The 72089-nt window shown below is 33.6% G+C and overlaps 3 protein-coding genes across 7 annotated transcripts; 2 read left to right on the top strand and 1 right to left on the bottom strand.

Moving 5' to 3' along the window:
• The first annotated feature begins 22748 nt into the window (after positions 1-22748).
• On the top strand, positions 22749-27165 carry LOC120262483 (putative methylesterase 14, chloroplastic). The gene is made up of 5 exons (XM_039270609.1): positions 22749-23530; positions 25430-25669; positions 25749-25892; positions 26017-26151; positions 26658-27165. The coding sequence occupies exons 1-5, from the start codon at positions 23273-23275 to the stop codon at positions 26925-26927; spliced, it is 1047 nt and encodes a 348-aa protein (XP_039126543.1). The 5' UTR covers positions 22749-23272; the 3' UTR covers positions 26928-27165.
• Positions 27166-28580: 1415 nt separating this feature from the next.
• Positions 28581-39449, bottom strand: LOC120261232 (regulator of nonsense transcripts UPF3-like). Of its 5 annotated transcripts, XM_039269026.1 has the most exons (13): positions 39078-39449; positions 35968-36074; positions 35566-35661; positions 35296-35394; positions 35057-35136; positions 34606-34713; positions 32892-33039; positions 31438-31535; positions 30908-31352; positions 30677-30829; positions 30443-30565; positions 30282-30334; positions 28581-29524 (listed from the first exon to the last, which is right to left on the bottom strand). In XM_039269026.1, the coding sequence occupies exons 1-11, from the start codon at positions 39221-39223 to the stop codon at positions 30489-30491; spliced, it is 1557 nt and encodes a 518-aa protein (XP_039124960.1). In that variant the 5' UTR covers positions 39224-39449; the 3' UTR covers positions 28581-29524; positions 30282-30334; positions 30443-30488. The 5 variants fall into 5 exon arrangements, with proteins under 5 accessions (XP_039124960.1, XP_039124959.1, XP_039124958.1 ...); XM_039269025.1 differs by having other exon boundaries at positions 28581-29477; positions 30677-31352; XM_039269024.1 differs by having other exon boundaries at positions 30677-31352.
• A 25682-nt stretch (positions 39450-65131) lies between these two features.
• Positions 65132-67097, top strand: LOC120260061 (protein MAIN-LIKE 1-like). Its single transcript, XM_039267506.1, has 3 exons — positions 65132-65544; positions 65766-65820; positions 67014-67097. Exons 1-3 carry the CDS (start codon positions 65132-65134, stop codon positions 67095-67097), a joined length of 552 nt encoding a protein of 183 aa, XP_039123440.1.
• The last annotated feature ends 4992 nt before the right edge of the window (positions 67098-72089 follow it).

Raw genomic sequence — 72089 nt, forward strand, 5'->3', positions numbered from 1 at the left:
TATGGGGTCAACTGCAAACGTGTCGTATCCAACATGTCCCCACCTGCGCTAAAAGTCTGCTCGCAAGCTATTGTAGATATATATAGGGCAGGCAAAAATATCCTTTACCATTAATGAAAGAATGGGGTACGGATTTCCATTACCTTACCACTAGTGGAGAACGTTGAAAGTCATGTCTGTGTTGATTTCTTCCGAAAATCGGAAGGTAGTGTTTAAATACAAGTCGAGATCTATATATTGTAATCCCCTTGGTTTCTTCTTTGCTTGCCTCTGCCAGAATGATTCTTCTCCACTACTGTTAGATTGTCCTACTGTCTCTTGTGCAACCTGTGGAACAATATGGCTATATCTAATAGAATAGCCATCATATAATTCAACAAGTTGAGTCTTAGCATCAGCAACAATTTTATTGGCATCCACGATGCTGTTAGAGTCTAATTCAGAATTTTGAGTATCTACGTCACTCATGGGCATGCTCATGGCAACCGGTTGAGAATCTTGTCCTCTATTGAATCCTAAGAATTTGTAATATGCTTCCAAATATTCTTGCAAACCTTCTAGCTTCTGCCTTGGATCAAGAACAAATACAACTAAAGCAATAGGAGGTATATTCTTATAATAAAACAACCATTTAATTTTCATAGAGATCAACGCACTAAACAATTGTGGATCTAATCTAAACTTCCATAACTGTTCAGCCACATCAACAACACCATATAAAAATAAATGGGAAGTAGAAAAATAAACTTGCAAAAACAAATTAGTACATGTGTTAAAAACTGAAAGCAAATCAATAATACGAGCAATAACTACCTAGTTATACTCATATAAACAAAAACCAACCAACGAATCATTAACAAACTTAGTCAACAATGTCCTATAGGGAAATGTTGCACTAAGAAGCCGAAAAGTAGAGTTCCATCTTGTTTTGACATCTTTATGAATTTTTTGACCCTCATGCTATGTGCTTTACAATAGTGAGCCCATTGTTTTATGAGGGCCATGCTTTTTCCCAAATAAGCTACGACCTCCCTAACAGGGAGTACAAATTCTTTAAGCTCTTTCAAACCACTTTGCACACATAAGTTCAAAACATGACAAACACATCTTATATGAAAATATTTTCCATCACATGAAGGCCTAAAAAAATCTTCTAAAGGTCTAATTGAGGCCGTATTAGCAGATGCATCATCAAAAAAAAATCGAAAAAAAATTAAACATTAAACCAAATTCTTCGATAACTCCACGAATAAATCTATAAATATTATTGGCGATATGAGACTCGTTGAACACCCTAACAGCAAGAACGCTCTTTTGGATATTCCACTTGTCATCAACCCAATGTGCCGTAATACCCATAAAAGAATTTTCATGAAAAACATCTGTCCAAACATCGGAACATAAAGAAATGGAAGAGTTAAAAGTACCAAAATACTCACAAAGTTGTTCCCAACCATTCTTGTATTGTTTGAATATTGTTCTTTGAATTGCCCTCCGTGAAACCTTCTTGCGCGCTGGTTGCAGTGTGTCATTGATGCATTCTTGCACTTGACACTGTTCAACGTATATGAATGGCAAGCGATCGACAGAAATTGTCTCTGCAATTTTATCCCTGTATTTTGCTCGCGAAAATATAAATAGAGATGATCGAGAACCTGTACCTTCATCCATAGTGAATCTAATTTGGGACTGTGATCGAGTATGTCCAAGCTTGTCTAGGTGCTTTTTCTCCAAGTGTCTGTTGAATGTGCCATATATATCCTCCGCCCTTACAATGCTTAAATTTTGAACCACAGTAATAACATTTAATATGTGTTACAATGCCATCATTATTATACAATTTTGAAAAATGAGTTTTAAAAATGTTAGATTTGAGGGTAGTTTCCGTGGAGTTGTTTGCTTGTCACATTTGTGAGAGTACATTGACCAATACTGATTGTTCCATTGGGCTCTCAACATCATGAAATGGATTGCTTCCTTGAGTAGGTGGTATGGGAGTAGAAACCGATCCAACAATGCTTTTTCCTCTAGAGCATCCACCACGTGAAGCCATATTGTAATATCTAATAAAACAATAAAAAAATAACAAAACATATAAAAAAACAACTCTACAAAAATAATTTCAAGCAAATATTTATAAAAAAAAAGTCTACAAAAACAACAAATAATAATTTCATGCAAATATTTAAAAAAACACAAGTCTAATTTAATAATTAAAATAAATATAAAAAATACAACAAATAATTTCATGCAAATATTTACAAAAAAAAAACACAAGCTAAACTATTAATTAAAATAAATATCAAGAATACAACAAATAATTTCATGCAAATATTTGAAAAAAACACAAGTCTAATTTAATAATTAAAATAAATATCAATAATACAACAAATAATTTCATGCAAATATTTACAAAAAAAAAACCAAGTCTACAAAAACTACAAATAATAATTTCATGCATTTTTTTAAAAAACCACAAGTCTAAACAAATAATAAAAATAAATATCAAGAATACAACTAATAATTTTGTTCAAGTCTACAAAAATAATTTCATACAAGTATTTAAAAAAAAACAACTCTATGAAAACTACAAATAATAATTCCATGCATAAAATCCCATAAGTCTAAACTAATAATAAAAATAAATATCAAGAATACAACTAATAATTTAATTCAAGTCCACAAAAAAATAATTTCATGCATTTTTAAAAAAACCACAACTCTAAACTAATAATAAAAATAAATATCACAAATACAAAAAAATAATTTAATTCAAGTCTACAAAAATAATTTCATGCAAATATTTAAAAAAAACAAGTCTACAAAAACTATAAATAATAATTTCATGCATTTTTTTAAAAAACTACAAGTCTAAACAAATAATAAAAATAAAATTTAAGAATACAACTAATAATTTTGTTCAAGTCTACAAAAATAATTTCATACAAATATTTTAAAAAAACAACTCTATGAAAACTACAAATAATAATTTCATGCATTTTTTAAAAATCCCATGTGTCTAAACTAATAATAAAAATAAATATCAAGAATACAACTAATAATTTAATTCAAGTCCACAAAAAATAATTTCATGCATTTTTCAAAAAAACCACAACTCTAAACTAATAATAAAAATAGATATCACAAATACAAAAAAATAATTTCATTCAAGTCTACAAAAATAATTTCATGCAAATATTTCAAAAAAAAAAACAAGTCTACAAAAACTACAAATAATAATTTCATTCATTTTTTTTAAAAAACCACAAGTCTAAACTAATAATAAAAATAAATATCAATAATACAACTAATAGTTTCATTCAATTCCACAAAAAATAATTTCATGGATTTTTTTCAAAAAACCCACAATTCTAAACTAATAATAAAAATGAATATCACAAATACAAAAAATAATTTCATTCAAGTCTACATAAATAATTTCATGCAAATATTTAAAAAAACCCCAAGTCTACAAAAACAACAAATAATAATTTCATGCATTTATTTAAAAAAACCCACTAGTCTAAACTAATAATAAAAATAAATATCAAGTATACAACTAAAAATTTCATTCAAGTCCACAAAAAATAATTTCATGCATTTGTCAAAAACCACAACTCTAAACTAATAATAAAAATAAATATCACAAATACAAAAAAAAAATAATTTCATTCAAGTCTACAAAAATAATTTCATGCAAATATTAAAAAAAAACCAAATCTACAAAAACTAAAAATAATAATTTCATGCATTTATTTAAAAAACCACAACAATAAAAATAAATATCAAGAATACAACTAATAATTTCATTCAAGTCCACAAAAAATAATTTCTTGCATTTTTTAAAAAAAACCACAACTCTAAACTAATAATAAAAATAATATCACAAATACAATAAAAATAATTTCATTCAAGTCTGCAAAAATAATTTCATGCAAATATTAAAAAAAACAAGTCTACAAAAACTACAAATAATAATTTCATGAATTTTTTTTTAAGAAAAACCACATGTCTAAACTAATAATAAAAATAAATATAAAAAATACAACTAATAATTTTGTTCAAATCTATAAAAATAAATTCATACAATTATTTAAAAAAATAACTCTATGAAAACTACAAATAATAATTTCATACATTTTTTAAAAATCCACAAGTCTAAACTAATAATTAAAATAAATATCAAGAATTTCAACTAATACTTTTATTCATGTCTACAATAATAATTTCGTCCAAATATTTATAAAAAAAAGTCAACAAAAACTACAAATAATGATTTCATGCATTTTTTTTTTAAAAAAACCACAAGTCTAAACTAATAATTAAAATAAATATATCAAGAATACAACTAATACTTGCATGATTAAAATATGACAAGCGTACAAAACTATAATTAATAATTAAAATAAATAAAATCATGACCAACTTTGTTAATTGGCAACTTTCAAAATGAAAGAAATTAAGAGATAATCTAAATTTGCACCACTCCAAGTCTCCAAGGCTCCAACTTGTAATATTAAGTCTTGATAATGTTGAATTGAAATAATTAAACTCCAAGAATCCAAATCCAAAATCTCCCAATATTATGTCGTGAGAGAGTGAAATAAGAGAGAATAAGAGTAGGAGAGTTGAAAAATAATAAGAGAGCATGAAAGTAAGAGAGTTGGGAAAGATTGATAATTGGTAAAAACTAAATAACGTGGGGATGAGGGGTATATATAGAAGTTTATAAAAATTTAAAAAAAAAATTGACTTTTTTCAAAATTTAAATTTTGAATTTAAAAAATAAAAATAAAAAAAATCTCCAACGGCTGTAATAGCCGTTGGGGGAGTAATGTCTCTCAATCCGCCGGGTTACCCAGCGGGTTGGGAACCGGATTGCAACCCGGTTCCAAGCCGGGTCTGACCCAGCAAACCAACCCCCGAGTCACGGGTTGGGGCAAGCCCAACCCGTAATCGGCAAGTCTCCATGACGAGCCGGTTATAGTTCGTTGACCCGTCCCGTTGGGTCAGTAACCCGGCCGGCCGGTTCTGTGATGGGTACGGGTCGGGCCCGGTTTTCGGACGGCCCGTGCCCACCACTACACACCACTTCATTAATAAGACATATCACTTTTAAATAAAACAAAATGACCATTAATTAATTAAATTACAAATAACAACATCCCATTAGTTATATTATAAGTGGTGATTATTAGATTAACGTCTTCATTTTTAAAATCCTCTCACAATTTAATTATAGAAAGGGGAATGTGCTCACGAGTGTATTGAAACCCATGAGGTTTAATGCCCTTACTTTTCCTATTTTATATGTTTGTTTACACACATGTTTTTGGCTCATTCTCTCAATGATCAGATTGTAGGTATAAGAGCAACAAAACACTTGACTTGTAGTTTTGCAAGCCTCATAAATTACCATCATTCACCGGCAGATAAACATTTTGTGACAATGAGGAATGGAGCAAAAGAAAAGGTCCTAGCTCAACTATTGGACCAAAGCAAATGCTTACAATAACACATATTTGTGACAATGAGGAATGGAGCAAAAGAAAAGGTCCTAGCTCAACTATTGGACCAAAGCAAATGCTTACAATAACACATAATGGTAGGAGACAATAAGGGCGCCATACAACCTACTTATCATAAATGTAGAGCACAATTTTCAAATGTGCTAGTAGTTTACAAATAAGAGCCCTTATATCATATATTTTCCACTATAGTATGATGTATTCTTTTCAAAAACCATAAGCTTGGACTTACTATGACTCAAACTTTGACAAGGAAACAATAAGCAAGGCTTTGTGATAGTATAAAAAAAAGCTTATTTAAGTATAAAACATTTTAAATATAATGAATTTCATATTACAATATAATGAATTTCATATTACAAAATGTGTTAATAAAGAGATAATTGACTATAAAGTAACATCAATGTAATCCTTTCCACATGCATGTTTGGGTTTATGGTTGATCGTCAATTCCCATGCATACATATCTTGAGGGTGTGTTTGATACTTAACTAAGTATAGCACAAGAAGTATACGTACAACACAACTACTTGTATTGTACCATGTTCTATATTTTATGGACAACACAAAATTTTTTGTGTTATTCTCTATTTAATTTCTACAAGTACTAGGTAAAATATAGTAAAATTACTTATGATACTCTTTGTACTTTTGTATAGTCCTATATTTGTTTTACAATAAAAATTTCACTAGTAAAATTTGAAGTTTTATTCCATTTTCAATATTAACCTAATTAAATTTGTTTATAATTAATCAATTTATTAAATCAAATGTTTTTTTTTTATTTTTAAAGTATATGCAAAAATAATTTCTTACTAACAATATACATGATAAATTTAGTTAATATATCAACAGGCTAATCAATAAAATTTATTACTATATAGTATTATATTATTAAATATACTATAATCTATAATCTATGTAACCTAATTTATAATTAATAAATTTATTAAATCATAATTATATATTTTTATGTAATCAAATTTTCAAACAATTAATATTTGCAATTTTTTTACTATATAAACCAATTTATAAAATGTCAAGAGGTTAAATAATAAAATTTGTAAATATGATTTTTTAAACTATAAATTTTTTAGACTATATATACCAATTTGTAAAAAAAAATTTAACTGGCCAAACAATAGAATTTTCCAAAAATAAAACTAAATAAATTATTTTGTAAAATATCAAGGAACCAAACAATAAAATTTCACAAATATTTTTCTAAAAATATAATTGTTGTATATTATGTGCGCCAACCTGTAATATATATATATATATATAATTTTTTTATTTAAAAAAAATATGTGCAATGTGCATCAACCTGTACAAAATATATATAATTTCTTTATTTATTAAATAATTAAATGAAATAGAATTGAAAAAAAAACCTATAATCTCAACAACTTGAAACCCTAAAATTTTAGAGAGACAAGAGAGCAAGAGAAAAATAAGAGGAGAGGGGAGTGGAAGTGAGAGAAGAGGGTTGTGTAGATGAGGAAGGGTGCGGTGAAGGAAGAGAAGGAGGTGTATGGTCGAGGACTTGAATGTAGTGGGATGTAGTATAAATGATTGTAATTTTTATTTTTTATTAAGAGTAATTTAGTCTTTTAATTGTGTTGTACCACAATAGCATTTTTGTACCAAGGTTTTGGTGATAAAAAATTTTATCCAGTTGTGTTGTACCCTGACATCCTCTTATATTCTAATCTCAAAATTCTCAACCTTTTTACAAACCAAACAAAGAACAAGACAACTTCTGTTGTGTTGTACTTCAAAACTGTGTGTATCAAACGGACCTTGAGAGTGTGTAATGCTGCAAATACAAACAATATTTTTTGTGTATTCTGTCCTCTTCGTTATATTGTAGGTTTTTATAGGCAGACATATGCTCCATATTTTTATCCAATGCCAAGTTCATAGTTTTGGCAACTTATGCTCAACAAAGGATGATTCCAAATATAGGGCAATACATCAACGGGGGACAAAAAGTTAAACATATAGGCATGTACATGGATCGAAACCCTAATCCAAGCAGGCTTGATATATATTTTTAGCTCAAATAAGCTAAGCAAAAATATGCAATATAAGCAACATGATGGATGTATTTTTTCTCTCTAATGTAATCATTATTATTTTTTTAAACTATAAATAAGTTAAATACATCACAAAGTTATTAATTATTAATCCCCCAAATAAATTATTTTTAAATTAAACCAAAATAATAATACTCCAATAGTTAGAACAATTTAAAATGTTTATGTGTTGTTATCTATGTGAAGAGAAATTTATAAAAAGAAATAAAAAAAAGCACAAGGTTCGAATAGGTTTGAAAATAAATAAATAAATAAATTTTAAAGTTAAAACACAAGTAAGATTTAAAAGAATTTGCAAAAAAATACTAACCATTTTTAAACAAATAATATTTTTTTTTCAAAGCAAATAGGTTTTTGAAAGTTAAAATCTAATAAATTATTTTTAAAAAAAGTAATAACATTTGTTAAAAGAATTTGGCCACAAAACAAGTAAAAAAACCAAGTTTAAAAGAAGCTTTTGGGCTGTTTGAAGTCTGCAAACTGATTTGATCAATAAACGGTCCTCAGACCATATATTTGGTGATTATGAAAAAGATAAATAAAATTTTAACTTATTTACAAAAAAAAAAACCTTTGTTAAGGGCTTAGGTCTAGTCCCTCATTTCACATTTAAAATTATTATTTTACTCAATCGGTCAACAACAAATAAACATAAATTCTTCTATGAAATTTTTTTCAAATCCCTGAGGACAGAAAAAAAATATACTGATTTTAAGGAGTGTTGTTTGCAAAAGCCAATGTAATTAGCGAAGTATTTTTGTTCCTTTGATCTAACTCATGGATCATGGATCAAGCAAACTCATGTTTTGTTTGAGATGAGGGTAAGAAAGTTAAGATTTGGTCATTTAAAATTATACCCATAAATAAAAAAATTAAATTTATTTTCAATGACCACAAAAGAAAAGTTCCCCAAAAAAATTAAAAAAATAAAAAGTTCCCAATGCAAAAGAGTTCAAGTCTTGCTAGTTTATAACTTATACCCAGCTGGTTTGAGAGCCCTTCAGTATAAAATGGATTCTTCTACTAACTAATTTTCACTAATTTTCAGTAACTCATTTCTAAATTAAAATAATTAATTAATTAATGTAACCTCATACACGTAACTATATAGCTGATCACAAGTATAATTTTCCCAATAAATATATTTAACCCCATCAATTCATCTTATTTGAGCTAAGATAGGACCTGTACCAATAGACATGATGTTAATAGATTAAAAAGTATATGGCAATTATATATATTTGATATATATATACATATATACATATGTAAACAAAATAAATAAAAAAATTATTTCCAAGTAGCACAAAGAAATATCTATATATATTATATAAACAAAAGAAGAAAAAACAAATTTATTTCCAAGTAGCACAAAGAAATGTCCTCACTAAACCAGTAAATGCTAACAAAATTAGAACTCTTTCTTTAAATAAATAAAATAAAAAATCTTCAATCCTTGCTTGCAAATGAAAATAATTTGTTAACAAAACTAAGAAGACTTCTTCCATTCTCCAGATGCACTTCAAGTGCTTCACCATTCTTCTCAACAACCACAAACTCATCTCCAAATTCCTCATTTAATTCATCATTGTTTTTCTCTTTCTCTCCTTCTACTTCAATGTTTCCACTTAATCTTTCATTTTCTTCAAACTCCACATTCAATTCATCAATTTTGTTGTGTTTCTCTTTTTCTTCTTCTAATTCTTTTTCTTCATCTTCATCTTCTTCTTCTTTTTCTTCTTCAATGTTTCCACTTAATCTTTCATTTCCTTCAAACTCCACATTCAATTCATCAATGTTGTTGTGTTTCTCCTTTTCTTCTTCTAATTCTTTTTCTTCATCTTCTTCTTCATCTTCTTCCTCATCTTCTTCTTCTTCTTCTTCTTCTTCTTCTTCTTCTTCAATGTAATTTACACTTTCATTTTCTTCAAATTCCACATTCAATTCATCAATGTTGTTGTGTTTCTCTTTTTCTTCTTCTAATTCTTCATCATCATCATCATAAAATACTTCTTCTTCTTCTTCTTCTTCTTCTTCTTCTTCTTCTTCTTCTTCTTCTTCTTCTTCTTCTTCATCATCATCATCATCTTCATCATCATCATCATCATCATCATCATCTTCTTCTTCTTCTTCTTCTTCTTCTTCTTCTTCTTCTTCAATCTCTGGACTTGATCCTTCAATATTTTCTTTTGCCAAAACATAATCAATTGCACTAAAAACTTGTTTATAAAACAAATCATCATCAACTTCAACCTGATGATCATCATCATCTCCTTCACCTTCATTCTCAACAAGTACACTTAAAACCTTCCCACAAGTCCTCCTTGCTCTATCATAATTCACCTTCCTCACCTCCTCCCCTTCCCTTTCATTAATAAAACCAACAACTGCATGCATCCTCTCTATAAACCTTGTTCTCAAACTCACACCAACCATGTGTTCTCCTTCCCTTGTTAAACTTTCACCATATTCTTTATTAAGAGCATAATAAATTATTTCAAAAACATCTTCCTGACTCTTCTTCAAACTCTCAACATCAAACTTCTCCTCCTCCTCCTCATCATCATCATAATCACCATCATCATCATCATTATCCTCATCATAATCACAATAATAATAAGAATAATAATTTGGATCTAACTTTATTCTGTGAATAATCTCAAAAATTGCCGAGTAAATTTCTCTAGAAATATTCCTATGGCTGAAAGTAAGACAGCAAATTCTCTCAATAAATTTATTATGATGATGATCAAGTAGATTTTCCAATGCCTCTTCACAAATCATTCTTGCTCTTTCATGCTTCACTTTTATCTTATTTTTTGCCTTCTCTTCTCTTTTATTAATTGCATCAAAAATTCCAAGCATAACATCTTCATACCTCATTCTCAAACTCATCCTTTCCTTCTCTGCTTCTCCTGCTTGAACTCCATCACTGTTATCATCTTCATGCATCATCATCATCATCATCAAGATTTAACTGGTTTAGGGTTAGGTTTTTGTTTGCAGGTTGTGTGTGTATATATATATATATATATATTCAATTTTCAATAAAAATTCTTCTTATAATGTATTGGAAAAGATAATAGTTAAAAAAATAAATAAATCAATTGACAAGTGGCAGATTTGATTACCAGCCTCATCAACAATTTAAATATATATAACATATAAAAAGGTTTTTTTATCCTCACCCACCTTAAATAACTCATTTTCATGTTAGAATAATAATATAATATAAAAAAAATAAACTTCATTATTAAAAACCTAATTTTACTTATTGATATCTTTAAGGAAAATCAAATTAATATAATATATATATATATATATATATACACACACTAACTAACAGAACATAAAATCTAAACTACAAACAATCAAAAATTCAAAATAATTAAATAATATCTAATTAAAAACAGATTAAGATAATATAAAACTTGAGAACCACTCAGTGGTTTTTCATTTGACACTCCTGCAGTACTATAATATATGACCCATGAAGCTGCATGACCATGGTTTATTTTGAGAAAAACATTTCCTATCAAGTAAAGGTATTCTTTGATGTCAAGGATAAAGGTTTTTGGGGTAAGATTTTAAATTTTATTTATCTAATTAAATTCTTTTTACAATTATTAGTTTTTTAAAAAATTAATTATTAGATATATTTTTTTAAATAATTAGATCTTATCAAGAAAACGATAACTTTAAAATGTTCAGTGTTCTATCGTAGAGATTGGTTTAAACCTCTATGCCTATGGCTTCACATTTTATAAATAAAAAATAATAATTATTGAGTTCTTCAGATTTGGTTGTTATCTTTTGGGCTATGTTTATAAAATATATATGCATAAGAATAAGGGATAATTTTTTATTTATTTATTTAACTTATGGTCATCTTTAATTAGTTGTTTGGATAAGTGCATCCCTTGATAGGAAAGTAATAATTGGTAAAGGATGTGGAAAAAGTGAATATAGTCTTGTTAGTGTTTAATTTATTGATATGGCCGAATAGATGTGGGTTGCAGATTTATTTTTGATAATATTTATATAAAATAACTTTTCTTCATCGTAACTAACTAATTAATGATAATATTTATAATTATTTTTTATGAATTTTCAACTATATAAGTTATTTTTAACAATTTAAAATTAATTTTTATAATTTTGAAATCCTAAACTATATTTGCAATTTTTTTTAACTATATTCAATTTTCTTTGCAATTAATTTTTTAAAAACATTTCATACTAATAATGAGGGATATTTTATCTTTTTGATAGGTGTTTAGATTTGACAGAGTAAAATAGGTGACATGGGAGATTATATTAAAGGGATGTTTGTTGCCCCAAACAACTTAAATTGAAAGTGGATCATTGTGTTTGTTTCACAAAAATAGCCATTTAAGTCAAATGTTTTTCAATTCTGGGGCAAATTCAATCTATTTTAATTATATTTTTTAGATAAATATTATTTAAATATATATTACTAAAAAATTTAAAAAATTATGTATATATATATATAAACTTATCTAATTACTCTTTCTTTAGGGATATATATATATATATCTAGATTTATGTACCCGCGCTAACGCTGAGGGTTAAGGAAGATTGCAAAGATAATATAAATTTTGGAAAAAATTGTTAATGTCATTTTTTTTGTAAATCGTTTCAGTATAAGAAGTATATTTGCAAGATGTGAAAGGTTGAGAAATATATTTCTGGAATATATATATTGTATTATTTATTGAATAATGAAAATAATTTCATTTCAATGTTTTGAAAGGAAAAATAATTTTAAGTATTAAGCCTTCTACTTGGTTTTTTTCTTCTTTGTTGTAAAAATTGAAATAAGATACCCATCTAATATTTATATATATATATATATATATATAGACACTTCATCATTCAAGAGAATTTGTTACAACTCATCATCACATAAATATTAATTTAAGAGCAATGTTGTCGTTGAGATGATATTAAAGAGGCCTTTAAGATGGGTTTCTCATCGGTCCTTTGACTAAAAAAGGAGAAATAAAAAAATGCTTTAAGATGGGCCACAGTATGTAGTTTTTTTTTTTTAATAATTATAGGAACCATGAAGACAAATGGCAGATGGACAAATTGCATATGCAAAACACTCAACCAATAAGGGACGATCAAATGTTCAACAAAGACAAACTCTTAAGGAATAGTTATGCTTTTGATTTGAAAAATGCATGTATATAAACTGTGATGGTATGATGAAGAGATGATGAAGAGATGATGAAGATGGAGATGACAGAAGAGAGAGAGAGCATTGTTAATCAACAATGGTGAAATAATCATTCCATGTTGTCTTAATTGTGCTCTCTACTCTATATGTCATCATTATCATATATCTTTCCTTCTGTCTCTCTTTCTCTCTAACACTCTATCTCCTTCTTTATTTAAGGTTTCATTCTCTATATATTTCTATTAAACTTTAGTATATAGTTCATACATATATATATTTAAAGATAAATTTGGTATACTTATGGTTCAAGTGCTATGATATAATCTTTTCTGCATCTCTTCTCTCTTTTTTTAAGGGCATGTTTTTATTTCAGAATTATTAACAAAATTATTCATATTGTTATTGCTTGGATTTGTGCAGATATGCACTTGAATTAATGCTTTTCGGATGTCTTTATCCAGAATCTTAGGTGCATATTTCTTTCAAATGTTAATATAATGTACATAGTTTGATCAAATGTTAATATTTGTTTTTAAAGACATTTTGTTATTTGTTTTTCATATTGTTCTTAATAATAATAATATTATTATTATTATTATTATTATATATGATATATTATTTTTTTAAATTTTCATGATATAATAAGTATTTGTAAATTTTTTTGTATATTTTTTTATATTATTTTTAATTGGAGGATTTAATTTGTTATTTGTCTTTACATATGGAAGATTTTGTTAAGATTAGTCTTTTATGTATTTTCAGTAGTTTTATGAGTGAAGGAAATAAATACAAATAATGCATTGGTAATGTTTTGTATGTAAATATATTACACCAAAAAATAAAAAAAGACATCTCAGTATATAATTAATAAAAAATATATTTTAAATTTTAAAGAAACAAAATATGGATATAATAAAATCCATAGGCTCTCATATACATATATGAGAGCTATATATCTATAATTATGCACGCCTAATCCTTGGGATATACTTTCTTCCCCACACCTCGTTTCCATTTATCATAAATATAATCATCAATAACTACTAATATATATATATATAAGAAAATATCTCCTCCCTTGTCAAAGTGCAATGCTTGGAGAACATGATAAATAGAGCAAAAGGTCAAAAGGAAAAAAATATCTCTGATAGCAATACCTAAATTGTAACAATTATATACTATATCAGTTTACAATGTCAGCAATTGGGGCTCAATTATGTTAGTAACTTTGACAACATCAAATCAATCAGATCCGGAAGGCAAATAAAATAGTTAAGTGACCTCTTCTGTCATAGCAAAAACATTTGCCTTAAGTCTTCGGCCTTCACATCTTACATCAAACTTTAAAAATATCATATAGATTAAAAAAAAATTAAATAGATTAATGCAATGGACATCAAAAGCATAAGCAATATATATATATATATACATGAAAATAATAATTAACTAATTTTTTTTATAATATCAAAGTCCTTTCAAGTTGGTAAGCTAACCTTCAAGTTAACTTTCAATCATGAAGAACATCATGTTCTAATATGGGATGCAATTAACACCAAACTTAATTATTAGCCATTGCATTTCAGTGCTAAATATTTACTAAAGTTGCTCATGAATGAAGAACATAGCATATGTATTTCTTAACATTATTAACTTACTAATTATAAAATTTACTTGGTTTTCTGAATGAAGGATAGACTCAATTCAGAATGCAATGAGTTATAATGCACTCACACCATTTTATAAGTGATGAAAGGTTATTTTTTTATAAAAAGCTGTAGCATGTGTGCAAAAAGTCAGAAAAATCACGACATTTTGTAACCAAAATGTCAACAATTTAGGTTCAAGCATGTTAGTAAATATGGATGCATCACAAAAAATCTCTGACATTTGTAACCAAAATGTCAACAATTTAGGTCAAGCATGTTAGTAAATATGGCTGCTTCACAAAAAAATCACTGACATTTGTAACCAAAATGTCAACAATTTAGGTCAAGCATGTTAGTAAATAGTGCAAGCATGCTAGTAGAGAGAAAAGGCTCAAGTGTGTGCATCAGTGCATTGGAACGGCTTCGGTCCTTGGAAGTAGATAGGAAAGGCTGACATTTGCTCATTCATGGCTTCCTTGGTAGGAGGGTATCTATGCCAATCAATCGATGGTGATAAATTTCACCCCATTACAAAGGCAAACATAAAGAAGCATATACCATACATGCAGCATACCACTATGCCCGTCAGTCATAATAAAGGTAGGAAACATATCCCAATAAAATGAATAAAAAATGTTAAAACTGAAAGCAACATCCTAAAATTTCCATTTTTTCAAGAAATATTCATTTATTTCAGACTTGGTAAACCAACTTATCCTAAAATCTTGTCCTATCTTTATTTATTAAGGATGAATTTTCCCTATCATGCAACATGCAATAAGCAAGCATCACATAAGGGACATTACTACTTGACATCAGCCAATGATATGGATTAAGGATGATTTTTTCCTTTTAACACAAGAAACTTAAGATAAACATTATAAAAGGCACATTTCTAATTAACATTAGCCAACTCAAACAGAACAACAGAAAAGATATAGAAAGATGGATAGATGAATCAAACTTTCAACTACCTAAAAATCAGACATAGAGAACTCTATGGATGCTTGTAGTTTATTGTGAAACTGGTTATTGGTAAAGTAATATGAAAAGTCCAGAGAGAACTCTATGAATGATTGAAAGCTCATATGCATGATTAGTTCACTAAAACATGTTATCTAATGAACAATTACAAAACTTGTAACATGTTAATCTTTTAGATAATTATCCAACAGTGAAAACTACAAATGTTGACCTTCACCATATGCACTATTATCAAGCAAAAATTAGATTTAGATTGATGAAGCTCCAAAATTGGAAATTAAGACACTAAAAGATCCAGCAATCACTAAAACACTCACAATTAGCAATAAAGGATTCATCTACACTAATAATCTCATGCTGTAAATTATTTCGCACAAAAGGAGAGAATTTGAGCGAGCGAGTCCATTTAACAACAAATACCAGAAATTTAACCAAAAAAAAAAAAACATACGAACAGGATCAAATCAGCATTGCATCCTATACGAAATATGAGAAATATGAACATGATCAAATCAACATTGCATCCTATACGAAATATGAGAGAGAGAGAGAGAGAGAGAGAGAGAGAGAGGTTTTACATTGAAGATGTGATCCTTGTTCTCGGAGGAGAGGGACATGCCCCTCGGAAATGAAGAGCCCAGGTGAGCACCATGGCAGCGGCGGCGACGCCGAGTAGCCGGATCACGAGGACGATGGGGAAGTGGACCATCGGAGCTGTCATGCATCCCATCATAAAGAAATTTAAAAGGGGAAAAAAAATAACATGAAAAGCATCATTTTCAGCTATACCTGCCAAGGAGACATGCCATAGAAGAAGCTTCTAAGCTCCTCATCTTCCACATCTCTAATGGCACGAGCATGCGGTGAATGCTTAACCACCTCATCCTGATTTATACAATTTTTTTCACCCATCCAATCATTCTCATGAAAGCATGTCATTGAATGCATTTTGATCTAAATTAAAATTTCTAAAAAACAGTGGGAATTTCTCAAGAAATAGAATCAATGGGTTGCTAGAATTTTAAATTTTTTTTTGCAAATTACTTGAAATTTTAAGAAGATGAGATGCACATACGTCTAAGATGAAAAGCAGAGCCATGATCGGTGGTGCAGCGTAGCCAAGACCATCGACGATGGCTTTCAGCGATGGATGAAACCCTCCGGTGGAATCGATCCCTGTCATCTCGCAAATGAACTTCCCGGCGAGCGCCATCGCCATACACATCTAACAACCCCATTAACACCAAACTAAGAATTCAAACAAAATCCCAAGATATCAATACCTCAAAGAGATAGAGAGATTGAATGGATGATCGATCTCACCGATCCCATAGCTCAGCCTCACAACAGCACCAAGCTTCTCCCAAAGAGATGGGCCCGGGGGTGGGATCTACGCGCCGGCGGGGGAGAGGGTGAGGTATGTGGATGGGAGAGGGGTGAGGGGGTATGGGAGAGGGTGGAGAGAGGTGGAGAAGGGGCCGGAAGGAATGAGGGCTGTGGCGGTGGCGGTGGCGGTGGCGGTGGAGATCAGAGAAGAGACGGTGTTTGTCACGGGGGCACCGGAGAGGGGTGGAATGGTGGGTTGGGTTTTGGAAGAAGATCTTCCATCTCTCCATCTCGCTGCTCGCCGTTGTTGCTGGCTAGGGTTAGAAATTGTTGTTGGTGGCTAGGGTTGGAAAATAAATTACAAAGGAGTGAAGATCAGAGATCCAAGCCACTGATTGTCCATCAAAGTGTGATCCAAACCGTTGATTATAAAGAATGCTGAACCAATCACAACTGACCAAATGTCCTTCCTAGAAAAAGCTTCATAAATAGTATTTTTGGGGGATAGGATTAAGGTTAAGTATATATATATATATATGCACATACACAATTTCTTTCAAATATTTTTCATGCACAGATTTTTTATAAATCCAGACAAATTTAGTTAAGATCACATAGTACAATATTTTTTATGATCTAAACACCATAATTGATTAAATTCTTTTTTTTTTTTGAAAAGGTGGATAAACCACATACATTAAAATAAAAGTAACAAAAGGTACAACAAACCTTCCACTAGCTGTGGAAACAAAAGGCGAACGAACAGAAATTGAGGAACAACGGGTCTCCTCCTAACCCAGAAAAAACACAAAAGCTACTCCTCACCACCGATCTGATCAACCTCAAGCATGGGGGTGCCATCCACCCCCCTAGAACGAGGTCCAACAAACTCTAAGCTGCGCCTGATAGAGGATATAGGATCAGCAAGCTTCTCTCTCACACCTTCAGGAGCTTCCTTCTGATTCGGGTCCTCCCCACGGAACACAATTGGTCCTCTCACAATGATCACCCAGGGATTAATCAACTTTAAACTACGCCAAACGCTAGAGATAGGAACATCTAATTTCCCTCGTTTGGCTCCAGAGACCCTAGGCTCCAAGTAATCCCAACGGCATTGATTGTTGGAGGTGGCTACTACCAGTTTTGCCCTAGAAATTTGGAAAGACTTAGAAAAATCTATCAAAAGAGTAGCACATGGAAGCATTAGTCCATTTAAAACATTTGACAAAAGATCTGAGGGCATATTAGCCAAAGATGCCAATAGTTGGCCAACAGAATGACCCTCATCTTGGGTTTCAGCAAGACCCAAATCACCATGGCCCACTAAATCACCCATATCCAAGATGCATAAAGCAGTGTTGCCCTTTTTATCATAAAATGGGCCCACTAGATCAAATGAAACAATTAAACCAACACCAAGTTGAGTTAAACTAATTAAAGAAACATCCGAACCCTCATGCATGTTCAAGTCTTTATGCTCATTTAAAGCGTCAACACTTGTGAGAAGGTTATTCGTTCGCATGGTAAGATGTTTCTTCATTGTCGATTCCTGCACGACAACTCTACCCAACGAATGAACGACACGCATGCACATGAAAGCATTTCTCCAATGCGTGACATGAGGTTTGATAAAAAAACTCTGGCACCGTACAACCCACTGGAAAGCCAATAGTTTTTCCTTTGACGTGCAAATATCCAATGGATAAACCAACGGTCCATTCCGATCTGGATGCCGACGAGCGGCTGTGGCCTTCGCCATGCTGGGAGGAGCCCTCCACCAGTATGGGAATGCCTCTACGAGGCGTGCAAGCACCATCATCACCATCCCATATGTTTCGACGGGAGCTATGCTCCACCGTTGATCGGCCCTCAGCCAATGGACTAAGACCGACATGCACACCTACATGCTCACCATGGGCTTCCTCTTTCCGCCTGAGAATCCTCACTCGCGAATCGGGTCCATCTGTTCGACGCACCGTCACCCAAACAAGAGATATAGCCTCATCACCGCCATGGGTGCAAGGCTCGCCCACCGCCGACAGCCCACTGGGGCAAGATGTTATCCCTACAGTCACCCCCAAAGATGCATCAAGACGTTCTCCGCTAGATCTCCATGCCGGAGACTCACGAGAACTTCTACTACTGGGGCGAGAGCCAAGCTCCATCGCCCTCTTGGCTTTCAAACATGCTAACGATGAGCAATCACCGCCGTCGTCTTCCACTGCTGGGATATCACTCTTTAGGTCATCTTTCTCCTCAACATGGGAGCAGTGCTCGACCACAACTGGTATCTTCTCTGTGCTTGTTCCTTCTCGACCGCTGTCCACACCTTTTTCCCCGACGTGAGAGCAGCGCTCAACCACCACCGGTATCTTCTCTGTGCTTGTTCCATTCTGGTCACCGTCCACACACATCACCGTCGCTGAGCAACGACTTGATTCTCCTGGATGAGAGCTAGGCTCGACCACCCTCGAAAACTTCAGATTAGTCGTTGCCGGCGGGCAGAGCACAACCATCCTCGACATCGGTTGCTTTCCTTTTTCACTTGGTGCAATCTCATGTGTGGCTCTGCAAATCGCCGTCGGACAGAATACAAGCTTTTCTCGCCACATCGCCTGTGGAGGGGGAGCACCAGCATGAGGATAATTGGCAGAGACCGGCACATATTCTGGTTGTCCATTGGTAGTGAAAATAAGTCTCGTTGCAAGCGACTTATAATTGATGAAATTCTCCACCTCTTTAATTTATTAAATAAAAAAAACACATTTTCAATTAAAAATGAGAATTCTATGGAAGTGTGACTTCACACACTACTTCACTCTATTTCAGAAAACAAAATAGCCCTTAAATATTCATTCCTTTATTCTCTTTTCCCAAACAAGGGTATTTAAAGTCTTCTTCACTTCGTTATTAAAAAAAATTAATAACTTAAATTATAAGAGCAGTTAACTTTGTCTAAAAAAAATATTCCCAGGCTAACGACCATTTGGTCTATTGGCATCGGGTCCCTTGCGTAGGGTGTTCGCCTCGAGTGTCGAGTGTGGCTCCCCGAGTTCGATCCCCATCTCGTGCAAAGTGAGGGCAAGGTTCGGTGATGAGCGCGGCTCCCCCACGTGTTCGTTCCTGGATTCCGGCGCTTGTCGCCTTTCTAAAAAAATTCCCAGTTATTACTCCACCGATTCTCTCCCAAACAACCAAGGTTGTGAGACACCTCCCGGGCAATGATCCGTCTAAGCGCAAGGGTCAAGGGTCAATGGTTTCGACCGGGTCAAACCGGGGTCAATAATAAAATATAAAAAAATATTATAATAATTAATAATTAACAAATATAATATTAAAGCTATAACTATAATATAAAAACTACTCAAATTTGATATTTAAATTGATAAATGACCTTATATATAGTGGTATTTTCTAATTATGTTATTTATTTTTATTTTTTTTAAATATTTGTAAATTTAATATATTAATATATAATTATCGAACTTCTCTCGGCATTATTTATATTTTTTTTTGTGTATTAGTTGATTTTATTAAAATAAATAAAAAATTTAATTCACTAATTCCTATATCTCAATTGAGTTTTTATTTCGTTTTAAATTCTTATATGTTTTTATTTAATTAGAATACTTTATTTTTATATTTTATAATAAAGTTACACTCATTTATTGTTTTATTTTCTTAATAAATTTAAATTTTAGAAAGTATGTCCATAACATATTAATAGATTTTATTTTTAAATGTTAATTTTTGTTGGTATGTTTGTGAATTGTGATATATATATATATATATTGTAATTCTATTTATTGATTATAAATTATAAATTAATATTAATAAATATACACGATTTTGTGGTTTTTAATGAGAAAATAATAATAAATTATTAAATATTGTAAAAAAAATTAAACATTGTGACCCGATTGACCCGGTCGGGTCAACCGATTCCCTGTTGAACCGCCCGGGTCAACAGGTTAACACCGGGTTTTTTCATACCCGGTTCAATGGAGTATACGCGGGCCGGCCACATGACCGGTTCCCGGTTTTTCCGGTTGAACCGGCCGGGCCGATCCAGCTCTGACAACCTTGCAAACAACATCAATCTGCCATTTTGAAAATCATGAAGTTAATAGAAAAAAAACTTATCTTATTATTTGAAAAACTTCACTTGTTTAGGAATGGGGAGAGTAATAAAATGAATGTTAAATTGCAATAAACACATAATGACCAAAGTCCAGTAATAATAATAAACAACCCCAATTATTTAATAAGATTCAAAATAACTTTGCATTCAAATTTTGCTTTGTTATAGAGCTATAAATGCAACTATGACTAAATAATTTGCCCATAATTTCATGATCACTCTGTTTTATAACTTTATTATAATTATATACTTTTAGATGTTTTACATCCTAAATTATTTATCCACATACTTAATTTAAATATTAATTTTAAATTTTAACTTTACTAGTTTATTTAAATGCATGTTTTCATCACTATCATCTTAAATGTATAGTTTTAGTGGTTGAAGAGAAAATGGACAAAAATAGAAAAAGTAAGCTAATTGTTCATAAAATTTTAAATTTTAACTATTTTGTTAAATTTTTGTCCGTTGTTTGAGATGGACACTATATTACTCCCTAATTAATTGTTGGTTTAGCATCTTGCTCATGAATTAAGAATAATAATAATTTCTCTAAATTTTAGAATACAAATAAATTAAATAACTAAACTAAGTTTTTTTGGAACTAAAATATGCTTCGCTTAACTCTTTTGTTTTACCCATTAATAAATATCTTTCCTTCCTTTTCCAAAATAATTGGCACGCTTTACCACTAATATTTCAATTTAAAATTTTGAAAATCCATGCCTTTTCAATGTACAAAAATTTTTCCCAATAAGATTTTTTAATTGAAAATTATGAATAATTATATTTTCCACCAAAACTTGTTCTATGAAACAAAGTAGGTCCAGCTCAAATTCATTTACTAGCTTCTTAATATTGATGCCTCTGGGAGTTCTGCATTTTGATTACCATCATTACCGTAAAAAATAAATGAATTAAAAGAACAATAATATTTTTAAATCTTATGGTAAATAAAACTTTATTTTTTATCTTATATACCATGAAGATTAATTTTAATTTAAATAAAACTTTATTTTTAATAAAACTCCATTACTATTATTATCAAATTTATTTGCTTTAATTTAAGTAAAACTCTATAACAGGTTAATTTAGCTATAATAACTTTTCCAATATGTGTGTAGATTTCATTAATAAATTTTGGAAAATTAAAATTGCTTTAATGAAAAATTGAATAAGGGATAGAATTGAAAAAAAAAAAAGAATTTTATCTTGATAATATAAAGACCAATTATTTTTGGGAAAAAAAAAATCTTAAATTGACATTAGAATGAAAGGAGTATTCATTTGGTATGAATGCAAAGGCCCCATAACATAAATAAATTTTTATCCTACAAAATGATTGACACCAAATAAATGCAAAAAGCAAAGTTTTACCTATAATTATGATTGAAAGAGATCGAGTTCAAATCTCTTAAATTATAATTTATTTTCTCTATTATTTTTGTGAAAATTTTGTATGACTCTTTTAAAGTTGTATAATGGAGTGTTTATTTTTAAAAGATTAGTTAAGCCATTGTAACTAATGCACTTCTGCAACCACTTGTTTTTTATTTCGTTGCTTTGCTTGTGGACTTTGTCACAAAATAAAAAAATAAAAAAATAAAAAAATAATAAAATAATAATTATTATTATTATTCAATTTTCATTGAAATTAATTTTCAATGGCATAATCATCAATGCATAATGTTCAAGTCATCACATTTGATTAGAATAATACCAACACCCATAATTCCTGATAATGATCTTCAATCAAACAATAAAATGGTCAAATCTGCCAATTAATACCTTATTATTTTAATATCATTAATCAAACAAGCAATAAAAAAACTCAAAAGACTTGGATTGATGCCAAGGACTGCCATTTCCTCTCCATCTTCTTCTTTCTTTTTTTTATTTATTTAATTATGTTTTTTTAATCTCAGAAATTATTCTGCAAAAATAAACTCCAAACAATCACAAACAATGTGTTTTTGTTATTTTGCATATCTCCATTGATTAAAAATTGCATCTTTTCATAATCCCTCCCTTTATTATTATTTTTTTTTTCTGATTTTTTTTTCCATTTATTTTCTTGTAATTTGTATGGATCCATTCTCATTTGGGTGAGTGATTTGGTGAGATCTCAGAAAAATCTCACCTTTTTTTCATTCCCATCTCCAAAATCTCTTCTTTCCAAACCCTAATTTCAGGAATATTTCATCAAAATCCCATCTTTCCTTTTTTTTTTCTTTCCCCCAATCATTCCATATCTCCATCTTGATTCATCCCAAAAGTCAAAACCCTACCTTTACCTCTTCTTCACCTTCCATTTCAACCAAGAAAAGCGGAAAGATTGATTCTTTGCTATGGGAAACACACTGACATGCAAGCCAAAGAAGGATTCAATTGGGGATGGATTGGTTTCAAGGAGCAAGAGGGTTTCAAAGTCCCAAAGGATGTCAGAGGAGGAGCTTCTCCATAGACAAGCTCTGGCTATGGCCTTGCAGCAGCACCAGCTTTCACAGAGGTTTGAGGGCTCCATGTCAAGAAGGATTGGAGGTTCCACCAGCTCCCGGAGACACGCTACCACCATTTCTGAGTCCTTTTCCAACGGCAAACAACAGGTTGATCCAAACTTTCACCTTTCATATATATATATATATATTTTTAGTTCCTTGGCATTGTATTACTGTTTGATTTCTATATTTTGGTGTTACTTGTTCTTTTGTATTTTGCTTCTTGTTTGTGTTGATTGTTTTGTGGATTTTATAGATGGTTTTGCAATGCAGGTAATGGTGATTAGAGTGATTTAATTATTAGATCAATTGTTATGTTAAATAATTGAAGGTGAAGAGTTAATGGTGACCTTTTTGTAGGAAAGATGGTGGGCCTTTGAGCTTTTCTAAATTTTAGAGTTGGAAAAGTGATCACTGTAAACTTCACTGGCACTTTGAGCATGTTGGAGTGAACTAAAAAAAAAAAAGGAAAAAGCTTAAATTGAACTTCGTGTCTGCTTTTTTACTATTTTGAGAAATGGTGATAAGTCAAGTAAAATTGTTGAAAGAATAATTGATTCCCTTGATTGATTAAACAGGTTTAGATAAGTTTTTTGTTTGGAATATATCTTATATCAAAATTGTTAACATTAAGATTCCAATTTGTGTTTTTGTTAGTCATTTATGGGAATATGGCAAACCATGGCTGAAATTTTGATTATATGCAATTAGTGCTATTGAGAAGCTATATTTCTTCATAGTTTAAATATTAATTTGGTTGAAGAAACAGTATCAACTGTGCTCAATAGCTCTAAAAAACAGTATTTGTCATAAACACAGGTGCAAAACATTTGACCTTTAGTGGCCTTTTTAGTGGAAAGATGGTGGGCCTGTGTGCTTTTCTGAATTTTCTTCGAATATGAAAAGCCATCATGGTCAACTTCACCAGCATTGCATGTACAATGGTGCGCGGGATATTCAGTGTGTTGGAGTAAACTGTAGACCTTTAATAAATCAAGTTTGTAGGATTTTTTCTTTTGGGCTAATTAGAGTAGAAACAGTAAGTTAAGCAAAACTGTTGAAAGACCAACCTATTCCTTTTCTTAAATGGGATAAGAAAAAGTTTGTAGCTATTAAAAATTATCTCTTATCTCCAATAGACTTTGGACTAGGACCTAGATACTCTTTGTATTTCGTCAATGACTCCCACGAGTGTTTGATTAGTTATTTATGAGAATTCAATTGAATTATGACTGATTTGTTTATATCCAATTATTTTTTTCTGAGAAGCTGACTTTCTTCATGGCCTAAATACTGATTTTGGTGAAAAAGATATTCAAATTTTAATCCATTTATTATTTTCATGGTTTGGTTGTTGAAATTAAATACTTCAGAACACAAATCATTCAAGAAAAAACCTTCATAAGAGCTAATTCCACTGCAACAGACACAAGATGCCGTTATTTGTAGACAATAACTATCCTGCATCAAACACTAATATATAAGTTATAGTTATGAGAATCTGTTGTACTTAGTGACAAGAGATTGTACAAGCTTGTGCAAGGAAATGTCAATTGAATGCAATTATTTATTGACGCTAAATTCTGACCTGAATTTCAAATGAAGTGCTGCCACTTCACAAACAATAGATCATCTTGTCCAACATGAATCCCTGGTTTGAAAAATTCAGATTTCATCCCAGACAAGTATATTTTGCTCCTGACTTAAACCTATATTTAGGTTTGAATTTTTTATTCCTATTTTGATCTCAGTTTAGCCATTGAATTTAGGCTTTTACAACCAAGCTCTCAGGCCAGTTTACAACCTCTATTGATGTTATTCAGTAATATATACATTTATCTTCGAGCTATATGATTCATGTATCTATTCATTATTGTCATTGTTTGGTTATGATTACACAATTACAGCTTTGATGAAAGATAAATATTTTGTGTGCTTGCACGCTTTTCCTTTAAACCGATGTCTCACCAATATTCATTTTATTACCTCTGAAACTATATTTTCCAGGTCCCTTTATGTCTTGATAATGTTGAAACTAAGAAAATTGTACTCGTGCACGGGGAAGGGTTTGGAGCATGGTGTTGGTATAAAACTATTTCGATGTTGGAGGAAGCCGGACTACATCCTATTGCCGTGGATCTCACTGCATCTGGAATCAATAACACCAATGCAAATGCTGTAGCTTCCCTGGCAGAGTATGCAAAACCGCTCTCAATTTACTTGGCTGACCTTCAAGAAAACGAGAAGGTGAAATTTCCATTCCCCATTTCTGATGTCACTGCTTAGCCACTTTTTAGTGAAATAGTGAACCAGTATAGTGTCACAGGTTATTTTGGTCGGCCATAGCTGCGCCGGTGCAAGCATATCATATGCGATGGAACATTACCCGAATAAGATTGCAAAAGCTGTATTTCTTACTGCAACAATGGTTTTGGATGGCCAAACACCTTTTGATATATTTGCTGAGGAAGTAAGTCTATTTATTCATCATGTGATTCCATTTATGCCAGAGTAAATCAAAACTTATATTTTTAACTTTTTGTTTGGATAATTTTCTTTTATTATTCCCTGAATTTGGTTGTCTATATTTACAGTTAGCATCTGCGGAAGCTTTCATGAAAGAGTCACAATTTTTATTATATGGTAATGGTAAAGATAAACCTCCCTCTGGTCTTTTGTTCGACAAACAACAATTAAAGGTTCTCTATTTCAACCAAAGCCCGCCCAAGGTATGGTCACAATATTATCAAATTTGCGAGCTTCTTTCTGAAATGGTTCACCAAAATTTAGAGCTAAGATGATTGTCTGACATGTAGCAGATTTCTCTTCGCTGCTTAAAAACGTGAAACATTGTTTTACGAGTTTTTGATAGGACGCTCTTCAGTGTACCACTAATCCTGTCCTGATTTACTGTAAAAATAAATTTCCGATATGGCGTTTAAATTGTTTGATGAGTCAGTTACAGATAGTTCATCTTTAGTCTTTGTTTTCTTCTTTAATCATAGAACCGAATTCTTTGTTAATCGTTGAAAATCATATTTATTCCTATATCAGTTAATGGCTTGTCTCTTGCTTGATCAATGTCGCAACATTTCAATGAACATAAACCTGCTGAAAGAGTTTCATAACTTTTGTAATTTTGGCTCATTGATGTCTTCTGCTCAGTACTGAATTTTAGCTCAATAGTAAATATTTGTAAAGTGATCAATTTATTTTGCTTATAATTGGTGTGCAGGATATTGCATTGGCAACTGTTTCAATGAGACCGATGCCTCTCGCGCCGATAATGGAGAAGCTACATCTTACAAGAGAAAATTACGGCTCTGTGCGCAAATACTTCATTCAAACACTGGACGACCGAATGCTCTCTCCGGACATCCAAGAGAAGTTGGTGCGCGAAAACCCGCCCACCGGAGTGTACAAAATCAAAGGCAGTGATCATTGTCCTTTCTTCTCGAAACCACAATCGCTGAACAAGATTTTACTGGAGATCACTCAAATTTGAGCAGTCAAAAGGTTCAGTGTTCACAATTAAGGTTGTAGATAGCAGGGAGTAAAGCAGGATGAGCTCATGGAATACATTTAATTTAATTTAATTTATTATTTTTTAAAAAAAAATGGTTAGGAACTTGTTCTGTTAGGTATGTTTCTATGAGTTTTTTTTTTTTTTGGTTGAGTCCTTTAAAAGATTGAAACTAGTAGGTATCCTTTCAATGTCAAGATAATTATTAGGTTTTTTGGTATATATTGTTCTTGAACATATATTTTTGAAAATAGTGCAATGGCAAACGTACCCTAATAAATCATGGATGAAGTTTAACATTAGTTTATGTGCCCAATAAACCATGAATAATTACACAAATACTACCCACATAATTAAGATAGCTATCCAGACAAGCCACTGAGGAAGAAAATGAAGGATAATTTTGTCATTTCCAAAATCACGAAAATTCTGCGCTACGGCAACCTAGAGGGCATATTACAAAATTTTTTTTAAGGATATCCAGCTAACCAGCTTTTCTTACCTTTTTTTTTTTTTTAAATAATAAGAATAATAAGACCTGTTTGGATGGGCCAGAATTATGACATAATCAGTATAATATGTCATAATTTGATATTTTCTAAAAATTATACCATAATGGCTGTTTGGGTTCTTATTTTAGAATATAAAATTATGGCATAATATAGGCATTATGGCATAAAAAAATATTCCACTTCTAGTGGAATTTTTTTTTATTGTAAAAAATCTCTCTTTTGATTTAGCAATCAGCTACCAATCCACCGGTGGCTCGGCCAGCCTCCGGCCGGCGGTCCAACCGGCCTCTGACGACCGGTCATCGGTCCATCGACGGTCCGATCACCGGTCCACCGGCCTCCGATGACACGTCGGCGATCCACCGGTGGTCCAGCAGGCTTCCAGCAACTGGTCACTGGTCCACCAGCCTCCGGTGATACGCCGGCGATACACTAGTGGTATGCCTGGCTAGCCTCCGATGACACACTAGCAATCCACCAGTGCTCCAACTGACCTCCGACGACCGGCCACAGGTCCACTGGTGGTCTAGTTGCCGATCGGATCGATCTTCATAATTTTTTTTATTTTGATAACCAAACACTCATTCTGTAGGAATAAAATATACTATAATTTCTGTAATAATCACTTGCACTTTCTACATAATAAAATTATGTCATATTTTTTTATTTTGCAGCCAAACAGGCCTTAAGAATTTCAATCATGTTAATTTAATCAAAATATACACTAATTGGGTTTGTTCTCATTGTATTTTTAATTGTATTTATTAATGAAGAATAGCCCTTTTCCTAAATTTTTAATATTATAAAAAATAAAAAATAAACAACTATTAATAAGCATCTCCAATCAACCAATTGATTTTAAAATATTCATATATCACAAAATAATAATAATTTAAATTAAAACACGTTATTCTTTATTGCTGAAAAGAACCTCAGACCACTGAAACCAATGACAATACTAAAAATCTCCATATATATATATATATATATATATACACACGTTTCCAATTAAATAAAAATTTCAATTTGGCATTTACTACCAGTGCCTAGCGTGCAATATATATATATATATATATATATATATATAATCATTTCACCCCCATTACCCACAAGGACAACTAAAGATAAAATGATCTTTGAACAATGACACACTATTCACCAAAGCATATCATAACAAGCATCTACATCTATCCAGACAAGTGAACAACATATTATATGTATTCCAAACATCTGAATGCTTCAATCATAAGATATATGTAAATCAAGGAAACATAATAAGTTCATCCACAAGAGAAAACTCACTCATTTCCAGCTATTTTTCCACATCTTCTCCAGCAAACTGGTTGGCAATGGCAATGCAATGCAAAGCAAAGCAGCCAACCCTGTAGAAAAGGGAACTCCCATATTTCTCTTCTATGCTCACTACAAAACCAGCCCTTATTTAAATGAGAAGAAGCTAGCACTGTTAAATATGGCTTCTAAGCCTATCGACATTGGGAGGACTGAATCACTCACCTTCTTCCGCATATATCTACAATCCTACTAACATAGTGACCTAAAGAAGATGGCCTTGAACAATTAGAAAAGTCGAGAACCATATGGGTTGAGCTATCTTTCTTCGCTGTGTATTACTTAAACAGAACTGCATGACGAGAATTTCTCCCAAGAGCCGTTGTCCTAATATCAGTGCAAAGTAGCTTGCCACATAGGTTGACTATGTTTCCGGCTGAAACAGCTTCTCTTTGAAGCAAGACCATGCTTTCTCGAGCATAAGTTACTAGAAGACTACTTACTAGCTCTTTTTGACTTGTAAAACATAGAGGATCACTTGACCGTCCACAGGTAACAAACAGTCATACTGCAAATGAGGTAGATCACTCCTTCAATTTGTGAAGAAAATGATTATGGCGTATTGCACGGCTTGAACACCAGTAAGTTTTGATTTCAGGATCAGAAATGGATCCTTGAGTGATAAGAACACCAACCACCAGACTAAATTATCACCGCCTTTTGATAATAGCTGCAGCATAAAGCAATCCCCATGGTTTGGTGTAAGAGTACTGTTAGCTGCCAGAACAAAAGCAATGGTTTCAGGTCCTGATATAATGCCTAACCTGTTACATTTGCTTGAATATTACTTTTATGATTTTTGTTCATAATGGGAGTAAAGTATTTTAAGAGAGTTCAATTCTACATTTGGTTACTGTCAACCATATGTAAAGAGATTGATTTGTAAGTATGCATTTGGCATTAATGAGAACTTATTAGTGTGTTCAACCATGCATGTGTTCAAAAATGATTGTCATTCAATAAACAAAACTATAACAAGCTAGCAGATGTGAAGTAGCATTTCTCAGTACAATGTCCCAAGGCTCAAAGTTGAAATAAATGCATGTTGCCAATAATTTATCTGACACAGTATGTCATACAAAGTAACAAGGCTGCAAGACACCTCAAATCGCAATGGCTACAGAATTTTTCTATGAGAAACTATCTGACTGCCCAGTCTACCATTTCTAGAAGCAGAGGACCAATACATAGAAATTGCCAGAATAATATACAAGAAAAAAATTGGCTACAGTGGGTGAATAAAAACAGGATTCTAAAGGGAAGGAAAATCATCCTTTTCTGAACAATGTAATAGCATAAAGCATCAATTAGTTTGTTTAAGCTGTAATAGTATACACAATTGATTCTTTATTGTCAGCACTCACTATTGAGCAAGAAAAAACTTACTAGATCCTCAATCAGCATCACCCATTTTATTTCAGATTTCAGTGAATATTGGCATAGAGAGAATTAATTCACAAGAAAAGAGACTTACCATCTGTAACATAACTATGAGGCAGAACCTGACTTCTGTACCCAAACCTGCCTCTGTAAACGTGGGAGGAGTTGATAAACGGGAAAAATAAGATCCATAATGAGCTTAGCAAAGCACATGCACTAACAAATGAAAAAATGTATCTATAAATCATAGTTCACCTCATGGTAACCATATCCGCCAGAACCTCTCTTGGAGGGTTTTCCATCAGACCAGTTCGAAATGACCATCAGCTTCAGTCAGACCATGAGCAGGTCCTCGGCGGCCAACATGCCCATATGAACCTATGAAAATGACGAAAAAAGCTTTCAATCACTAGATCAAGTATACAAAAAGGACAAAATGATAATATCAGGAAATTCAGAAGCATTGCACAATCAAGTACACATGCTAACCATTTTCTATTGGAGAAGAACTAGCCCGTCCACCTACAGAACTTTTAGATTCTAAATTTCTACTTAAATTGGGCATATCATGGTTCATCACTCCAGGATCAAGGGTGTTGTTCTCCCGCTGACTTCCATTCTCACCATCTCCAATGGGGGTGCCTGTTGATTGCTGGCAAATCAATACACCTTCTAAGGAATCTAATGAAGTATTTGCATAAACTTGAGTTTCATCACTTCCATGAGACATATCTGGGCGACGAAGAGTCCAAACACCACGGTCAGGTCTATCTTTATTTCTCATGCGTTTATCCTTCTTTTCACTTGTGAATGCAGAACCATGCAGATCATTCAAACCAACTTTGTCATCTACATGCCTTTTGCCATCAGTGTCTGCAGCAGATGCAATTGATATACTATTAGGGTTGGAATCCTTTAGAAACAAACAGCTACTGGGAGGCCGAGGCAGATGCTTTTCCTTCTCCAAGTTTAGTGCCAGAGTTTGCTGCTCAGACTGGGGTGGGGGGTTATATAACTGGCCTTGACGCCCTTCTTTGTTAGAGAGAATGCTTCTAATAATTCTTCCACTAGCTTCATGGTGTTGACTACGTTTAGAAGCAGTTAGACTAGGTCCATTTCTCACTGAAGATGTTGAATTCTGCTGCTGCAATGAGCTGTCACTCGCCTGTGGAAACAAATAGTAATCCAATAATGGCAAAAGATGAGGTAACATATCAGCAGTCAATGAAAATTAGCAACTACTTGCTCACATGAGAAGTATCCCTCTCCTTCCCTTTCAAGAGCACAAATCGCTTCCCAATTTTGACTACTCCAGATGCAAGGGCACTTGTTTCACTTGAGCCATTAACTATAATGCAAAAACAATTAAAGTTTAAAGATTATACTTGAATAGAACCCAGAATCTGCATGATGAAGTGGAGCCTGCTATTCTAGCAAAACTAGGAAGCCAAAAATCATGATTAGGAGGCGCCTATTTAAGATTGTTGTAGATAATAACAACAGCCCCTTATTGCAGGAAGCATTTAGTATATTTGACACCATGAATTTTTATATTTATAAAAAAAAAAAATACAAGCCCATGACTCCTGTATAAGCTTGCTAAGAAAAATTATCCAACCTCCAAAGGCAAACAAACATAGTTTGCCAATAAATGCTAAAGAAGCAGTGCCAGCAATCAAAAAGAAAAAAGGTATTTGAAAGAAAAAAAATTGGCATAGTCCTGTTGATAAAACAGTACAAAACCTGAAGTGAATATGATAACTAAGAAGAGCTGGTTACCCTCAATGGTCGATCTCAAAACTGCTGCTATATACTCATTAGTTTGTAATCATCAAATTTCTAAAATAAACTTTTGCACTTAGTCAATGGTCAAGAAAATAGACAAATTCCTCTATATTTTAATAAACCGAAGGAAAAAAACCTCTCAATTCCATGCTAATGACAATGCCCTTCTCAAACTTATAAAATAATGAATTAAGTACAGACTGAATTGCATTCCCGGAACCAAAACTCCTATACTGTATATGCTTCTTATGGTAGCCTATACATAAACACAGTTTTCCTCCAAAGAACACTATTCCGAGCTCTTGATCTTAGACCATACTAAAATTTTCTAGATAGAATTAAGAATGATGATGACACCAAGGAGACATACATGAGCATAGACCACATTATGTGAAACATTGCAGGAGACATTAAACAAAAGCAAGGGAACTAAAAGGACCACACACGTAACAGACCTGTCATATATACTATATGTCAAAAAAGCAGCAAAGCCCCAAAACAACGTACACCAACATTAAAACATACTAACTGACAGAGCACTAACCGTGCCATTTGTAAGTCATCAACACCACTATCATCAATGATCTAACCACTAAAATATTAAATATACTTTATAAAGCTTGAATACCGCTATTCAATTGTTACAGCACAAAGAGTATGTTAATCCATATATAAGGTCTATAACATGTAGAAAGAGCAACTGACCCAAATTGGCTCATCTCCCACCACCTACCACACACCACACCCTTTTAATTAGAAAATGAACTAAAAAATACTAAACACTGAAGTTGTAATTCCAACACAAAGATGACAAGAAGGGCATGTTCAAAATGAATGCCTAAAAAATTCCAATATGTGGTTTCAAATTTGTTATCCAAAGAAAGTGCAAAAGACATTGAGAATGGTAGCCTAGGAATACCATTTTCTTCATCAATCACTTCTGTTCCTCTTGCGGAAGATGAAATACCAGGTATGTCAAAATTTTGTTTGCTTTCTTTTCTAGAAACTAAAATATATGCTGATTTGTCCTTTCCGCGTGCAGGCTTTGTACTGTCCCTCACAACATACTGCAAATCAAGCAGGAAAAAAAACACTAGTTTATATCTATTCACTATAATTAGTGATAACAGCAAGCAGTAAATTTGTGAAGAAAAAAACTGGAGAGTGAAAAGAACCAGACATGCATGGTATCAATCCACATTACGAGACCACACATATTACTCAAACTAAAGAAAAGTTTGCAGCTCTTAAAATAAATGGACTGCATAAAATGTCTACATTGATATTTATTTCGTTATGAATTTAATTAAAATAACCAGGTAACAGTTTGGAGCCAAAGGTCATGTCTGGTTCAACATTAGCTAAACACAATTTTGAGGATTGAGGATGATTTTGACTCATTATACCTAATTTTATTCTTATTCTAAATGGGGTTTTGTTAGGATGGGAAGGAACTCAATACATAAGGTCATGTCTGGTTCAACATTAGCTAAACACAATTTGAGGATTGAGGATGATTTTGACACAATATACCTAATTTTATTCTTATTCTAAATGGAGTTTTGTTAGGATGGGAAGGAACTCAATACATACTATTGCTGATTCCAAAATCACAAATATGGAACTTATGTTTGGATGGATACTTGTGGACAGGTAGAATAAGTAGGAGTACAAAAATACCACAAAAGTGGCCCTCAAAATTTACATTGCACATGAATCGCTCTTGCTTTGTGTTATAACTAGTTGCTAATTAGCATCTAAGTTCTGATTGGCCTTAATATTATAATTACAGTATTGAATAGTTTTATATGAGTAATAACATAATAGACGATTGAATATAAAATAGTGACTAAAAATAATGTATCACATCGTAAGTTTTTGGCGGCTGACTTTTAAATATTCCTATATTAATCAATCGGTGATTACATATTAATTAGAGTAAATATACTCCAAATATCAATCGGAGACAGATTAATGCAGTAAAAGTGATTAAGGATGATTATGCTGTGGATAATTTCTACCAGGCTCAGGTTGGTAGTCAGCTATTAGCACCCAGCCTGTAATTCTATTAACTTGCTTGAGGCTTCATAAATACCAATAAAATAAAAAAGAATAAAAAAAGGAAGAATAAAATGATGAACCTATCAACTTAAAGAAGATAATTACTTTATTACAAAATGATATCAAATAACAATGGAAAGAGAGTAGTCAATAAGCCAGGGGAAAAAAAGAATTTAACAAATGCATCCAAGAAAACCAATCAGGTATTTATAACCTAGATCATGAATGCTCAATCTCTGCTGGGAGTAGTACAATTCTAGCGAACTAATAATCTAACTAAATAGAACATAGCAATACCTTAAGGTTACCAATCAAGTTGACACTCTAAGAAACATAACACTCTGGGCAAGTACTGACCACAAAAACGACGAGAAATCTTCCTAAAAGTTCAGGGATTATTAAAACCATATCAGATTTAGTAATCATTCCACATTCTTTTCTTTCAAGGTGAGAAAGCACATAGTTTTAGCTAAGCACAAAGCATACAATACTCTATAGAAACAAAATAAAACAAATAAAATTCAGCCACATTTTAACCCTTCACCAAAGGCCAATAAAGAATAAGACAATACCATCGATGCAGAAAGTTTTTTCTTTTCAGTAGCTCTTTTGGAAGGACTAGAGGTGCCAACAGAAGCTCCCACAATTCTTCTCCCAAGTTTCCCATTGACAGATGCTCTCTGGTTCAAATCATAAAATGAATTCAGGATATACCACAAGAACATTCATTAATTAAAGGAATGAGATTATTTGAGAGTTTATTTTTCGAAAAAGAAAATTAATTTGCATGAGAACCCTTGAAAAACAAGCTTTCATTCACAAGCAAACAAAAAATAATATTGCAAACTGCTTTTTACAATTTTGAAATTTAGCCAGAGACATCCATCGATACCCAAGAAACAAATCACAGCAACAAAGAACCACCCAATTAAAAGAAGATATTCTTAAAAGGTACATCTTATCTGTAAAAAAAATAACAAAAATACCATTTAGAGACGTTTCAGCAAAAACCAGAAACGATACCTGAGACCCAATCTTTGCTGCCCTCTTCTGTCGAACAAAATCCATTAGTGGAGTCACTATAAGTGCTTCCTTTATACCACCTAGAAAACCAGTAAAGTCAAGCATATTAAACTTCATGCTAATATTCTTAAAAAATAAAATAAAATAAATAAATAAATAAAATCTGAACAATCAATCTTAAATATTCTGTTCACTTATAGGTTAATGTGCATGGGAGCTTCAAAAGAACCACATCTAACCAGCTCTTTCTGCTTCTTTCCTTTCCAATTGAACTTCTGCACTCGGAAGATTCACAACAGGTTTTGCAAGAAGCTCAAGAAACTCCAGATATTCAGGATCTATGTTACAATTAATCAAAAGAGAACATGAGCACAAAAATAATAATAATAATAATAATAATAATAATAGTGATGATGATGATGATGATAATAATAATCATAATAAATCTAACAGGTTGCAAAATCTAATGTTAAGTTTATAATTGAACAAAAATCAAAAGAAATAAATACCCTTGAATATAGAGGCTTCACGACCATCCCTCTTAAACCATGCCTTTGGAGCACGTTGTGATGGTGCATATTCTACAAGAACCTTAAACTGAGCACCTGGATAAGAATTAAAGAAAAACTAAATCTTACTTCTACTTATCAATCCAACCAAAGCTTGCCACAGATAAAATCCAAAAGCTAGTATCTCAGCAGGATTTCAGTAAGAAAACAATTAAAGATAAAGCACAAATAAAAAACAAAAGCATAATTTTAGAGTTGCCACAGAAAATCTCTAGACTAAACGAATTAATGCAGAAACAAATAATCAAAATCCACAACAAAAACATTTAGGCTGTTCATTGCACTTGCAAATTTCAACACTTCGGTGGTTAGAGGAACATCAAATGGATTCAGTAACAGTACCCTTTTCATTAACAAAGATGTGACCATCAAAATATTCAGCAAATTCAACCACATCTTCTGGGTTGGTGAAGTCAATATATGCTCGAGAATAGCGCTGACTTTTATGGCTGCAAAAGAAATAACAATTAGCCATGCATGTAAATGGATTGCCTACAGATTGTGCCACCCTGCTAAAATCAACCATGAGAAATTAGTCAACCAGAAGCTAATTGCTTGTGCTTATTTTACTCAATGAACTTAATAGTGTTTATTACTCTTCCATGAAGCTCAAAGGATATGCTTGAAATAAGAAATTAATGGTAAATGATAGCTTTAGTAAACATCAATTCCGTGGCTTAGAAACCCAAAAACAAGAAAACAAAGAAACAGGGTTATAAAAAATTCAAATGCTCTTTGTGTGCAGAGATGATGCTTAGATCACTGCACCAGCCATAAACGCGTGTATGGCTACGAATTAGAGTACATACGCACAAGACAAGATCCTGGCAATGAAAGGGAGTAACATTTAGCATCCATTGCTTCTTCTAATTCATTTTCTACACTCTCTTTTCCCAGCTTGGTTATCAACATATTCTTCCATCTCCCTTCTATGGCCTTGTTCTTTTTAATTAGCATCCAGGGTAGATGAGTTCTTACTGTTGTTACATCTCTCTTTCAGAAAAGGATCCATTGAGCAACACCTTAGAGGAGAATAGATTCTTTTATCATTCCTTTAATCTGTCGCATAAAATTTGATCAGATCTGCTATCTGCTATTTTTTACAAGATTTTGTTAATACCTAAGACTTTTTCAGCCATAAAACCTATTCAACTCTATTTCTTTGATCAGTGTGCCTGTTATCTTTCCAATAATATACAAGCCACATTTACAATGAAGAAGACTTTATTGACAGAACAATCTCCACCTCTTTCTTGTCATTATTTTGCTAATTCAAACTAGCCATTGTTTTTCCATGCAACTGTATTTCTATCTAGTATAAGGCTGAGTCTTAAACAGGGTTGTCATTTGCACTTGTGTACATTATAATTGTCACACTCATCCTTCTTCACAATCTAAATGGTTTTAGTTTTTACTGGCAACTGCTGATAATGCTTTTAGGCTTGATTTGAATGAAACATCAATTTTCAATTTTGATTCTACCATAGAATTGCACCGGCAAAGACACCCACATAGACATCCCTATGTATCCTACAGGCTAGCGTGTCTGGTGTAAAGGGACATGACCAACACCCTTTTATATAAAATATTATAACTATTTTAGAAAGGAAAAACTTAAGCTTATGAAGTTTTAAATTAATATAAAATATTATACAATTATACCTTGCATTTTAAAATTCTATATTAAAAATATTTTATATAAAAATGACACAAATTGACAAAATGTGATTAAAAAAATGCCAACTTGACCAAAACAATTTGGTTTTGACTTGAACCAAAATTGACTCCAAAGCATGAGAAACATAACACAACATCATTCGTGTCTTGTCCAAACAGGACCACAACATAATAATAATAATAATATCCTAGTTTTAGGAGGAAGAAACTTCCTTATGGTATGAACTTCAAGGCCTCCTTTTGTGAAATCAATAACAATAAGAGGTTGCTTTTAATGTACTTCAAAATGCATAAACCATGTATTCATAGGGCATTTCTTTTGCTCCACAATTGTATCCTTGAATTCTAAGAAGCTTTCAACCATGAGTCAGTCATATTGCCTTCTTTCAATCATGAGGTCATGGGATCTTTTCCTTGGCATCAATTCCATTTACATTAGGCAAATAGAATAAAGCACTTAAAAGGTTCAATTTATCCCGTAAATAGGGTTTTAAGTTAAATCTAGAACATCAAGTTCTAGAACAAGAACTAGTTCACCACCTAAAGTTCTTTTATGCACAAATTCATAAGGTGGACAATATAGTGTTTCCACATGGTCCTTTTTTCCCCACCTTATATTAAGAAATGGGCTTGCAATATATGTAAATACGTTCCAAAAGGTACTAATTGGCTTATATATTTATAAACAGAGAAGGAGGAGAAATAATACAAGAAATTCAAAGTATGCTGAATGTTGTATTTTAGTGCTACCAAGTATAACATAAAATAGTTTGATAATATTCCAAACCATCAAAAAAATATAATTTGTTGCAGTGTTACACATTTTCCTTTACTATTTCCTCACCAAATCTTGATAGGTCATTAATATTTTCAAGTAATATTTTTCCCTCATTAGGCTCCCATAATTCCGATGGTATCACCTGAATAAAGATTTCATCTACCACTTCATCCTTCACATAACGCTTTAAGAAAAGCATCCACCAAAATCCATTTCAACTTTTAATCAACTTTAATACATGAAATGTTAATTGACATATGTGATCATTTAAAAATTAGGTAAACCACAATATTGCACCCACTTGGTGTCTAAATTATACATTTCTTCATTTTTACAAAAAGATATAGGCAATCATTTAAAAGAAATGTTTTAGCAAACCCACATAGTTAGCTCTACCTTTAACATGTGAAACTAATTGTATCTATAAAAAACTAAAAATTAGCATTGCTTAAAAGGAGAAGTTACAAAAAAAAAAGGTATAATAGTTCAAAGACGAGGGTAAAACAAGGATGACTCAATAGAACACCACATGAAAACATCATACAAGTACAGTGGAATAACTCACTGATTAGCGTCTGTCGATATCATCAAACTACATAAATCAAATGGACAGGACCTTACTTCACACTTCGCATATTTTCCCAAGAATTAGACTACCACTAACTGATCTGATCCATGACAACGAACTGCCAAAGAATAAGAATTCACCACAATGGCCCATAATTTGAATGAACAAGCTTGCAAAAAAAGAAACAACACTTTCCCCAACAATCGCTACAGATGAAATCCACCCCCACAGACCAAACCGAGTAAATATAATATCTCTGGTGACTAAATACGCAAATTTGAAATTATCACAACAATGCCTACACAATGTCATTAAAATAAAACGTAAATTCAAAACTTTTGGAAAAAAAAAACAACAAAAATTTCAATGAAGACCAAAGAACCAAAGAAAAGAGAATTACAAAATAAATCAGAGATGGAAAACCCTAACCTGGTCTTCCCAGGGCGGAATGAGGCCCACTTATATCTGCCGGCAAACCTAGCATCGATCTGGTCCATAAGCGCCGACGGGGAGATCGCCGGCGGCAGGTGCCGAAGCACAGCCTTCGTCCTCTCGAGTGGATCCTTCATATGCATGCCCTCCTTCCAAGAAAGCTACAAGGAGAGAAATTCCACCGAAATCCAAGAAATCACTGAGAAATCACATCATCTCCTTGCCGATTCCAATCGCCTGGTGAGTTTAGGGTTAGGGTTTGGAGGCTAATTAGGGTTTGGAACGGAAGCCGTTGAAGATGGAGTGAGAACAGTGGAGCAGAGGGAACGCAGAAAGGACGAAGAAGAACAAATAACGATATTGAAGAGAGAAACCAAGAAAAACCAAAATGCAATATATAATTATTTTTCAACATATAAATATTTATTAATTAAAAGAAATAATTAAAAATGTATTATTATAAATTAATTTAAAATAATTATATTTTTACAAAAATTGGTTTTTCATTTAATTTTTCCGGCATGTCAGCGTGTATGTCATTTTTTTTATAAATAATTAATTTTTTTTATTATATCTCAAAAACCTTAGACTGTAAATCATATGCGATACGATGTTGTTTATTGTTTAGGGTTTAGATTTATAGAATTTTAAGTATAGAATTTTATGGTATTTTGGGCTTAAGGTTTTAGAGGTTAGATAGAGTTTTATAATGTTTTATAATTTTTAGAATTAAAATATTTATACCGTTTGAATTTGAAGTTTATGGGAGAAAAAATGACAATGATGTGTTTGAATTTGAAGTTTATGAAAGAAAAAATAACAATAATGTGGATGTAAATTGATAATAATATGCATACCGTATTCATTTCATTCGGAAATCCTATGCAATAAACTAGTATATAAATATGACATTATTTTTTTAGAAAGAAAAATTCGTCAACCAAGGTACGCTATCCCTTTTCCATCAATTGGCCACTACGATCTAGCATGACAAGGCCATTCTTGACATGACTCGATTGATACAATGTTGCACCCCTTTACGTGCTTAATCAGCCCACATGTCATATGAGCACGAACAACAAGCCTGTATATAAAATTAACAAAAGCATGTTTGATTCATCGAAGTAAAGACTGAAATGACAAAACTGAAGGCTCATGTGATGCCTCTTTGGTTTACTAATGTTGAATTCAAGGTGGAAAGTGGTTAGGAGTGGCAATACTTTGTCCGGACCTACTGGCTCGGTCCAATCCTTCCTGGAATAAAATCAGTTTGGACAAAAATTGTGTTAATGCGGGCTGGGTTCGGATTTAAATCCGAACCGAGAGTTCGGACATAGAAATTAGGACAACCGGGTCTTTTTACCTCGAAAATTTTAAAAACCCACAATATTAAGCCCACTTCTTTTAAACCCAATCTTTCAAAAGCTTGAACAGGTAATTACCTATAAGTTCCTCCGTATTTTGCAGAATCTTTAAACATCCCTTGAAGTTTGCTTATTCCTCAGAGGTCCCTCCTTTTCAAATTAATTCCCATCAAATCATGATAGCACTAACGGGTGTTAATGGGCTGTTAATTGGGGATAAAAATGTCATCTTTGTCCCTTGTTCAAGTTCCAAAATCAGAAGGCGGGGAAATGGCAAAAATACCCTCAACTGGCGTTGGAAACTGCCCAACGGTTGGGAACCCGCATCTGGTAACTAACTAGGCAACTCTTGGTGTTATACTTATATGCGTGGTGGCAGTGGAAACCTTTCTTCTTGTTGTTCTTGTTCTTCTTTTTGCGCCTAGGACTATATTCTCCTTGTTCGTTCACCGGCGAGATTGTTCTTCTCTTTGCACTCTCGGCTTCCCACAAAATCGTGAGCCTTCCTGCAAAGAAAAACAGTTGGCCGACTTTCATATGTTTTTCGTGTATATTTTTTTGGATTTCATGTGTAGAATCTAACTTTCGGCAGTGTGGGTTTCATGCTCTCGTGTGTATTATTTTGGGTTTTTGGATTCTTTTGTGTAATATACATTTCGTCCTATGTAAAATATCCTTCTACTATATAAAATCTAATCATTTTATGTAATTTCAATTAAATATAGAAATAACTATCACTCTAGTCAATGCTAGGTGTTATCTGGCCCCTGTTGTTATACGATAAAGGGATTGAAAAAAGTGATGAACAATACAAACCGGTAGATCCTCTGCCGGACCCCTTTTTGCGCACATAATAAACTTGGCAGCCATGGTCCAAGAAAGGGGGGTGGTGGACGTGCTGCTCCGTAAATATGATGGCCGAACAGAAAGGTTCAAGATTGGTGACAGCATGCTGTCGTTCAGGTCCAAGAACGTTGCCATCGTTATGGGCGTCCCCTGCGTGGGAGAGATTGTCTCCTTCATGCACGAGGGGGAAGGGGTCTCATCTGAATTTGAGCTTACCTACCTGAACCAAATGCACAACCGGCATCGCGATGCCATCAAGGATAAGCTATTCAGACTTGTTCGAGAAAGTCCGGAAAGAAGGAGACTTTCGTAAAGCTCCTCGTCGTGTTCTTCATAACCACCGTCTTCTTTCCGAACACATCCCTCAATGCGCCCACCTTTGTGGCCAGGCATGCGGACAACCTGGAGACTATCGGCAACTACATCTGGGCGCATGCCATCCACAGGTGGCTGATGTATGATCTTCCCAAAATGCCCACACAAGTCCAACTACGCTGTCAAGGGAAGTACCACAGCACTGGATACTTGAAAGGGTGCTCAATCGCCCCCATTATCTGATTCTACGAGGTGACCGGAAGTTTGAACAAGCAACGCATTGGTCGGATACCCCGTATACTGTGTTATGGGGAGAGTACATTTATCAAGGCGTCATCAATCGATTAGCTATTAAAATCCCTGGAAGGGAAAGAGGTGAGGTTTCTTTTAATCTTGTGTAATGTTCAAGCTGTCTGTCTAATTTTGTTGTTGTTATTACTGTGTAATATTCCTCTTCACTATATAATATATTAACTTCCTATTTAACATATTTCCCGCTCTATGTAATATACTCTATTCATGTGTAATATCAATGTTTATGTACTATAATGTTAAGCTGACATCTTATCTCCTACTTTTTTTTGCAGTTCTATGCTTTTGTCCCAGCCAATGATGAGGAAATTACAATTATTAGTTGTGGAATAGGAAAGACCAAGGAAACTTATGTGAGATCATCCCAATTGGGCAACTCAAAAAAGAGGGTCCGACGGCATTCCCCTCAATAGAGAGCAACAAAGAAAAAAGAGAAGCCGACAAGCTGTCAAAAAATAGGGTAGGGACCATTCCCCCAAAGTCAATCTCCCAAAAAGGTCTTGGAGGCAGTCGGCGACCGACAGGTCTACAGAGTTGCTGATGCTCCAAGTAGTGATGATGATGTGTGTAGTTCACTTCATCGCCTACTTGCCGAGTTTCGATGTGCTGTGTGCCTGTATGGACGAGCTCAACGCTAAAGATGCTCGGCGGGACGGGCCCGACGAGCAAACTGCGCTGGTTGAAGATGTAGTAAACCGGCATAAGATGTTGTCTGTCCACCTTCTTCCTGTACCCGTCCTCGGTCGGGTATGTCTTTTAAAAAGGTGGCATGGAGGACTGTTGGGCAGCCCAACTCCGATAAGTCTACCGATGAGTCAACCCTTGAGGCTTCAACTGAGGCCGAGTACCCAGATCCTGCGGTACCAACAGAAGGTCCAGCAGAAGTCCAGGAATAAGAGCCGATGGGCACGTTTGAAGGTGACAAGTGATTGAAGGGGACCCGTCACTAGCCGTTGGAGAAGGAAAAGCTGCAGCCTAGGAGCCATCTGATGGCAGTCCCGCTCGGCATCCCAAGGAAAGTCCCACTAAAAAGGTCTCGGTAAAGAGGGTCCCACTTAAAAGGGCACCACGAGCGAAGCCCCCGCCAAGGAAAATGCCCCTAAGGAAAGGTCGGTCATCGAGGGCGCCCCCTCAGAAACGTGTCCCGCCTCGGGTACAGTCTTTCGAGGAATTGGACGACATACTCCCAGTGCAGCAAAAAAAAACACCACACGGAGAGGCCAGTTATCGACGATCCCTACATGAAAGCTTGCCCCCCACTGGTACAGTCATCCGAGGAGGCGGATGACATATTCCCTGCGGCCATGCATGCTATTGACAATCTCCTTGAAACACTTTCAGGTAGGAAGAGTGTCAGAAAAGATGACAAAGAACAACTTGTGATTGTACCGCACGAGCATAAGTCGGAAATGAGGCCATACACTGAGTAACAAATCCCAGCTAAGGCTTATTTCATGCCGAGGAAGAAGACATACCCCGGCTTTGCATGGCTGAAACAACTTGAAAAGTTAGCACTTGATCTCTACCTATACACGCGCGTCGATAGGTAACTTCCTCCTTCTTATATACATAATTTAGAAATGTCATTTCCGTATATATATTTATGTATAACATAATTTTCGTCATGTGTAAACTATATAGGCTTCTATGTAATATTTGTAGTTTCTGTGTAATAGATTTTATTTTTTATGTAATATATATAGATCAAGTTTGACCTTAGTGTTTCTGTTTATGTTGCAGTTTTGTCATATGGAGGGATGAGTACTGGTTTACAACTTGTCACAATCTCTTTGTCCTGCTTGAAGGGAAGAAACAGGTGCCCGACAATGTGGTTACCGTCCTGGTCCTAATCGTGTGTGAGGAGTTGCCTGACATGTTGCAGTTGTCACTTTACCGTTGCCGCTTGTAATGCGGAAGATGAAATACACGGTCGATCAAGCACTGTGCATGATGGAGGATGTCATCTTCAGCCACAAGAATGCGGAGTTGATTCTTATGTCCATCATCCTTCATGGGCATTACCACTAGTTGTCCTTGACATTGCAAGGCAGACATATATGCATTACTCTTTCATTTAATCGCCGATATACGATGCTGACGCTATTGAAATGGTAAGTTAAATCCATACAACAATTCCTCGTGGACAACAATTCTACTGTTTAATATACAATATTGGTAAATTAATGCTACAATGTCTATCTTTCTCGTGTTACAGCGGGATCTCTTTAAGTTTATCATTGAGGTTAACACAGACGGAAACCCGTTCAAGCACCTACCGATGATGCATCTCCGTTCCTGCCTGCAACAAGCACCCGATAGTGTAGACTGCCCTGTTATCCTTATGCGTTTCATGGAGCAAATCCTAGACAACGAAACACTCGACGTCCCGCTAGCGGAAGTCCCATTCCTATGGCTTCAATACGTTGAGCGAATATTGGCGGATGGCATTCGTAAGAAGGTCATTGTAATGGAAGATGCAGCGAAAGAACGTCACCCTTGAACAGAACCCCCAAGACATTGCCATAGTGAATAACCAATGGGGTGATAACCCGGCCAAGGGGGAAATAACGATGATGCTGTGCAAGAGACTGAAAAATGGATTGATGCTGTGGAAGCGCACACCTAGGTGGATAACAAACCTACAGAGATGGAGAAGACCGACACCACCGAGATCGAATAACCAAAGTAAGACGAGGAAGATGTAGGGAAGCCTGTCACTGAAGCCGACGCCATGTAATGCACCGAGGAGGTTCCGTTTGATGTTGCCATACCCCAATGATACTTGTGTCCTGTCAAACTTTAAGTATATTGGATTTACTTGTGTCCTGTTTAACTTTAAGTTCTTTAGATTTACTTGTGTTATGTCAAACTTTTCAGACGTTTGTAGGATTTTGAAAATGCGAATGTGAAGTCACACGAAAAGCAAAAAACCAAAAGCGTATAATACACGGAAACACCAATATAATACACAGAAATGAGTAACAACACACATAAAGCTAATATATTACACACGTATGTATATATAATAAAGACCAAACCGCTCATGAGACAAAACTTATTTTTTACCTTCATTCATTGCATTCCTTAGAAATAAGCATTACAGATAAAAACCCTTTTATGGTAGCACCATTCTTTAGAATATCAGATTTAAACAAAAAAAAAATATATATCATATTAAACATTCCAAAAACCTTATGAATGTACATATTACACAAAATACTAGTTCAATAGTTCAGTCAGCTATAACTGCGTTACACGATTGACGGTTATGGCCAGTTTTGTGCACCGACTACAATGTAACTCACAGACTTCGAATCCTTGTGACTCGATTCTCTTCCTTCTTGGATGGCCTAGTCATTTTTTGGTGATCGGGGCCCGGATTCGCAATTCATGGTGCTCACTTGGTTTGTCAGTGTCAGGGATTGGGTATATAGGTTCAGCATACGTACGGTGGTACCATTCCACTGTGAAGTAATCGGCCATGTAATTGTATACGTGTGTATCTGTTTGCATGATCGCGACACATGCATGCTTGCACTAGAAGCCATGGACACTGCAAGAACACTTCCAGTTTCGTAGACTGACAGCATTGTTGTCATTGTCAACTATTTCGTAAGTGTTAGACGTTGAACGGTCCACCCTCAAGAACCTACTATCTTCAATAATCAGTTTAACCTTTTTGTGTATCTTCGGACAAAGATACGTATCCCACCTGTTTGATTGTGCGCATCTATTAGCCATCATATTCATAAGTTTAAACCTATGAACACACACTTTCACTTAGTATAATCCATGTGTGCATAAAGGATTACACAGAAAATGTGCTGATATTACACAAAAAAATATGTATAATACACAACCCTTGCATGATTTTACACAAAAATGGAGAATAATATACAGAAAAAGACAAAATTGCACGGGTAATAAAACATAATACACATAAATGCCATAATTTTACACAAAACAAAGTAAATACACGGAAAGTAAGGAGAATTACACACGAAATTTTACATTATTGTGTCAACCAGGCTTGTCACCGGTAGATGGTGCGCCTCTTTGATCCAGGCATTGAATGACTCCACCACGTTGGAGTACATCTCACACCAACACATACCCTTAAATAAATAATTAGCACAATGATCAACATCCGACTTGTACAATAACCCATCGTGTGCCTCCGGCGATGTAATCGCAAGTTCGGCAATGGCATCATCAAACTCTTTGCCTCTGTAAGCATACACAATTTTGACAAGTAAAGCCCAACATTGCTCTCGCAATCTTTTGCCAAGTTTAGCATTTTGCTTTCATGAAGTTCGTCTCCAAATGTCATAGGCAATAACCATGAGGAGATGACGGGAACACTCTCGCGATCGAGTTTATAAGGCCCTTTGACCGATCCAATAAGAAAGTAATAATTTTGTAGTAGTCATCTTCACCGTATATTGCCTCACCAAGTGTGGCGAGAAATCAGGTCCAATTATCATTAGTTTCGTTATCAACAATAGCAAATACCACATGGAAGATACCCTTGTTCCCGTCTTTGCCGGTTGCCCCCAATAGAATCCCACCGTACTTGCTAAGCAAATGAGTTCCGTCAATAAATAGCAATGGTTTGCATGATTTTTTGAAACCAAACAAAGGAGCATGAAAAGAGAAGAAAGCGCTTTTGAATCGTTCCCCGTCCTTCTCAATTGTGACAATGCTTCCAGGATTAGTCTCCATCATCTTATTAGCGTACCACAACAATAAATCATAGCTTCTCACCTCACTACCTTGAATAGCGGACCGGGCGACCTTCCTACCCATCCATGCACGCTTGTATGGTAATCGCACACCGTGTTCTTGAAGGATGCCTTTCTGTATATCGATGGCTCGATACAATGGTCATTCCTTCATTCTCTGCATAATACGGTGGCCGACCCATTTCTATTGCCTTTCGGGTGGACTGTCGTACCGATGCCCCCACCGCAAGTGTGCGTCACTTGCATTATCTTCACTCAGAATGTCTCAATGTTCTTCTCTTTAGATGAGTAGACACGCCACTGGCAGTCTGGAGAAACACACCTCGCAGTCCAGCAAAGTCTGTCATTTTTTATGAATGTGAAATCAAAATTGTGCCGTATGGCTTGGCTGCGCAAGGCATCTTTGAACTTATCCACACTCTCGAACCGTTGTCCTACTTTGTAATGTCGGTCCATCAAATGTTTGTGAACATGAAGTAATACTGATCGCACCTGCACGAGGATGTTGGGACAGAAACGTCTCCATGTCTGCATTCAGGCTTTCTAAAATTGACTCCCTGCGGATACCAACGCATAAAGGTAGGGAACAAGTTATGAACAATACATAGAAAACACAAATTAATACATAGGAAATCAATATAATACGTAGAAAATGCATATAATACACATGATATGCATATAACACACATGAAAGATATTATAATACACACAAACATATACAACTACACAAAAAAGTATAGATAATACACAGGAAGACACACGACATAATAAGTGTGGTATATGTTGCTGAATTACAATGGTGGTAAGGAGTTGTTAATGGTTGCTTCCCGTGCCCCACTAACTTCTTCAACGATGATGTTTACCATACTCTTCTTGTAAGTGTGGTGTATGTGGCACATGCGTTAGAAATCCGCATTTGACTCAATTGGGCAAACTGTGCCGTATGAGTCAGGTGTAACAAACTTCACAATGACTGGAGAAGCATCCAGTGACCATCTCTCACATATCTCAGCCACAACAACCTCCCATGCGGTAAGGACATTGAGTTGGAGTAGCCGTCCTTCGCCTTTGAAATGAGCCACAGTACAAAATGTCTCCATGATGACTAACACCTACGTAAACATTGGACAAACTCATAGGTTTAAAAAAAACACCCCCAAGGAGGAAGTAAGTGAAACTGAATGAAGAGATGTTGCTTACTTGAATAACAGAAAGAAAGAGGCAAAGAAGAAGAACAACCACAAGGAGAAGAAAAACAAGATACAGAGAATGAAGATGAAGTACACTAAAAGAGGATGAAGATCTCTATCATTACCTACCCAAAAAGGTTGATGTGATTGGGCTGGAGGCACAAGAGAGGGCAATTCTGCCATTTGAGAGAAAATATATTAACAGGTGTCATGGCAAGGACTAAAAAAGAATATGTATAAAAAGGAGAGACTACATGGGAAGTGCAAATGTCAGAGGGACTGTAGAGGAAAAATGAAACTTCATAGGGAATTTTAAATAATTTCCCCAAGCTTGAAACATATATTGTTTTTCTATTAAGAATTAGATTTTTGTTTGATTTGAGTTGAGTATTTGGATCATTGATATTGTTTTTTTGCGTTTAATGTGAATTAAATTATTTTTGTACAATTTAATATTTGAGTGAATTTAAATGTAGGACATTCGAACAACTCGGTTTTCAAATAAACCGGATTTGAACAAGTCAAGTTTGTCCAAATTTAAAACCGGGCGGTCCAGACAACAAATAATTTACTTTTATTAGTAGTTGTTCAAATCTGATTTTGTACCCCAGATTTTTGCCACCCCTAAAAAGTGGGCCACCTTCAAAAGTTCAAAAGTTTTGAGAGTTACAAAAGAGAACTCCTAGTTTATCTACATGCATGGGGAGGCTCGACTTTAAAGAAATGCTAAAATCAAATTCCAAAATTGGGCCTTTAACTTATTTAGTAAAAATTAATTTTTATTTATGCTATGTTTGGATTGAGGGCCGGCGAGGGAAAGTAAAGGGAGGGTTTTGGAGGGTCAGAGTCGGCCCTTCCCTCGTTTGGATTGATATTTTTAATTTAACGAAGGGAAAGGGAGGGTTAACTCTGACCCTCGGAAACCCACCTTTTCCTGCCCTCTCCCCGATTTGGGGTGGCTGGAGAGGGAGAACCTCGTAAAGATTTTAAATTTTTTTAAAAGACCTTAGTACCCTTAATTTTTTTAAATTAATTACATAACACCATTTCATAAGTTTTTTCTTTCACTTTTTTCAACCTAATTTTATTTTAATCAAGTATTCACATGACACACATCACAAATCTTTGTTTTTATGTATTTGTTTTTTGTTTGCTTATTTTTTTATCTGCTTATTTATGTTGTGTTTTTTATTTCTCAATTCATCCTTAGAATAATTTATCTTAATAGAATTCTATTCTTAATATAATTCTATTGCTATCCAAATTTCATTCGAAGTACAAATAAAATTAATTTTTTTTGAGTGAGAAAAAAAAAACCAATAATTATCTAATTCAACATGATTATTATGCTATGAATTAAAATATTAAAATAGGTTTATTAATAATATGATAAAGTGATCTTGTGATGATTCATATAGAATTGTAGAAGGAATTGGTCTTTAAATCCTAATTAAATAATTTGGTGTTGCATAATTGAGAGGGGAACTATTTTAAGAATAGTTAGAAGCTACTTTGCATCCGCAAGCCTAATTGTTCATGCGTGGCGCTACATAGGATAATGTGCTATTCAAAAGGTAGGTTGTTCTTTCAATTATAGATTCTGATGACTAATAATTTGTTTGTATATTTTGGGAAATATATATTTTGGTCTCACTTTATCTTCGACTTTGTTTTTGTCTTCTTTATGTAAATATTATATGGTTATATGATAGACAATCAGTGGCGGAGGCAGAAATTATACGGTAGGGGGGCGAATTGAAAAAAATTCAACTAATAAATTTTTTTTTTAATTTTATTCATACGTTAATTTATAATTTAGTTTATAAAAATCAGGTGTCAAATAATAAATTTTTACAATAACTCTACTAAAAATATAGTTTTATATGTTATATAACCTAATTTATAAAAATCAAAAACTAAAACATAGATTTTTTTAATATACTATATATAAAATAATTTATAAATTATCAATAGATCAAATAATAATTTTTTAAAATATTTTAAAAAAATTATTATGTTTTAAATTATTGGTATTAATTTGTTAAAAAATTGAATTTTTTAAAAATAAAAATAAAAAATCCTAAGGAGAGATAGAGATATTTTAAAAATTAACAACAAAATCAAAAAAAAGGAGAAAAATAAAAATAACAAAACTGAAAAAAAAATAAAAATATGAAGAAAGATAGCTAATTTGTAAAAAAATTATTTTTTTAAATAAAAATAAAAAAACTCTAAAACAGATAGAGATATTTTTAAAAATAAAAAATAAAAACATATATATATATATATAGAGAGAGAGCATGAAGAGGGGGGGCACTGTAGACAATAGTTTATTTGTACTTCAAATCTCCGAATAATTTGTAGACAATAGTTTATTTGTACTTCAAATCTCCGAATAATTTATTTTCTTTTATAAATTATGTGATTAGACATTAATGTAATTGTATTTTATTGTAATTTGGTAATTTGTAGTGATTAGAATAAATTATTTGCAAGAATTTCGTTTATAGATTATTTTTTAAAAACAATAATTAATTGGTTTAAAATATAGGTTATTTCCTAGAAAGTTATTCTTCAAGATGTAACTTTCCATCTATAGGAAAAAACCTTTCCTATTATGCCACAAATATAACTATTATGAATTATTTCTTGTTATATAAAGGGAAGAATATTTTAATTATTTTGTACATTATTTAGCCTTCCTGGACAAACAAATCAATAAGGCAACATTGGAGAATTTGTGGCAAGAAACACGTCGAAGGGCAGTTGTATATGTCGTTTGCTTAGTTATTTATTGGTATGTGCGAAAAAACAACAGCGAGAAGCTATTGATCATTGCATGAGTTCGGAAAAAGACAAAGTTAGAGATGAAATAATGAGCCGAATTGTTGGTTGTGAAAGGAGTCGGAATATAATAAGGATGGACCTAAAGCTTTTTTCTAGATTTATGTGCTATGTTAGAAAGACATGGTGGCCTACAACCAACAAGACAAGTTTCAATTGAAGAACAAGTGGCTAAAAGTCTTTATGTATTGTCTCATCATGCAAAAAATAGAGAAGTTCAATTTTGGTTTAGGCGTTCAGGAGAAACAATTAGTCGTCATTTACATCATGTTTTAAAGCTATAATAAAGTTAGAAAAAAAATTCCTCAAACAACCAAATGGCTTAAGTATTCCTATTGAGATACTTGGGAATAGTAGATTCTACCCATACTTTAAGGTAAAAAAATCTTTAATCATTTTAATTAATTTATAAGGTTATTTTTATATTAATAAATTTTAATGCATATAATAATTGTCAGGATTGTGTTGGAGCTATAGATGGAACTCATATTTGAGTTAAAGTGTCAAATCTAGAGGCTCTAAAATATCGTGGTCGAAAAGATTACCCAACACAAAATGTATTGGCAGCATGTTCATTTGATTTGAAATTTACTTACGTGTTAACGGGATGGGAAGGCACCGCATTTGACTCAAGAATAGTGAAAGATGCATTATCAAGAGAAGATAGGCTTATAATTCCAAACGGTAGTTTTATACATATGTTATATTTGATTTAATTACTTACAAAACCATTACAATACTAACTTTTAAATTTTGAATAGGTAAATATTATCTTGTTGATACTGGAATTATGTTGAGAAGCGGATTGATTGCACCATATAGAGGTGCCCGCTATCATGTAAAAGAATTCACAAATAAGCGCCCACAAAATGCTCGAGAGTTATTCAATCATAGACATTCATCTCTACGTAATGCAATTGAAAGAGCATTTGGTGTTTTTTAAAAAAAAGATTTCCTATAATCGCGAGTGCAAATATACCAACATACGGAGTGCGAACGCAAACCGAAATAATTTTAGCGTGTTGTATTCAGCATGATTACTTATTGACTGCGGACCCTGATGATGATCTTATAATCGAGGTTGATAAAGAACTAGCAACTGAATTTATTGAACAAGAATATCATGCTCCAAGAAATGAGAATGAAGAAACTGCCAAAGGAGAACAAATAAGAGATTCAATAGCTAATGCAATGTGGATAGATTATAGAAAGTGACCATTAGTGGTTATTTGTTTTCTTAAATTTTATACTTATATATATATATATATATATCTTCATGTACTTTTTTTTTACTATAATGAGTTATTAATTTATTATAATAATAGGTACTTGTGATGATGCGTATGGAATAAGTTTTATTTTGTGTGTAGAGGCGATATAAGGAATGATGATGTGTGTGTGTGTGTTGACAATGTGTAGAATGGTGAGGAAGAAAAATAACCAAGGGACAAGTAATGATGATATTTTGACATGGACACCAGCAATGGATGATGCTCTTGTTGATGCATTTTTGCATCAACATAATATGGGGAATAAAGTAAAAAACCGTTGGAAGAAAAAAAAAAAATTTCTCAAAGTTTTATGACTTGTTCAAGAATAATGGGATGAGTGGATTTTCTTGGGATCCAGTTTCTAAATTATGCGGTGCTAAGCCTGACGTATGGGAATGATTGATTGAGGTAAAATTTTCTTACATATTATATTATTTTAATTTCATATATTTTCTATTATATATTTTAATCATTATATTCACATGATATTATTTTAATTTTATTATATTAAAATTGTAATCATTATATTATTTTAATTTCATATCTTTTCTATATACATTTTAATCATTATATTCACATGATATAATGCTCACCATTTTTCAGAAATATCATCAAGCTAAAGAGTGGTGGACTAAATCCATTCCTAATTATGATAAATTAGTGATTCTATATGGCAATAATCGAGCCACTGGTGATCAAAGTGAGACTACTTCAGAAGTGAAACTAACAGAAGATACAAAGGTATGAGCAAAATGGAGTGTGTGTCATTAGAATAAACTAGCCCATATATATACAACAATGGTGTATACAAGTATGTATACTCAAGGGTATAGCTGTATAAAATATGTACATAATGTATATACTCTAACACACCCCCTCAAACTCTTGGTGGGTCATAAACCGAGAGTTTGTGAACAAGAAGCTAAAACCGAGAGATAGTATGTGTCTTAGTAAAAAAACCAGCAAGTTGCTGTGTAGAGGCGATATAAGGAAGAAGAATACTGCCAGAAAGATAATAATAATGAACAAAGTGAAGAGCGATCTCAAGATGCTTCGTATATTCATGAAATACAGGGTTGGCAGTGATTTTAATGGCACTTTGGTTATCACAGTATATAGGAGTAGGGGCAGATATAGAGACACCAAAGTCCATTAAGATCTGACGTAACCAAAGAACCTTCTTAGCAGTAGAGGACATAACACCATACTCAGGCTCAGCAGTAGATAGAGCAACAGTAGATTGTTTCTTACTTTTCCAAGAGATAAGGGAATCTCCAAGAAAAATGCAGAAGCCAGTAGTAGAACGTCGATCAGAGGCGTCACTGGCCCAATTAGCATCATAATAGGCGCGCAAATCAAAAGAAGACTTAGCAGAAAAAAGTAAAGAGTGAGATATAGTGCCACAAAGATAACGAAGTACTTGTAAAAGGGTAGCGTAATGAGTAAAGCGAGGAGCACTCACAAATTGACTGAGAACACGAACAGCATATGCAATATCAGGTCGAGTAATGGTCAGATAGACAAGAGCACCAACAAATGCACAATAGCGAGTAGGATCAGGCAAAGGCTCAACATCAGAAGAAGAGAGTCAGTGATACAACTCAATAGGAGTAGAGGCAATGTGGAGATCAGTGATATTAGCTCGTCGAAAAATGTTAGATATGTACTTCTGTTGAGACACCAAGTAACATCGACGAGAAGAAGTAACCTCAAGACCCAGAAAGTAATGAAGAGGGCCAAGATCTTTCATTTGAAACTCGGTGTTACTGTTATTTCAAGGAAAAGAACAGTATCAACATCATCATCAGTAATGACCATATCGTTAACATAAAAAAGAAGAATAGTAATACCTCGAGGAGTCTGCCAAGTGAAGAGAGCATAGTTATTAGAGCTTTCAGTGAAACCAAGAGTAAGAACCACACTGCGAAATCACTCAAACCAGGCACGAAGAGCCTGTTTAAGCCCATAGATAGCTCGGTGAAGATGACAGACATGCTGAGGAGGATGAGAGAAACCAAGAGGAGGAGTCATATAAACATCCTCAGAGAGATTTCCATGTAAAAAGGCATTGGTCACATCTAACTGATGAAGTGGCCAGTGACGAGCAGCAGTAATAGCAAAAAGAAGACGAACAGTAGTCAACTTGGCCACAGGCGCAAATGTCTTTCCATAATCAATGCCATACTCCTGAATAAAACCACGAGCAACAAGACGTGCTTTGTGGCACTCAATACTACCATCGGCTCGGGTTTTAACTCGATGGACCCACTGACAGTTGATAGGGGTAACACTAGATGGAAAAGAAACAAGATCCCATGTATGCATGCGCTGAAGAGCATCAAGTTCCTCTGTCATGGCCTGTTACCACTAAGGATGTTTCACCGCCTCACGATAAGACTGCAACGCAGCATGTGAATGAATAGTAGCAAGAAAGGCTTGAAAATCAGGAGAGTAGGTAGAATAGAGATAGGGCATACCGAGCAGGAGGGCGGCGAGGATGGTCGGGGTAACGATGGAGAACAACAGGAGTATCTTCAAGAGAGGGTAGGTCGGCGGAGAGAGGAGACGAATCACCTGATCCATCAATGCACCCAGAGGATGAAGAAGGAGGAACAAATGAAGTGTCGATGGAGACTTCTAGAGAAGGTACATAATCGACAGTGGTAGTAGGACTCGGAAGAACGATAGAGGGGAGAGAAGAAGATGCACTAGCGGAAGATTGAAGAAATTAAAGATTTGGGAAGGATGAAGAAAAGTAAGAGGTATCTTCAAGAAAAGTGACATGACGGAAAATACGAAGACGGTGAGAATAGGGATCATATCATCGATAGCTCTTGTGTTCAGAGCTATATCCAAGAAAATTACATATGGCAGAATGGGGAGAGAGTTTGTTTCTCTTGACAGAGGGAAAAAGAACAAAATACGTGCAACCGAACCTATGAAGATGACCATAGGAGGGAGGAAGGGAGTAAAGACGCTTATAAGGTGTGATACCAGAAAGAGTGGATGTAGGAGTGCGATTGATAAGATAAACGGAAGTAAGAATGGCTTCAACCCAAAAAGATTGAGGGACAGAAGAGGCAAAAAAAAAGTGCACGAGCAGTGCCTAGGATATGGAGATGTTTGCGCTCAGCGACACCATTCTGAGCAGGTGTGTAAGGACAGGATTATTGAGGAAGAGTGCCGTGAGTGGAGAGTAATGTTCGAAAGGATGTAGAAAAATACTCACGTGCCCCATCAGGGTGAAATATCTTAATACATTTACTAAACTGAGTATATACCATTTGCGTAAATTGAGAGTAAATGACAAAAACCTCAGATCGGGAACGTATTAAATAAAGCCAAGTATAACGCGAGAAATCATCAATGAAAGATATATAATAAATGAAACCACCAAGAGAGGAAAGGGGTGCAGGACCCCAGACATCAGAATGAACTAGATCAAAAGTAGATTCAGAAATAGATTCTCGTGAAGAGAAGGGAAGAGCAGTGGGTTTAGTGAGTTTACAACCAATACATGGATGCGAAGGAAGAGAAGAAACTGAACCAAGATTACCTGAACTTGTTAAGAGTTTCAAGCATGAACTAGATAAGTGGCCGAGGTGACTGTGCCAATGATCAAGAGAACATACAGAAGCAGCAATATCAGAAGATGAAGAAGCAGGAAGATGAAGAGAATCTAAATGATAGAGGCCGCCAACTCTACGCTCGATCCCAATCCTCTGGCCTGTAAGATGGTCCCTCATAGTACAAGTAGAGGAAGAAAAAGTAATTGTGAGACCATGATCAGTAAGTTGACTGACAGAGAGAAGGTTGAGAGCTAGGCCAGGGATATGATGGACATCAGGAATGTCAAATGAAGTGGACTGAAGTTAGCCACACTATGTGACAGGATGAAGGCTCCCATCAACAGTGCGAACACTAGAAAGGTTAGGAGGTGTAGTAATTGAGACTAGGCTAGAGATATCAGTAATCATGTGATGAGTGGTACCAGAGTCTAAAATCCAGGAGGAAGAAGACATAGCAGAGGAGACGCTTGAGGGCAGAGTGCGCTACATAGCATGAAGTTGCTCAGTAAGCTGAGCAACATGAGAGAGAATATCAGTAGATGAAGGAGAAACTGAAGCTGAAACTGAGGCGGCATGAGGGGAGAAAGCAGGAGATCCAGGCGAAGTTCGAGACTATAAGGACTACGGCTGCTATCGTTTCTGAAGCTTAAGACACTGATTCTTCATATGACCAGGATTCTTACAGTAATGACATATAACTGAGGATCTAGAAGATATCGATGAAGCAGGAGCGGATTGCACAGTAGGGCCGGAACATACTCAAGAGGAGCGTGGGGTGGCCATGGTGAGAACTATGTCGGTAGAAATAAGTCATGGAGACAGTGCGCTAAGATGAGTCTACTCAACAATCACACTACGAATAACATTGTCAAATGATGGAAGAGGGTCCTGATTGAGCAGTTGGCTGCGAACAGCCTCAAAATCAGGATGAAGATGCATCAGAAACTCGAAGGTGCGCTGTGTTTGGCGAGATTGAGTGCGAGTCTTTCAACATCTATATGTTAGGTAAGTGGACTCGTCCAATAAATCAATTTGATGCCACAAGGACCGCAGGTCACTGACATACTCTCGGACAGAGCCTCACGTTGCTGGAGGTGAGTAAGATCTTGCAATATGGCATACTGCCGAGCAGAGCTGGAATGCTCAAACATATAACGTAAGTGTTCCCACATTGCATGAGTAGTGGGAAGATGTCCAATTTCCATACGAACATCAATTTTACAAGACTGACAAATAATGGTCATGGTACGGTGATCAGCAAGAGTCCATGAAGCATCGACGGTGGATGGTTGGGGTGAAGTACCGTCGACATGGCTAAGTAGATCCATACCGATTAAAGCAATGCGAACAGTAGTAAACCAACCTTTGTAATTAGAACCGTTTAGTTTAATGTCGATTGAAGTTAGAAAATGTGGAATAGAGGAAGATGATGCCATTTTTTTCTTTTGTTTTTGTTTTTGTTTTTGTTTTTGTTTTTGTGAGGTTGGATAAGAGGAAAAAGCAAAGTCCAAATGGTTATATATATATATATATATATTTGGTTAAGAAAAAAGGCAAAATTCAAATGGTGATTTTTTTTGTTTTTGTTTTTGTTTTTTTTTGGTATAATATATATATATATATATTAAACTAATAGTAACATCAGAATAATTTAATCAAGCCACTAAGAGATGTTGGGTAGCTGGCTTTGATTGATGATGCTCACCACCAAGAAATGTCCAAGCGTTGGAAATGTGCAAGCTTCGGATCCCGTGCCCTCGTGAAGGTAGCTGTTGTGGTGAACATGAGACGAGCGTAGTGGCGACGATGGCAAGCAGAAGAAAACAAGCAAACTTCGACATCGGCAGTAACGGACCAAACAAACGTTAGAAACTGGACTGAAATCCGGCAATGATTCGGGTAAAGATCCGATGAGACAAAACTCGTTGGAGAGTTATCAAATCACGTCGGAGAGTAATCAAATCACGTCGGGGGCATACAAATTTCCGGCAAGAAGGAACTAAACAAATGACGTCGACGTCATAGACCGGACTAAACAAGATTCCGGGGAGATCGGCTACCCGGTAACTAATACCATGATAGAAGATACAAAGGGATGAGCAAAATGGAGTGTGTGTCATTAGAATAAACTAGCCCATATATATACAACAAGGGTGTATACAAGTATGTATACTCAAGGGTACATCTATATAAAATATGTACACAATGTATATACTCTAACAGAAATGAAAACAACAATCTTTTGAAATTTAAGGGAGAATATTGAAGAAATTGATCATTTAGTCTCCAAGAATGATATATTATTACAGAATGATGACACTATGGGAGGTCACTTTATTGATCTTTCAAAATCCCCTGAAAATTGATCTAGAGTTGCTTTTGAATTTCCGAACAATTCGACAACTAAAAAAGCAAAGAAAGCAAAATTAGATGACAAAGATGGAGAACTCATTAAAGAGGGATTTGAAATGGTTGCAAATGCATTAATTGCTCGAAATGTCATTTATGAAAAAGTCAATACTCGATTTTATCCAATTTCAGAAGGTGACATTTGGAAGCTTTTGGAGGACATAGGAATAGATTCAAATTTAATGACTACTATTTGCCTTTATTTCATTGAACGTCTTGAGAAAATACATCCTTAGAAAGTACGGACAGTGCTTGGATGTCCGTGGGAGAAAGGAAGGAGCTAGTGGAAAAGTTGGTGCTTGTTCCTTCTGGCCATTAAACATCACACATATTCATTAACATCATAGTAATATTTTTTTAATTTGAAAAATTAGTTTTTAGGATTTTCGTTTCTCGTATATTTCATAAAGGAACAAGTTATTTTTCTCTAAATTTTTTTGTTTATTTTTTAATAATACTTATGTTATTTTAGTTATTTTAATTATTTTATATTTTAGTAGACCTAAATTACCTAATCAAGCATCAATCCATTGTGATGATGTAAATAGCAACATTTCTTTGTCATATACAAGACAATAATGTATAATATATTTCCGAAGGAAAAATAAATGGTTGTATTTGAGAAAAGACAAAATTAAAGTATAAAAATCAAATTCCAAATAATAATGATAATTATAATAATTATAATATTTATTAAAAAAAATCTACTTAAAGTGTGAATTTATTTGAGGTATTTATAATGCATGTGTTTAAATAGAAATAAGTAATTTTTTTATTTAACAATAAGGGTATAATTGGTAAATCATATTATTATATATCATTTCCTTTTCTTTCTCTTCTGTAACCAAACAAGGTTTATTAGAGAATTCTCCTTTCCTTTCCCTCCGTAAAATTTGTCTATGGTTGAACCCGTCCTTTCTTTTCTCTCACTTTTCCACCCCTTCCTTCCCCTTTCCTCCCCTTACTTTCCCTTTGACTTTTGAATCCAAACACTATATTAATATTTTTAATAAATACCTATATAAGATGTTAATCTTTTATAAAATTACTAGGGCGGCTCGTTATCCCTTAAATATATTTTAAATTTACTGATAAAAGTTGAAGAATAAAGATAAAATATATTGATATAAATAAATTTATTTTTTATAATTAAAAATTTGTAGATTGTCTTGAGAACAGAAGTGCCCCATATTTGAAATAAATAATTTAAATTTAGAGAAGAAAATTTAAAAAATTAATTAGTTGAAAGAAGATATAGAATTGATTAAATATTAATTTAAAATATTTTGATTTTATTATTATAAATTTTAATTGAAATTATATTATATTAATCAAGTATTAATTTTAAAATTTTTAATATGTTAATTTATTATAATTTGAGCGGGGTTGTCTAAAGCGATGGCTTGAGTGGCCTTACCCTTGAGCCATCACTGATCCAATATAAAGGCTTGTATTTCTATCAACATCACCCATTAGTTTTTTTAAAAAAGAAGACGACTAGAAGTTCCCTACCTATAAAACAATTATTTATATAATTTTTTGGTAGTTAATTGCGACTTGTTCAAAGTACAAATGCCCAGAGGTATTACGATCTTGTTCCGCTACTTCTTTATTTATTTATTTATTGACATTTTCTAACACATAATAATAGCACAACTACTAATTAAGAAATTATCAAATTAATAAAATAACATGTATATTCACAAACAAGTGGCAGTTATCTATTGGATTACCAGTCTAATATAATAACATTATTATATACTATAAAAACCTAACAAAAATAATTAATATTATTATATAAATCATTTATAAAAAAATAAGTTTCTCCAACAGAAAAGAAAAGATGAGCTCATTCTAATGTATTTTTTTTAAATATTGTAAAAAAATAAAAATTACCGAAATACGTATGTTTTGGATTGATTACCTGAATGCGCATTTTGGGGAAAAATGGGAAAATTTTCCAGTTTTCTTTTTGTTTTTATTAAATATGGAAAATGGGAGATGCTCACCCGTTTTTCTTTTTAAAAAATAAATAAAAAGTGGAAAACGGTTCCAATTTTTTATTTAAGGGACTGTTTGGTTGCATGTAAGTAGGTGTAAGTGGCTATAAAGTAAGTTGTTTTACTGATAAAAGTATGTTTGGTTGGCTGTAAAATATCACTTACATGTAAAAACAAATACATCATCCTAACCTTTTACTGTAATTTAACTTACAACCAATTTGGCTGTAAGTCAAAATACAGTAAGACTAAATGTTACAGTCATCACTCATTTAACAATATCAACACCAATATCAGCACCAATTTAGTGACTTTGAGACTGTCTTCATCATCAAAGAGGAGGTTCTCCGATTTGAGATCAAGGTGGTAGACACCGCGGCCGTAGCAAAAGTCGATGACAGAGACGAGCTTGTGAAATGTGGATTTCGATAACCAGCCAAGACAAGCAACCAGAGAGAAGAGCTCGCCACCACAAGGGAGCTCCATGGCGAAAAAGATCTTGGATCATGTAGCCATGATTTTGTGCCAAGATGTTTGGATGAGATCTTCCGCTTCACTTGCTCAATCAAGACGGCGCGAAGGACTTTCTCTTTGCCAACAATGTGGTAGTAACGAGCAAAAGAATGCTCTCCCTGGTTGAAGATTAAGTGCTCTACTACAATGAAAAGGGAAACATAGAGAGAGAGACAGAGAGAGACAAAGAGGGGGAAAGGACTACCATCTTTGATGTGCTTGCCTCGGCAGGAGCAGCCGGAGTGGCATTTGAGTTTTCCGGTGAGGTCAGGGTTGGCTATTCCATCTCGATGCATTTTCAAAGACGGCGGTATTTTTTAGGGATAAGATTAACCATTTTTAAATTTTAAAATATTAATTGTAAGTAATAGTTTTTTAATTGTAATTATCCGGTGAGGTTAGGGTTTGTATTTGGAAATATTAATTGTAATTAATATCTTTTAAAATTAATAAATCACAACTAAATTAATTAATTTTAAAATTATTATTAATCTTAAATAATGAGATTTAAAGTAATCATTAATTTTTAGGGATAAAATTGATGCATAGTAATCCAAAATATGTTATAAATAATATTAAATAATTAGTGTTAATAATATTTAATAAGGGTAATCTTACCATTTCACTTACATAGTAATTATATCTCTCAACTTACATCAAACCAAACAAAGAAAAAGCAAATACATCATTTCAAGTTACAATAAATCAAACAGCTGTAATATAAGTTAAAATACAACATTTTCACTTACACTGTAACTTCATTTATATGTATAATTTCATTTACAAACAACCAAAAAAGAAAGTGGAAAACGACAGAGAATCTCCAGTTTTTAGAAGGGAAGCACTGACTAACGGCCACTGACTAATACAGATAAAAAATATTTTACCGTTGGATTTTATTATTATTATTTTTCTTATATAATCCCCACTTCTCACTTCATACCATCTCCCCACTATTCTCATTTTCTCCCCTTCTAATCCATTTCAACTTCTAATTTTCCAGTGTTTTATACTTATACATGTATGGGATTTATGTTGATAATTTTCGATGGCGTTATTAAGATTAAAGAGTGATCACATTTCATCCATTTTGTTGAAAAAAGTATTTCTTTTATACTTAGATAACCTTTAGGTTAAATATTTATTAATAATTGTATTAAGTCATTAGGTTCTATTAATAATTGTATTATATCATAATTATTAAGTATATTAATTGTGATACCTTGTCCTGATTTTTTGACCTCATGTCTTTTTAGATTTTTGTGCATGCATTAGGGGCAAAATGGTCATTTAGAACTAGTGGCATCCTTGCATGATTGCAAAGTAGGTTGTGTGTGAAAACCAGCCAAAAACCAGGGGCAAAACGGTCTTTTGGACTCATTTCATTCTATTTTCTCTTATAAGGGCATTTTGGTAATTTCCCTTTTTCTTTAAAAGAAAATTGAGAATGAGAGGATAAGAGTAACGTGGCTCTCTCCCATTTCTCTCATTTCTTTCTTCTTTCTTTGTTTTCCTTCTTCGGCCGAGTACCAAATCCTTGGAAAAAAATTGTGTCGACGAGCTTTTTCGGCGAATCAACACCTCTACTTTCTTCCTCTCACTATCTTGAACATGGTAAAGCTTCCATTCAAAGTTTTTCCTTCATATTTTCTTCGTATTTAATCATTTTTTTGAAATCTTTGAAACCCTAGAAATAAACCTTGGTTTGAGTTGTTTATGGGCTCAAATCGAAGCCAGTGTCGTTGTTATTCATCTATGCATATGCTTGTAAAGAAATTTCATGATTTGGTGTTGTAAATCGGCGAGAAACCCTTGTTTGAGGGCTAGTTTTATTGTAGCAATACTGTAGTAAATCCAAAGTTATTGTAGTACCGAAAAACCTTGGCCTTTTCTTGTATTTCGTTGGTCCAAATCGAAGCTCTTCTTACTTGGAATTTATTGGAACTAGTTTTACTTTGGTTTGAGGTCGTTTGGGTCCAAAATGACGTCGTTTTTCCCTAAAAACCTCTAGCGTTACATGTTCAACATGTAACAATGCATTTGCATGCATTTTGTTTCCATTGTTGTACTCATTGGTTCTTACATTCCCTGCTTGATTCTAGGTGGCGAGACATCTTCCAATGGGAAGGAAACTGTCGACTAGTGAGTGCGTTTCAAGGTGAGATGGCTGGTTCTGTGAGTGGTTTAATTGTTCATAGCATAGATTTAATAAGAGTATTATAGTATTTCTTTATAGGTTTTATATCATAAATTTGATGATAAATCCGATTTCGCTTGTTGTATATATATAGATATTTTGAGCATATAGTTATTTGGCAAAAATGATTCTAGTATACTTATGTGTCTTTATCTTGAAAGAAACATGTTTACATGTGAATGTATTTACATGCAAGTGGAACATGGATTGATGTATATTTCAGTATATTTCCATATTTACACATCATATGCTTGATTCCTCGAGTTGGAATCGGAAAGAATTGCATTGTGGCATTTTGATTTTGATGGTGATAGCGGACTCCAGTCCGACACTGCAGTGTGGGGTTCCACGGTCCGGCCTAATGGGAAGCGGCGTGGTCAACCCTGAGTTTACCATGGTCAAGAGGTGCGCGGAGCAATTGATAGGGGGTCTTTTATGTGAGAAACCCGGGGTCACCACACGGGAATCTCAGTGGCCAACATCAAAGAAGGCAGTATTGTGAATTTTAAAAGTCTTAAAACACCTTGGTGGTCTCGTAGCTAGTCATGGCCACAATTAGCTTGGGAATTGTTTGAGGCCAGCCTGTATTTTGAGCGGTGCTCAATGTGTTGAAAAATGTTACTTACATGTATTATTTATGAATCATTGTGTTATCTATTACCTTGTTGGATACTTGGAACTACTTTTATATGTTATTTTATTGTGGTTACTACTATTTGGAATACGTTATTACTCTATTATCTCTATGCTGTCACCACTCACTGGGTAACACCTGTTACTCACCACTCTTCTTTCCTCTTTCTCAGACTGTGACGTTGGACTAGATTATACAGGGCAAGCAATAGAGTGACCCACCCTTTTTTCCCTTGTTTAGGTTAGTGTACAGTGTGCATGTAAACTTTATGGATCCACTGGACTTGAGTTTTGTGTACTGTTTATGTATTTATACTTTCTAGTTGTATTTGGAACCCTTGCTGGTTTTGTAGTGGAGTTTGTCTCCTTCTTCAATGGGATGCGATAACAGGTTTGGTTGAGCCTTACGCTGACTAGGAGATGGGATGTTGTAAGGTCCACTCCTTGTTGTTGTGGCGATTGCCACGTGCCCGGCTAGGGTCGGGGCGTGATATTAATAATTGTGTTATTACCGGCCCGAGCATGTTTAATTAGATAGCCCACTATAGTTTTAGGCTATTTCTTGTTAATAATTGTATCATGTCATTAGTTTTTATAAATAATTGTATTATATCATAATTAATTATTTTATTAATAATTGTTATATTAGCCCGGAAACATGTTTTTTAGTTTCTTAGTATATTATTAGGTTAATTGTTTATTAATAATTGTATTATGTCATCATAATCGTATTAATAATTGTCTTATTAGCGCCCCAAACATGTTTAATTAGATAACCCTCTATATTTTTAGGCTAATTTTTTTATTAATAATTGTATTATGTCATTAGTTTTTATGAATAATTTTATTATGTCATAATTAATTATTGTATTAATAATTGTTATATTAACGTCGAAGCATGTTTATTTAGATAACCTAGTATATTATTAGGTTAATTTTTTATTAATATTGTATTAAGTCATTATTTTATATTAATAATTGTATTATGTCATAATTATTAATTGTATTAATAATTGTTTTATTAGCGCCCAAACATGTTTAATTAGATAACCCTCTATATTTTTAGGTTGATTTTTTTTATTAATATTTATATTATGTCATTAGTTATTATTATTATTTTTTTTGGAGAAAGGCAACAAGCACCAGAACCCCAGGGACGTGCATGTGTGGGGAGCAAAGCTCAACGCCGACCCACGTGCCCTCACCTTGCGCAGGACATGGGATTCGATCCCGGGTCCTCCCCGAAATGAACGGTCTACGCAAGAGACCCGATACCAATTGACCCAAAGGTTGTTGGTGTCATTAGTTTTCATGAATAATCGTGTTATGTCATAATTAATTATTGTATTAATAATTGTTATATTAGCACAGAAGCAAGCTTATTTAGATAACCTAGTATGTTATTAGGTTAATTTTTTTATTAATAATTATATTAAGTCATTAGTTTATATTAATAATAGTATTATGTCATAATTATTAATCATATTAATAATTATATTATTAGGTTAGATAGATGATGTATTATATAAATAACACACCAATGTTTATGGTTTAGTGTGTAATCATATTTAATTTTTCAATGATATATGTTTGGATTTATGATTTTTTCATGTCTTATATTTTTTCAGGTCAATTTATTTTATTTTTTCCATTTGTGTTATTTATCATGAAATTGATTAATTTATAACTTCTTACATCCTGATCGGGTTCTAAGGTGTAGACATATGTCTATCGTAGAGCATTCTCCTGAAATCATAGGCCTTCTCGAGAAAGCCGAATTTTATCATGGGGCTCAAATTTTTAATTTCCGAATTGATGCTGGTCTTGTGAGCGCTTTAGTGGAGATATGGCGGACGAAAAACACATGTTCCATCTTACATGCGATGAAACAACAATCACGTTGGAAGATGTGGAGCTATTATTGGGTTTACCCATTAGCGGCCACGAAGTCATCAGGCAGACTTCCAACTTAGGAAGTGTTGTTTGTGCAGAGTTGCTCGAAGTGGTCCCATCGGCGGATCAAAGGAAAGGTCAGAGTATAACTCTAACATGGCTTGAGGAAACATTTAGCATATTGCCATACGATGTAGGTCAACGAGAGATAGAATGTTATGCACATGCCTATATCCTAAGGCTTATCAGTAGTGTCCTCATGCTAGATATGTCTCAGAACAGCGTTCATCTGAAGTGGTTACCACTTCTGAGGGATTTTACAGAAGCAGGAAGATACAGTCGGGGTTCAGTATTTCTAGCAACCTTGTACATGTCTTTTTGTTGTGCATCCAACAAAGATATGAAAAATATCATTGGATTGATAATATTACTTTAATCATGGGTATGGTACATATTTCAAATATATCCCCTCGAACCCGTTCTATCGTATCCTTTCCTCTAGCCCGTAGGTGAGAACAAATTAAATTGATGCTTCATTTTATACTCAATTAGAATACATAGAATTGTAATTCATTCTCATTTTTTAGGTGGGCACACATTGAAGTGGATGACGATAGCCACAACAATAAGCACAATGTGAAGGTATACAGGTAATAACTAGATCGCTTAGAGATGCAACATGTAATGTTGTTAAAAAATGATAATTCATGCACATATTTTAGGTATTAATAATTGTTAATTATTTGGTAAACAATTTTGAACAGTTTATATGGTGGCCTTACGATGCGGACGAGATAATAGCACAAGTGCCACACGACATTTTTGTCGACAGACATTTATGGACTGCGTTTACATCATTGATTTGCTTCAAAGTTATTGAATGGCACCAAACTGATTGAGTGACAAGACAATTTGGCTTCAGCTCCATTTTGGCAACAAGACTGGTGTTTATATATAAATAATATAACGCATGTCCTAATAAAATTCAATGTCCTAATGGAAACCAAATTCCAATTTAATTTAAATTCTAATCTATCCTAATCGTAGATATATTTAGAATTAAAATTTAAATGTCCTAATCTTAATCTTAATTGATTATTTGATTGTCTTGGACTAGAATGCAAATTCCAAGTTAAATACAAAATGCAAATCACAAAATTGCTCTTCAGAACATATCTCGAGGCATAAATGCAAAATTACAAAATTGCCCTTCAGAACACATCTCGAGGCATAAATGCAAAATTTACAAAATTGCCCTTGAGAACGGATCTTGAGGCAATTTGAGAAGTGCAAATCTTGAGGCACCTAAGCACATATCCCGAGGCAAATTAATTTTTTTAATAAAAAAATAAATAAAAAAGATAAAATAAAAAAAAAAATAAACAATAAAATAAAAAAATAATAAAATAAAAAATAATAATAAATTGGTCATTTCGTCGTGATTTGAGAGAAGTTGGTTGAAAAGATAAGATTTTTTTTAAATTAAAAAAATATTAATTAATTACAATTTTAAAATTTTGAATTTTTTATTTGATTTTATCTTCATGCTAACTTGTTTTCTTTAAAAGTGGGGGATTAGCGAAGTGAGGGGTTTTTTTTTAGAGTGAAATTTTTTTAAAAAAAAAAGAAGAAGAAAAATTTTCAAAAAAAAAAAAAATCTAAAAAAGCTATAAGGTACTTTTATCTCCTTCCCTGTACTACTGTATATGTAGATATATATATATATATAAAGAGTTTGCCCGCGGCTCGCTGCTGCCGTTCGTTCACTGTTGATGCCGCCGGCGTGATTGAACGATTGAGATAATGCCGTCAATCATGCCGGATGTCAATCGCAGCCACCTGCTAATCGCCGTTGTTGCACTGTTCTGGTCGCCGTGTTCACCGTTGATGCCGCCGGCGTGATTGAACGGCTAAGATAATTAATACCGTCAATCATGCTGTATGTCGATTGTCACCATCACCTGCTGATCGCCGTGGTTATACTGTTTCTGTCACTAGTCGTTTGATGCTCACTGTCGTCAGACTCATGGTTGCGATTATCCCTCCCTCGGAATCCCTCATCGATGACGAGCTTCACACAATGCTAGCAAGGCACGAACAGGAGGCGGACCATGATGCCCTTTGGTCTCGAGCCTTGAGCGCTATGTTCCCATGCCAGGCCCCTTCGCATAGCTGATCGATTCCCGGGACTCGCTGAGCTCGATCTCTCTCACTCTTCTCTCCATCCGAAGAAGAGGAAGAAGAAGAAGAAGCAGCCACAGCCATGAACATGATCGACAACCTTCGTCGCTTGTAGCCTCTGCGCTGGATCTCTGAACGACGTCGTCAGCACGTCTACAAGAAGCACCATCAACAAGCGCCCGAGCTTATCTCTTCTAGACATCTTCAAAGACAGGACCCAAGAACACTCCACACAATACCCAGAGAACTAAGAAAATCAAGAAGAATATGAAGACGAAGAGGAAAAGGAAGAAGACAGTCTCATTGGCCCCCTCTGCAACGTGTCATCATCACTCTCAATTCCCTCGTTGCTACCTCATGGTTGAAACCCTCTACGGCCTAAACCACCTAAGAGAGGAGCTCGATCAGTCTGCATGTTATTGACCGACTGAGAAAGACTTGTTAGTTGTGTAGTACTTGAGGGAGAGGTCACGTATGTGAGGACTAGCTACGAGCGAGTTGTCGGCTCTCGTAATTCAGTATTTTACCATTTTATCAACCCAGTTTCAAAGGAATGGTGTGTCAAGAATTCTCCAGATAGATAGATAGATGCCAGAATCACCAATAGAATCAATAAGTTGGGTACAAGGTGCTATTAAAATTTGAAAATTTATTTCTTAGCATGCTCGTGGGCTTAACTTTGGAGATATCAATACTGCTGTCCCGACTTCTCTGACTTCAACACACCAAGTTGGAGCGTTGACTCTGTTAATCTTTATGATCCTTCTAATGCAATATATTGTGAAACAACCATATTTGTTGAGCTGTTAATACAAAGTTTTGTCTCTCAATTTGAAGCAATAAAAAAAAAAGAGAAGCATGCATGCAAGTACGTACCCAATTAATATAAACACTAGAAATACTTTTGAGTTGAAACATTGAATATATATGGCCTAGCAAGGATACGTATAGCATATGGAGGGATTCACCATTATAAAAGCATGCTATTTATTGTGTGCATGACATGATAAGAAGCATACATACTTGACATAAAGAAAAAAATAATAATAATAATAATAATAATAATAATAATAATAATAATAATAAAATCCTCACTATTATCAAGAGCATGGAGTTATTTCAATGGAAAGAATGAGAAGCATGTCATGCATATGATCATAAAAAAAATTTGCATGTACACGTGCATAAAAGTTGAGAAAGCATGCATATGGCAATAAAAATATATATAAATAATAAAAAATAATAAGAAGAAGAAGCATGCATACGTTTGAACGCATGAGCATGAGCATTAATTAATCAAGCGGATACGAATGGTTGACATCTAGTGATCTTGCATTTAGACTATTTGGGAAATGGTCTCACTCGGCTATATACCATAGCATGATGATTAAAAAAAAATCTCTAGATAATGAGGTAAAGCGACGGCTGCTCAATGTTTGTTATAAGCATGGAGAATATGATCTGGCTTTTGTGAGTAACAAAAATATGCCAATGAGTAATGTTTTCTGTAACTAAAATTCAAAAGTGGATGGGTGATACTTGCCAGTCCCTCTGAGATAATTCTTCTCTCTGGGCTGGGTTGTTGCTATTGGGTTTAAAAAAATAATAATAAACAAAAGACATGGGCCTACCATGAAGAGATATACATGGCATAATAAATAAAAAAATATGATGATGATGAGGACTGAGAGGCATGTCATGCATGCATATGGGTATAATTAAAAAAAAGGGGCATGCATACATGCATTTAAAAAAGAAAAAAGAAAAAAAGAGGGCATGGAATTAAATTAAAATAATAATAATAAAAGAATGAGAAAGCATGCATGAGATGAAAAGTAAATATATATATATATATAATAATAGTAAAAGAATGAATGAGAAAACATGCATATGTGCAATGAAGTAATGAGAAGCATGCAAATATATATATATATATATATAGAAAAAAAGAAGCACATGGCCCACCGAAATTAGAAACATGCAGACAAAACCCCAAGTGTCATACACATGGGTATATATATCTATCCCCAGATATATATATACTCAAATAAATAAAAAAATCCGCTATAATAAGTGTGGATTGAAATAGATCTAAATAAATAAATAAATAAACAAATAAATAAATCTAGAAATGATAGCATGCTGCTAATCTCAAAGCAATAACCAGGTTGCTTGTCTCGAGATAGTGGTTAAATTTATCTCAAGGCGGCAATGAGATATATAACGCGATGATAAGGCACAGGCAGTGGTGGCCTAGTCATTTCAAGATAGCAACCCAAATTATAAAAAAAGAGAGACGGCAATGAAATATACGTCTCAAAATGGCAACGCGGCAGGCAACGCAGTGGCAAAGGCACGAGTCACAGCAACGTATATATATATATATATATATATAAAGTCATATATATTAACATATAAGTGATGTAATAAATATGTTTATATAATAAAATAACAAAATTTATAATTCGCAAATTCTCTTGTCTCTTTACTTGTACTTTTGCCCTTAATTGGAGGCTCCTAAGATTTCTAATCTTGGGTAATTAATAATAGGGGCTTGCCCCTATTAGAAATGGAAGAACTCACGAAAACAAATATGATATTTGTGCTTCGATGTACTGTATGGCGTCTTTTTCAAGATGTCAGACGCGTATTTTCGATCCCACAACTGGGAATCACCACCAAACCCTTCGTACTTTGCTGCGAACCTGAACACTCCAGCTTCAACAATACACGATTTGAACGAATCATCCGATAAAGACCCACCAGCTGAGCAAGCACGAAGACCTAGGCTACAGAGATTGCCTGTCAGAGATATCCATCCACCTCGATGTTTTGCTAAGAGGTGGCAGCGTAGACGATAGACTACACTGTCGTATTTGATGTTTTCTAGTATTTTTTTGCTTGGTGTTCTATGTTGTGTATCTTTTTTTATTGCATTTGTTTTTTTATTCATATGCTTAAACAAAGGTTTTAATAATAATTCATTGTATGTTATAAATATATGGAAAGCTTACATCATAAGACATTACAACAAAGAAGGCATTTAGAGTACATTATGACCGATTACTTAAATCGGCAATGTTGGGACAATTTCACCGACTATGTCCTTCATTGTGACATAAACCACAACATTTTGGCTGCACACCTTCCCTAATATCCATCTCATTGTGAATCTTTGTAGATTTGGTCATCTTTTCATCAGTCTTCTAATCGTAATATCAGGACATAGACATGGACCATTATAAGAGTTCTAATATCCCTCATTTGATATTGGCTTGAACTTTTTAAGATATATATTAAAAATTGTCTGAAGCCTATACATGTTGTTAACATATTCCTCCCAATATAGATGAATATGTGAGCATGTTGGAAGGACATGGCGACATGAAAAATATAGCGTTTGAAAAACACCGTAGTCGTACCCCCTCTCCGGCTAGCCCCCCTCTCTCCCTTATACTTCTCTCTCTCTCTCTCTCTCTCCCCTCGCCCCCTCACCCCTCTGACCCTCTCTCTCTACCTATATATATACTATATATATATATATATATATATATCTTCATAGACTTTTTATTTTTATTTTTATTTTAAATATCTCTCTCTATCTTTAATTCTTCATAGATTTTTTTATTTTTTAAATATCTCTTTTTATCACTATATCTTCATAGAATTTTTATTTTATTTTTTTAAATATTTTTTTAGGTTTTTATTTTTATCTAAAAACAAATCATTTTTTACAAATTAATAGCTATAGTCTAAAATATAATGATTTTTTTAAAAATATTTACAAAAATATTATTTAATCTATGGATATGTTATAAATTACTTTAAAAACCCAATTAATTTATATAATATATAAAATTATATTATTAGTAGAATTTTTTAAAAATTATTGTTGACACTTAATTTTTATAAACTAAAATATAAATTAACATTTAAATAAATTTAAAAAATTATAAAACTTTTATTAATTGAATTTTGTCTTTTACAATTTGCCCACTATGCTATATTTTCTGGCTCCGCCACTGCAAGTGCTGCCATGATCTATTTTCGATTGAGAAGTCAACAACAAGAAGCACCACCACAACCATCACCATGGACACAAAAATCACCAGCGACCACCACCATAAGAACAACTATCACCATAACTGGAACTGGAAGAACAACATCAGTCACCATTGGCCACCCTTCCTTCCAATATTATCATATAAATGAAACTCCTTGACTTTATGAATATGCATAAAAGTTTTGGAATGTTTAGTATAGTGAACCAACTTTCAGTATTCATGAAACTTTTAGAGTTTATATCCTTGTTTTTTATTTGTTCAATAATTTATATCAGTTTTTAAATTGTATGTTATTGATGAGCTTTTTTTTTTTAAAGAGTTTAAAATTGGAGAAACTTTTGATGAAATCAAACAAACCAAAAGGATCTCCACTACTTTTCTCTCCCAAAAATTATCATGTTGGTCGTTGGATAATAATAATAATAATAATAATGTCAAAATATCAAAATGGTCCTTCTATTTTATGTTTTCCACCCTTTTAGTTCCTCTAATATAACATCCGCCTTTTTTATCCTCGTATTTGCACATTTTGTATTTATGGTCTCTCCAATTAACAGATTTGCCATTTTGGTCATTCTAGCTGGTGAATTAGAGAGACCAAAAAAGATGAAAATGTATAAATACTACAACCAAAAGGACGGATTTTATATTAGAGAAGCTAAAAGG

Source organism: Dioscorea cayenensis, chromosome 5 (assembly GCF_009730915.1).
Source record: "Dioscorea cayenensis subsp. rotundata cultivar TDr96_F1 chromosome 5, TDr96_F1_v2_PseudoChromosome.rev07_lg8_w22 25.fasta, whole genome shotgun sequence".
Classification (NCBI taxonomy): domain Eukaryota; kingdom Viridiplantae; phylum Streptophyta; class Magnoliopsida; order Dioscoreales; family Dioscoreaceae; genus Dioscorea; species Dioscorea cayenensis.

Coding starts and splice junctions, on each gene's coding strand:
- LOC120262483 (XM_039270609.1), top strand. CDS start 23,273: ATGGGAAACACACTGACATGCAAGCCAAAGAAGGATTCAATTGGGGAT. Junction 25,670..25,748: donor ACCTTCAAGAAAACGAGAAG/GTGAAATTTCCA, acceptor ATAGTGTCACAG/GTTATTTTGGTCGGCCATAG. Junction 26,152..26,657: donor TCAACCAAAGCCCGCCCAAG/GTATGGTCACAA, acceptor ATTGGTGTGCAG/GATATTGCATTGGCAACTGT.
- LOC120261232 (XM_039269025.1), bottom strand. CDS start 39,223: ATGCATATGAAGGATCCACTCGAGAGGACGAAGGCTGTGCTTCGGCAC. Junction 35,662..35,967: donor CATCTTTGTTAATGAAAAGG/GTACTGTTACTG, acceptor ATTCTTATCCAG/GTGCTCAGTTTAAGGTTCTT. Junction 33,040..34,605: donor AAAAACTTTCTGCATCGATG/GTATTGTCTTAT, acceptor CTTGATTTGCAG/TATGTTGTGAGGGACAGTAC.
- LOC120260061 (XM_039267506.1), top strand. CDS start 65,132: ATGGCGGACGAAAAACACATGTTCCATCTTACATGCGATGAAACAACA. Junction 65,545..65,765: donor TCAGTATTTCTAGCAACCTT/GTACATGTCTTT, acceptor CTCATTTTTTAG/GTGGGCACACATTGAAGTGG. Junction 65,821..67,013: donor ACAATAAGCACAATGTGAAG/GTATACAGGTAA, acceptor TGTCAATCGCAG/CCACCTGCTAATCGCCGTTG.